The sequence below is a fragment of the Nicotiana tabacum genome, chromosome 9 (genome assembly GCF_000715075.1).
Source record: "Nicotiana tabacum cultivar K326 chromosome 9, ASM71507v2, whole genome shotgun sequence".
Lineage (NCBI taxonomy): Eukaryota > Viridiplantae > Streptophyta > Magnoliopsida > Solanales > Solanaceae > Nicotiana > Nicotiana tabacum.
Window position 1 is genome coordinate 65,220,584 of NC_134088.1, and position 72,089 is coordinate 65,292,672.

At 39.3% G+C, this 72,089-nt stretch overlaps 2 protein-coding genes and 1 non-coding gene across 4 annotated transcripts; 1 reads left to right on the plus strand and 2 right to left on the minus strand.

The window, feature by feature from the left end:
- Positions 1–35,381: 35,381 nt before the first annotated feature.
- On the plus strand, positions 35,382–38,709 carry LOC107787830 (phosphoglycerate kinase, cytosolic). The gene is given in 7 exon segments (NM_001325446.1): positions 35,382–35,398; positions 35,482–35,684; positions 36,739–36,816; positions 36,904–37,164; positions 37,389–37,706; positions 37,913–38,071; positions 38,237–38,709. Coding segments are annotated over 6 exon segments (1,206 nt in total). The 5' UTR covers positions 35,382–35,398; positions 35,482–35,489; the 3' UTR covers positions 38,432–38,709.
- A 1,387-nt stretch (positions 38,710–40,096) lies between these two features.
- TRNAR-CCG (transfer RNA arginine (anticodon CCG)) lies at positions 40,097–40,169 on the minus strand. Its single transcript has one exon. It is a non-coding gene; the product is annotated as a tRNA-Arg (tRNA).
- Positions 40,170–43,537: 3,368 nt separating this feature from the next.
- Positions 43,538–50,711, minus strand: LOC107787829 (thiosulfate/3-mercaptopyruvate sulfurtransferase 1, mitochondrial). Of its 2 annotated transcripts, none has more exons than XM_016609435.2 (12): positions 50,276–50,711; positions 49,672–49,860; positions 49,449–49,508; positions 49,172–49,234; positions 48,725–48,849; positions 48,482–48,644; positions 47,439–47,498; positions 46,759–46,817; positions 45,213–45,294; positions 44,355–44,418; positions 44,023–44,090; positions 43,538–43,901 (listed from the first exon to the last, which is right to left on the minus strand). In XM_016609435.2, exons 1-12 carry the CDS (start codon positions 50,360–50,362, stop codon positions 43,800–43,802), a joined length of 1,122 nt encoding a protein of 373 aa, XP_016464921.1. In that variant the 5' UTR covers positions 50,363–50,711; the 3' UTR covers positions 43,538–43,799. The 2 variants fall into 2 exon arrangements, with proteins under 2 accessions (XP_016464921.1, XP_016464922.1); XM_016609436.2 differs by having other exon boundaries at positions 49,672–49,857; positions 50,276–50,637.
- Between the last annotated feature and the right edge of the window lie 21,378 nt (positions 50,712–72,089).

Genomic DNA, 72,089 nt, shown 5'->3' on the forward strand with positions numbered 1-72,089 from the left:
TGCATATAAATGTTGTTTTGGGCTGAGCACCCTGCTTTTACTGAAATGTCTGAGTGGCTTGAGAGTTTTATGACTGAGTGAGGTCGAGGGCTTGATTTGTGAGGATATTTATGGGATCGGGCTGCACGCCGCAGCATGTTCATATTTATGGGATCGGGCTGCATGCCACAACATGTTTGATATAGGCTGAGGGCCTGAGTGATTTATGCCATGATTTGGCTTGATATAGCGCTTGGGCTGAAGGAGCCCCTCCGGAGTCTGTACACACCCCCAGTGAACGCAGGTACCTACTGAGTGCCAGGTGACTGGGAGGCATGAGTGATTGTGAGGTATGCCCGAGTGCCAAGAGTGATTGTGAGGTTTGCCCGAGGGGTTGTATATGAGTGATGTTTTGCCCGAGGAGCTGTTTATGATTTCATCATTTTTGCTCACCTTTGCATTGAGCCTTTGTTTGAAAAACTGTTGGAGAAATATCTTTAAATGAGTTTTACTGGAACCGGGTTTAAACGAGATGATTTGATTCAAACACAGATTTTTAAAGCATGTTGTACTTTACTAAATTTTTGTGATAGGAACTTGATATGCTTTATTTCTTGTCACTACTGCTCAGTCTTTATTTATTGTTGTTACTTACTGAGTTAGCGTACTCACGTTACTCCCGCACCTTGTGTGCAGATCCAGGTGTAGCTGGACACGGTAGCGGTTGTTGATTTTTCTGGTTGAAGATTTCTATTTCTCGGGGATAGCAAGGTAGCTGCTTGGCGACCGTAGCCCCTGCTCTTCTCCCTCTTATATTCCTCTAGTTGTATTTAGCTATTTTCCAGGCTGAGTTAGCCTTGACATTGTTTGACAGATTGCAGTAGATGCTCATGACTAGTGACACCCCGATGTCGGGCTTTTCCTTTCGCACTTTTATTTTGATTGGAACTTCTTTACGAAGGTTTTTATGTTAAATAACATTGAAATTATCTTTGAAATAAAAATATCAGTTGTTTTGGAAATGAGTCGGCTTGCCTAGTTCCAGGATAGGTGCCATCACGACAGGGGTTAGTTTGGGTCGTGACAGTTTCCCCCATATTTTCCTTTCAACACAAGACTCTTCTCCTTCCTTCTCTTCTCCACTCAACCAATCTCCAACCTCCATTCTTGTCAAGATCTCCAAGTAAGTACATGATTTTATTCCTCTTTCTTTTCAATCTTTTCCCTTGCTATTGTATGTATAGGGCAGTAAAATCATAGGTGTTTTTGTCTGGGAATTGGATTGTGGTTTATATGTGGTAAATGGAGGCTATTTGAATTGGTTCATTTGGGGGAAGTCATTGTTGGGTTTGTGAGGAATGGTAGTCTAATTGGGTATTTTGGGTGACTTGGGGGGACATATGCACACTACCTGTCTGTTGATTTGCCTTAATGAGTATTGAATATAAATTGTGACCAATTGTGCATGTGAAGTCTGAGTAACCGCCATTGGGTCACATATTCCGCTCTCCACTGATAGTAGTATTTATTGTGTAGGTAACATACAACCTTCAAGGAAGAGACGCGCTACCGGAGCCTCATCAAGTGGTCATAGAGGCTCCTCTCGGGGATGGGCACCAGCCAGTGCAGCTTTATTTGATCGCACCAAGTTTGTCTCCAGAGCTGCCCAAGACCGATTCAGTTTAAAGGCTACCAAGAAGCATGTGCCGGAGAAGGGTATTGATAGAGCATCTCTCCTGGATGACTGCCCGAATATTTATCGAGAGTTGATCAGGCATGGGTTGGACAGCTTCTTCGAAGAACCGGAGGAAGGTAACTTGATACTTGTCCGGGAATTTTATGCCATTTGCCCCGAACATGAGGATAGAATTTGCACTGTGGGGAACACGAGGGTGAATGCCTCTTTAGAAGCCATCCGGAGAGTATATCGCTTGCCGATTTTTTATGGGGAGGAGGATTTCTATGATACCTATAAAAGAGAACCCATCACATGGCACAGGTTTTTCCAAACTATATGTGTACCTGACAAAGATGTCCTCTGGGTGGTGCCGAGTAAGATCTTGCATTCTGCCTCGCTCACTTTTGAAGGCAAGTGCTGGTTGCACATCATCAACAGTCACTTGCTGCCATCCCACAATACCACTGAGGTTAATGGACCTAGAGCTGCTTTGATCTAGTGCTTCGTGAATGGCCAAGATTTTGATGTGGCCAAGGTTATACAGTCTGAAATATTCGTTCGTTCACCATTGAGGAGGTATGGATTCTTTATTCCCTCTCTGGTTACAAGATTGTGTCGGGAAAAAAGGGTGCCTGAGAACCCAAATGCGGATGACAAGGTCAAGAGAGAAGCTAAGTTTCGAGCAAACAAAGTGACCATCGGGAGAGACCTTGTGGCACCTGGGGCTACTCATAGTGACGATTCTGATACGCCGAAGGAGGGCGATGAAGGGCAAGAGGAGATTAGGCCTTCCTCACCCCCACATGAACAAGTTGCCACAGTTGAGGAACCATCCCAGGGCAGACGGAGCACCCGAATGACAGCCATAGAACAAGACATGGCAGGACTGCGCACTTCCGTCACGGAATTGGGGACTACAGTTGATTCTTTGGCCACCCAAAATGCGAAGTTAGAAAAGAAAATTATGGGCTGGCTGCGTGCGCTGGGGAGAGCATGTCATCTCGACCCTGGCACTGTCTCCGATCAAGACTGATCCACCAGGGAAGTTCCTTTACCTCACATTACCTTCCTTTGTAGGACATGGGGACATGTCATCTTTTTAAGTGTGGGGTGGGGGATACTTTGTTGTATGTTGTATGTAGATAGTTTCGTAGTTTATTTGTATAAATCAACTTCGACTTGGCCCGACGATGGATATCATGCGATGGGTTTCTTGAGGGACGAAAGTCAACAAAAAAATAAATAAATAAATAAACATTTTCTTTTGGAGTAGTGTATCAATTCTCCCTTGGTTTTTCTTTAAACCACAGTTTTTTTCCAAGGGTTTTGTTTGAACCGAGTGTAGTTAGCTTTTTATTTTTAGTTAGGAACTTATGGGCTATGGGCATAATTAAAATAGGATCCCTTAATTTCTTAATGCCTTGAATATAGCAGTTACTTTAGTGTGACGCTTAGGCTCATTTGTTGACTCTTGTAAGAAGGCCTTAAAATGTATGTTCTTAATTTGGCTTAAGTACCCTTATCTGAGTGTTTGATGATCTAATATGGAATGAGTCATGTGCAATGTGTTTGAGGCTTGTTATATTCTGTGCACGACATGTAACGCCTAGAACTTGCCCCGTGTGTCTGCAAAGCAAAATGGTAGTCTTGTTCAGTCTGGAAAGTGATATAGGCATTTCTTTGTTGAACCATATATATACATACTCTACCTACCTATTTTCTATGTACCATAGTTAACCCCGTTGAGCCTGTAATTCTGTTTCCTTGGCAACCACATTACAAGCCCTATTCCTTGTTTGAATTGACCATCTTTTTTAACCCTTTACCTCTCGTAAGCACTTGAATTACTATGAATTGACAAAGGATAAAGTGTGGGGTAGTGGGTGGAGCTTTTGAGTGGAACTAAGGAAATAAGGAGAAAGGTATATCTTGTTGGAAAAACTACTTGTGAAAAACAAAACATTGTTAATAATGTATCATGTTGATTGGTAATAATTCTTTGGTGGCTTTTAAGGTGAATGTGCTCAAAAAAGAAGTGTGGGGTGCTATATGTGGTGTTAAAGATGAAAATATTGGTTAACTTAGGTGTGGACTTGATTGTAAAATAAATGTATTAAAGTGCTTAGGGATGTGTAGTCACTATTATATCCAAATATATCCTACCCAACCTGCAGCCTACATTACATCCAAAATAAAGTCCTACTTGATCCTAGACTGAGTGAGCTCAATTAGTAGAGTAATACGCTACGGGCAAGCCTATGGTGCATTTTTTGTGGAACAAGAATGTCATTTCTGAGGGTGAGTGAATTCTGTTCCTTTTTAAGTTCCTCAGTGTATGTGAATTTTACTGATTGTGAAATGAGTCTCTATTGTTGTGAGCAGGTACTTGATTCATGAAGGAGAGGTAAGTCTGGACCTCTGAATTAGAGTAAGTAAGCCGGTTAGGAACATTGCGTGGTTAGAGGGAGTCAACTCTTGAGGTGTAGATGTTACACTAATGTCCTCAATTTATGCGAAATATTCTTTGTGTGACGAATAAAGAAGTCGCTCAGTGAAGTTAGGCCTCTTAGAGTGTGGTTTGATTGCTCGGGGACGAGCAATGGTTTAAGCGTGGGATGTTGATAGTAGGATATATTTATGCAATTTAGACACTATTTACACTTTAATTTAGCCGCACTTTATTGATATTTGAATGCTAAAAGATAACAAAATGCTCTAATTAAGAATTTGATGCTTTGCAGGAGCTACTCCGAGCTAGGAGGGAGCTAACGAGTGTTATGGAGTCAACATGGAGCATGGAAGGCCAATCGAAGGTTAGCCCGGTCGAAAAGGAGTGAGAAAAGCAAGCGAGACGACTTCTCCGAGTGCGCGGCCACGAAGTGGGCCGCGAACTCAAGGCAGTGAGACAGTGCGAATCCGCGGCCGCGAATGGGCTGACGAAAGCCAAACACGCAGGGTTAATTATGGAATTTCCTAAGCGACTAACCTAAACCTATATGCAGCCAAAACTCGCCCAGAAGTCATATAGAGCTGGTTTTAGAAGATTTTGGAGCGAAGAACAAGGGGGAGAAGACGGATAATTCCCTAAGAGTTTTCATCTTCTTCTTCATACTTCTATTTGTTGATTATGAATTATTTTAGTTCTTTGTTTTTCATTAGTATGAGTAGCTAAATCTATTATCTAGGGTTAATGGAACCAATTGTTGGATGAAGTCTTGACTCTATTTTGTTATAATTGAGCCGTGTTTATTCTATGATTGTTCAATTACGTATTGTATTGTGGTTAATTGAAAGGGCCCTCGATTAATCGTGTCTATTCACCTTGTGTTGCTTGAGAAAGAACACTTGGTTAGATTGTTGTGGAACAACACCACTTTTGGGTAAGTTAAGAGATTAATTACTTGAATTTAAAAGTGGGGTTAGAAATAACGAAGCTTTGGTGGGATAATTCTGAGTTGCTTAAATTGTTAACTAGAGTAGTTCGAGAGAATGCTTCTAGTAAATTATCGTAATTGATCGAGAGATAATTACGGTAGCCCGGAACTCATAATCCTCATAGAGTATTACGGCGAGATTATAGCTAAATGATTATGGATTAATCTGGCAATTGGGGAAATCAATAGCCCTAGATCCTTTTACCCTTGATTTCAATTTTAGTCTTGATTATTGCTAATTTTATTGTCATTTTTCCTTAGCTAAATAAATTCCACGGATTATTCATAAAACTCTTGCATCTGGAAGTTGTCTGAGCTTATCATTAGCATTATTTAAAGTTGTAGTAAATAGGTTAGTTCCCTGCGGGATTCGACTCCGGACTTGAACCGGGTTATATTTATAACAACCGCTTAGTCCTTTTTACAAGGCATAGTTGGGCGTGATCACTGGCCTAGTACCAAGCTTGTCACTTGTGTTGTTATGGCTATTTAATATTCCATGGATAAGCAAGGCAGCCGCCTTAAGGTTTGGGCCTTATTGTTGGGCCAGTTTGGTACGCAAAATAGAAACGTATTAATAGCCGCGTGGGGTGTGGGCATGTTCATCACATAAGGTTCCGGGCTCAATTGAATACCTAAAAGCAGCCTTGGGTATCCTGTATTTGCTGTATTTGGGCATGTAGCCGCCCTATTAAGTCTGTAACTGTTTTATTATCCTATTTGGGCATGTAACAATCTGTAATAACGAATGATTGGGAGATAAATGAAAGGGGCTAGGGTATTCCAATATTTTCATGAAAGGGTAGAAAACAGGCCTATAAGACTCCAACTAATCCATCGGTCAATCACTTCTATTGCTTTTAGTATGCCGCCCATCTATATATCATGACTATAGGATCTTAATCAACTAATCAACTACTTTTGTTGGTTTGTCTTATTGCCATACTTAGATGACACGCCTATAGGGATAAACTATCATAGACCAATTTCAATTACCGACCATTAGAAATCATGCCTATAGGATACTGTCACCTGCCGAAGACGCATATCTATAAAATCAGCATTAGTAATTTAGAATTATGAGATTGTTTTCACTGCCTATTTATGCAAAACGATTAGATATCATGTCTATAGGACTTGCAACATTCGAATATGCCCATATGTTAGTCTGCAACACTATTTGTATAATACTGGGATCCAGAATCACATAGAAATCAAGCCTATATGACTTAATGATTCCAACACGACTTAATATCGTCTACTTCCTAACCAGAAATCAGTATGTGTGCTTTCTTGTTTATGTGTGGAGGTTACTTGAGCCTTTTATTGCAATTATATGCAGTCCTATCTGTTTTTGATTGTCGCCTAGCTTTATTATTTTAGCACCTGAGTTGAGTCTAGAACTACCAAGTAGTAGGTCCAAAGCCTCTTGAACCATATGCATGGGACGGGTAGTGCACGCATTGGGTACAACTTAGAAATGAATTAGGATGCCTTTAAGTAAACAACTTCAACATAGTAATCCGGTAGCAGGAGATGATAATCTGTGCCCGCTGAATAATATGAGCAACTCCTACTTAAAGGGAGTTGCAAAGTATTATTTATGTTGCATGGGGTGATCCATTAGGCTAAAAAACTTAGGACCCCCCCCCCCTTCCCTTATATGCTTGCTAAAGGATTTAGTCGTTAAACATAGACCAACGCCGTTGTAGTCTTTATGATCTTTAAAACTTGTATCAATTATTCATATAGTTTAATAATTCGTTTCTTACACTGGTTTACGTTATAATAAGAATTTCAACTTTCATTTTTTTTTACTTATATGCTCGTCTAGTTTAATCACATAATCCACATAGTTTAAAGTTTAGCCGGGACCCACAGTTGTGGACCTCGAAGAGCGCCTAACACCTTCTCTTTAAGGTAATTTGAGCCCTTACCTGATCTTTGGTGACGCAGACTAGTTAAAACAGAATTATTTGCACATAGGTGCCCTAATGCACCTTAAAATCGTTATGTGGCGACTCTTCTCTTTTAATACCTATTTAAAAGAGTTGTCACACGTTGAAGCCCGCTTTTGCTAGAAAACGATGTGCGACAGTATGGAAACTCTGCTGGGGAATTACACTTAGGTTCTTACCATAATGAACTTGACTTATGTGGATTTTTGTTTATTCACCTCGATTTGTTAAAATTTGCTATGACATGCACATCCCTTCCCCTATTCACCTTTATTTGGTTGAATTTGCTATGACATCCTTTCACTTATTTTCCTTTTCTATGACCACTCTCTATCTCTTTTATATTGTCTAAGACTACTATATCATGCATTTCCCATCCCCACTTCCTTACCTGTTTCATTACGTTCCCGCATATTATTTTTTATGAACTAAACTGACTCCTTTCTTTTGTATTTCTTCTCTATTTAATTTTGCTATTTTTATTTACTTCTTTTACGTATTTTATCATGCAGATACTTGGCAATGTGTTATTATTTTTGTATAAATCATGCTCCACATCATACTACACTCGTGTCGATTATCAATATAGTGGCGCTTGATGAGTGTATGCACTCTTCTGAAAATTACCCCTTTTAAATAGGAAAGGCTTATTTGCGGTAGACTAGTCGATTAATGGTTCAGTCGACGGTCCCGTGCCTTTCCCTCTCAAGTTGTCCACTTGGGAGTACCAGTCTAGACCATTCTAGAAACCCTATTCAAACTTGAAGTGTACGTACATGCATCATGATAAACCTAGTACGGGCTTAAGCATTATTAACGTAACAACCCGTTAAGATTAACCTTGTCCAAAGTCTGACAGGATTTCCACAATCCCAATGGACATTATCATATTATGTGCATTACTTGGAGAAAATATGCCAATGTGTTGATCGTTATTGCATAAGTAGTCAAATCTGGAGAGTGAAATGGCTAACTTTGTTTGTTTGCAGAAATGAAGCATGAAATCCCTAGGTTTGGTATGGTCCAAAACATCCCACCCTTGCTACTTGACTGGTGGAAAGACCTTGCACCTTGCGACAAAACTCATGTGAGAAGAGTACTTGGTGACCTACCATCCCTGCTAAACATTCAACGAAATAGAGAATTGATTGATGTTGCTACCATGTTTTGGGATGAGAAGAGAGTTGTTTTCTGATTTGGCAATATATAAATGACTCCTCTCCTAGAAGAAATAGGACGCTTCGCCAAGTTTCCATGGGATAGTCCGGGATTACTGGTATCAGAGAATCGCACTCCCCGTGGGTTTTGGAAAATGATGGGTTTTAAGAAGAATGACGAACTGCTCTGTCTAAAGAAATCACACATCCCTTTTGAATTCCTTTACGAGTGTTATGGGCATAGCAAGTCGTATCGTCTTCATCTTGATGAACTCGCCATTGCTTCCTTGGGTTGGACGCACCACCGGGTTTATGTGTTCGTTGTCTGCTTTTTGGGGTTGTTGATATTTCCAATAAAATGAGGAAGGATTCACACTCGCTTAGCCATGGTCGCTAGGACCTTGATGGAGGGCATCGAGGGACAAACTTTTACCATCATTCCTCTGATATTAGCTGAGATGTACCGCACTTTAGATAAGTGCAAGCAGGGATTTAGACACTTTGAGGGTTGCAATCTGTTACTACAAGTCTAGCTGCTAGAACACTTTTAGAGAGGCAAGTACTGTCATGAGCTTCTGCGAAGGCCGCTGAATGACTACATAGCTAACCATCACTCAAAGAAAATGACATTTATCCCAGACAGGTTTGCACAGCTTGGAAATGCTGTAAGTTGGGTGCGTTTCCTCATCAATCTCACAGACGAGCATGTACATTGGATGTTTGAATGGTTTCCTAGCAGTGAGTTCTTCATCAGGTCAAGGAGGACTACTCATCTGGTACTAATTAGATTGTGAGGCATCTATCCTTATGCTCTCATAAGGGTAATGAGGCAAGCGGGAAGAAAAAAGGTCATACCTTGGGTTTCCAACATGGTCCAGTACAAGGTGAACTTCAAAGGAGATGTCATTTCGTTTAAGTTTGAGGCACAACATATGTGGAACCAAAAGATCATTGTGGAAAGAGAAACCATTGATCCAGACAGGTATCACGCCAGTCATATGTACTACTATCTATCACGACGACCTAGCAGGGGACGTCAAGCTAGGAGTCAATCTAAAGGATAGGATCATAGATGAGGTGGTTGAGGCACATGTTAAGTATAAGAGACTGCGAAAAAGAGTATTCGAGTCTGAAGCAAAACATCTGGAATAGCACAAAGTGAACATGGAGGCGATAAAAAAATGGGAGGAGATTGCCACTAAGTCAACAGAAATATTGGAATACTTGGAAGATGAGCTTTAGATTGATGGATCTCAAGGGTAAGATGATAAAGAGGCTCTCAGATTGCCAAGGCACGAATAGCAGTGAACGAGGACATCTAGTGAAAGCTTACTTATTGTTGGATATGCGCGATCTGGGGAACTTGATTGATGGGGACAAAAGAACCAAGAATGGAGAAGGTCCTTCAGGGACCAGGTAGACTAGGAAATGATGTTCTTTACTGCTTTCTAGCTTAACTTTAGATTTCGATTGTAATAAGGCTAAATGACATTAGTAACTCTAGTATTATTGTCGATTTAGTAAAGGTTAGACTCATTTTTTGCATTAATGAAATGACGCAAATGTTGGCATCAATTTTTTCCAAATCTACGTGTCGCTTAATCCTACATCAGGCATAATGAGGTCCCCAAATTAGGACGCGAATTATTGCATGACTTTGTGAAACATGTTTTAATATTGCAAACACTCTTTTATTTCACTTTACTAACTTGATTACCTTTTGCTTTTATTTTCCTTTTGATTATTCCCATTCCCAAAGGTTGGTTCGCACATATTGGCATCATCAGCATACCATACCAGATCCAGAGGTCCTCCACCTCCTCCTCCACCAAGCGATCCTAAAGGCAAAGGCAAGGGAAAATGAAAAATGGATGATTTGAGTGGTATTAGAAAAGACAACGTTACTATGGCGAAAAATGTTAAAACTTCAAATGGCCGAAGTACTCCGGCACAGAATGAGTTGGTCCTACGTTTGGAGCAAAAAATCCTAGAACTACAGGGCGAGCTTGAGCAAGTCCAAAATTTGGCGAACCTCTCCCTCACTCACAATGTCTCCGACATTAACCAGCAAAACCCTACTACCCAGAACCAAACACCACCACAAAACACGCAACACCAAAACCCACCACCAAATCCTCCCGCACCACACCAGCATCCCACACCTCCCCAAAAACTCAACCCACCACCAGTACCGACCCCTCAACAATACCACCATCATCCAACTCAATACCCGCAAACCACAACTTATCACACTCCCCAGAATGTACCACAACCTACTCCCGATCCCAAAAACTCGACCAATGACCACCCTTATACCCAAGTTCTAGGAATCCATCAAAGCAATCCGATATATGTGGAAACCTTACCCCATACCCCGCAACAAACCCTATACATCCCGAATCGACTAAGAAGGGTCTACTCATAAAAAATATGACGGAGGAACTCAAGAAGCTCACTGGTAGAATTCAAAGTGTTGAAGGTGCTAAAGGCATTGGAGGTCTAAACTATGAGGACCTATGTATTCAGACGGATATGGAATTGATGGAGGGTTACACAACTCCCAAGTTCGAAATGTTCGATGGAACTAGTGACCCGAAAGTACATCTGAGAACGTATTATGATAAGCTTGTAGGAGTAGGCAAGAATGAACAAATCCGCATGAAACTATTTTGCGAAGCCTTACAGGAGACGCCTTATCTTGGTATATCAGTCAAAACCTAAAGAAGTGGGTTTTTTGGGTGAGTATGACGTCAGACTTCATGGATAGATTCAGGTTCAACACGGAAAATGAGTCAGGCGTTTTCTACATTCAAAACCTCAAAAAGAAGCAGACAAAAACCTTCTGTGAGTATGCTACTCGTTGGAGATCAGAAGCCGCAAAGGTAAGGCCAACACTTAAAGAGGAACAAATGAACAAAGTCTTTATCATAGCTCAAGACCCACAATATTACGAAAGGTTGATGGTTATTGAAAATCACAAGTTCTCCGACATCATTAAGCTAGGAGAAAGAATAGAAGAGGGAATTAAAAATGGGATGGTGACCAATTTCAAGGTACTGCATGCCACAAATAAAGCTTTGCAATCAGGAGGCATTTCGAAGAAGAATGAAGTGGGTGATGTGATGGTAGCCCATGGCCCCAAGTCTCCCCTCACATACTAAACACCTCCACCCACATATTAATCCTTACCCCCAAGATACCAACACCATGCTGGCACCTACCATATCTATAATACTCAACCTGCATATTACCATTCACCTACACCCGCCTGCCAAAACTACCCGAAGCCGCGTCCAAAATTTGACCGTAGACCTCCCAGACAATACACCCTAATTGTTGAATCCATAGACAAATTGTATGAGAGACTGAAGGTCATTGGTTGTGTTACTCCTATCCCTGTTGTTGTTGTGGAAAACCCCTCCCAATGGATCAACCCCAACAAAACATGTGCTTATGTTCAGGAATGAAGGGTCGTATCATTGAAGAGTGTCGCATGTTGAAGGATAAGATTCAGACGATGATCGATACTAAGGTCATACAGGCAAAAGAAACTGCACCAAATGTTCGTAACAACCCTCTTCCGGATCACAAAGGTGAGGGAGTGAATATGACAGAAACTGACAAGGAATGGGATCAGGAAGGGTCCATTGGACTCCGAGAGGGAGACGCTCCTAAAACATCTCCAGTCACCCTCACGCCAGTTGTGCTACAGACCCAGATGCCATTTGAAGTCTAGGTAACTATACCTTTCACTGTGATGGTAGCTCACACTCCATCTTACAAGTATGATGCTATTCCATGGAATTATATTGCGGAAGCGAAGAGAAAAGGAAAAGCAAAAATGGAGGAAACGGGTGTCGCGCAAGGTATGACTAGAACTGGAAGAGTTTACACACTTGAGAATCTTGGAGGAATAAGTAAGGAAGCTGCACCTAAGCCGCATGTTGTCGAAACTGGCTCTGATGATCTTTAGAGGAAGATACAAGCAAGGGAGTATTCTATTGTTGACCACCTGAACAAAACTCCTACTCAGATATCCATCTTATCACTGCTACAAAACGCAGACGCGCACATAAATGCTTTGATGAAAGTGTTAAGTGGAGCTTATGTGCCCACCAACATCACTAGTGGGGAGATGGCTAAAATGGTCGGACAGGTATTGGAAAGCCACAAAATCACCTTCCACGAAGATGAATTACCACCCGAAGGATTGAGTCACAATAGGGCATTACACATCACGGTGCAATTTGAAGATAAGTTCATCACTAGGGTCTTGATAGATGGAGGTTCAAGTCTCAACATATGTCCATTGACTACTCTGAATAGGTTGGGTAAAGGCATGCACGAGATACAGATGGGAAGCATGAATATGAAGGCATTTGATGGATCTCAGAGAGCCACCATTGGAAAAATCAACCTCAGTCTACAAATGGGCCCGACTTGATTCGATGTCGAGTTCCAAGTGCTAGACATATCTACTACCTACAACCTATTGTTGAGACAACCATGGATACATGCCGCCAGGGCAGTGGCTTCAACTCTGTATCAGGCTATGAAGTTTGAGTGGAATCATCAGGAGGTGATCATCCATGGAGATGGAAGTAACCCCATCTACACCAATCAGAATGTTTCAGTCATCGAAAACAGGAAGAAGCTGGGTGGGGAAACATACCATCGCATTGAACGAGTCAACGCGATTGAAAAGGATCGATGGTGGAGCAATAAGATAGAAATCATATTGCTATGGACAAGGTATGAACCCGGCAAGGGTCTCGACAAAAATCTTCAAGGAATCACCAAACTCGTACAACCACAGTACCATGATACGACTTTTGGACTTTGATACGAATACACCTGGAAAGAATACCAGGATTGGTCGCTCCTTATTATCCACTGGAACAACCGGTACCACCTCTGCACTAGACATTCCATCAAGCTGACATGATATGGGGATCTAAGGAAGATGAGGTTTTAGCTAGCATAAGGAAGCTGTTTCTGGATGAAGAATACATGGACTGCAGTACAAACGTTGAGGAGGGGATAAGGAAGACCTTATCATTCAGACCATGGAGGAAGAAGTTGTTCTCAAGAACTAGACCATCGCACCATCCCGGGCCCGTCGAGTTCCTGAGCAGCATGGCAAATTTGCATGAATTATTTTTAAATAGTTTTGAGCATTTGAGACATTTTTCAGTATTTTGTTTTGAAATAATTGCTCGAGCCATCGAGCCGCACTTGTTGACTTTTTAAAATTTTATTAATCCGTTACTGCTTTTCGTATTTATTATTATCTTTTATATTTTTTTCTAGTATAATTATTACCTATCCCGATGAACCTATGACTGTGGCATGTAATGAGACAATACAACATAAGGATAGTGATTCAGAGGATCTGGAAGATGATATAATACCTGAGGAAATCATCAAAGAAGTAGAAAACTTTGAGAACAAGCCAAAGTGAAACTGAGGCCGTTAACTTAGGGGATTCCAAAACAATCAAAGAAACACGTATAAGCATTCATCTGTGACTGTCAGAAAAGGAAGAATACATCAGATTCCTAAAAGAATATGAGGACATCTTTGCATGGTCCTACGATGATATGACTAGTTTAAGCACATCCATAGTAGCTCACAAGCTACCCATCAATCCTATGTGTCCACCGGTAAAGTAGAAGCTCAGAAAGTTCAAACAGGATATGAGTTTGAAGATAAAAGAAGAGGTCACCAACAAAATCAAAGCCAAGGTTCTCCGAGTGGTCGAATATCCGACTTGGTTGGCCAACATTGTGCCAGCTCCGAAGAAAGATGGGAAAATTAGAGTATGTGTCGATTACCGAAATCTGAACAGAGCAAGTCCCAAAGATGATTTTTCGTTGCCCAACATACACATACTGATTGACAATTATGCCAAGCATGAGCTCCAATCCTTTGTGTATTGCTTCGCAGGATTCCATCAGATCTGGATGGATGAAGAGGATGCCAAAAAGACAGCCTTCATCATACCATGGGGAATATACTATTACAAAATGATGCCATTTGGTTTGAAGAATGCTGGAGCCACTTACATGAGAGCCATGACAACTATTTTCCATGACATGATACATGAGGAAATAGAGGTATGCGTGGATGAAGTTATCATCAAATCTAAAAGGAGTTCGAATCACATAGCAGACCTGAAGAAATTCTTCGACCGGCTTCAAAAATACAATCTGAAACTGAATCCTACAAAATGTGCCTTCGGAGTCCCTGCTAGAAAACTGTTAGGATTCATCGTCAGTCGCCGGGGGATTGAGTTAGACTCATCAAAAGTCAAAGCTATCTAGGACTTTCCACCTCCAAAGAATAAGAAAGATGTGATGAGTTTTTTAGGGCGCCTCAATTACATCAGCCGCTTCATAGTATAATCAGTTGTGATATGTGAGCCAATCTTCAGAATGTTGAGGAAAGATGTTGCAACAAGCTGGACTGAAGAATGCCAGAAAGCCTTCGACAAAATCAAGGAGTATTTATCTAAACCGCCCGTATTTTTCCCACTAGAACCAGAAAGACCTTTGCTGCTTTGTTTGTCCATGTTAGATGGGGCTTTTGGTTGCATTCTTGGACAACATGATGAAATAGGAAGAAAAGAGCATGTGATATATTATCTAAGCAAGAAGTTCACGCCTTATGAAGCCCGGTACTCTTTGATGTAATGCACCTGCTGTGCTTTGACATGGATAGCTCAAAAGTTGAGGCATTATTTCTGTGCATACACTACAAATCTCATATCAATGATGGATCCGCTAAAATACATCTTTTAGAAATACATGCCTACGGGTAAGTTAGCAAAGTGGAAAATATTGTTGAGTGAGTTCGAAATCGTCTACGTAACTCAGAAGGCAGTCAAAGGGCAAGCATTGGCAGATCACTTGGCAGAAAATCCCGTAGGCGGAGAATACGAACCACTGAAAATGTATTTTCCCGATGAGGAGGTATCATTTGTAGGAGAAGATATCACCGAGGCATATGATGATTGGTGGATGTTCTTCAATGGAGCAGAAAACTTCAAAGGAGTAGGTATCAGAGTTGTCTTAGTATCAGAAACTGGTCAACACTATCCGGTATCCACAAAACTCAGGTTTCCATGCACCAACAATATGGCAGAATACGAGGCTTGCAGCCTGGGACTCAGATTGGCCATTGACATGAACGTTCAGGAGGTGTTGGTAATCAGAGATTCTGATCTTTTGGTATACCAGGTTCTAGGGGAATGGGCAACGAAGAACACCAAAATATTGCCATATTTGCACTGTATAAAAGAGTTGATCAAGAGGTTCACAAAGATAGAATTCAAACATGTTCCTAGGATTCAGAATGCGTTTGCAGATGCATTAGCCACTTTGTCTTCCATGATACAACACCCATATAAGAATTTCATCGATCTTATCCCAATAGGAATTCATAAGCAACCAGCTTATTTTGCTCATGTTAAAGAAGAGATTGACAGAAACCCGTGATTCCACGACATCAAAAAGTACATGGAAAAGGGAGAATACCCGGAGACTGAAACCCATACTCACAAGCGCACGCTTCATAGATTAGACAACCATTTCTTTCAAAGTGGAGGAATTTTGTATAGAAGGACTCCTAACTTCGGATTACTACGGTGTGTCGATGCCAAGGAGTAATCCAGATTGCTCGAGAAAATACATACCGGAACCTGCGGACCCCACATGAATGGTTTCATTTTGGCCAAGAAGATATTAAGAGCAAGGTATTTCTAGATGACTATGGAAACAGACTGCATCAAGTACGTTCAAAAGTGTCACCAATGCCAGATATATGCTGACATTATACGAGTACCACCTAATGAACTCAATGCAACAAGTTCACTGTGGCCTTTCTCCGCTTGGGGTATGGATGTCATCGGAACAATCGAACCCACTGCTTCAAACGGGCATAGGTTGATTCTGGTGGCCATAGACTACTTCACAAAATGGGTTGAAGTTGCATCTTATAAAGTCGTAACTAAGAAGGTTGTAGCGGATTTTGTTCGGGACTGCATTGTTTGTCAATTTGGAGTACCGAGGTCAATCATTACTGGCAATGCCGCCAATCTCAACAGCGATTTGATGAAAGACATGTGTGAAACATTCAAGATTAAGCATAGGAACTCCACAGCATACATGCCACAAATGAACGGAGCCGTAGAAGCCTCCAACAAGAACATCAAGAAGATATTGAGGAAAATGGTGGACAATTACAAACAATGGCACGAGAAGTTGCCATTCGCTTTACTTGGGTATCGTACCACAGTTCGCATATCAACTGCATCAACTGGGCAACTCCCTACCTATTGGTTTATGGTACTGAAGCCGTTATTCTCACCGAAGTGGAAATTCTTTCTTTAAGAGTCATAAAAGAAGCTGAACTCAGCGATGCAGAATGGGTACAAAGCCGGTATGAACAACTAGCTCTCATTGATGGAAAAAGAATGAATGTGGTTTGTCATGGTCAACTCTACTAGAATAGAATGGCAAGAGATTTCAACAAAAAAGTCAGGTCAAGGAAATTTACACTGGGGCAATTGCTGCTAAAGCGAATCTTCATGCATCAGGATAAAGCCAAGGGGAAATTCTCACCCCACTGGTAGGGCCCTTACATGGCTCACCAGATATCGACAAGAGGAGAACTTATACTTGCAGAAATGGATAGAGAGATTTGGCTGAAACCTATCAATTCAGATGCAGTCAAGAGATATTAAGTTTAAGATTGTTTGCATTTTCTATTTGATGTAACTGAACTATGCTTGACCTGATTCCGGTTTAAGAGGGGATACGTAGGCAGCCCTGTGGGTTCGGTCACATCATAATAAAATCTTCATTTCCCCCATAGTCAGAAACTGGGGCAAGATCTCTAATTTGCCTGATTTCATCACGATTGAAACAACCAAGGAATGTATTGCTAGAAGTAAGCATTTAAACTGGGGCAGAATTTTGAGGAGGACCCTCAAAATTCTAAGGCAAGGAGGTTACGATGTCTCAAAATGCGTCACAGTCACCAATTCATCCAAATTATTTGATTTCGTGCATTATCACATATTTCAAACAACTACATTTCTAAAAATAATTTGTCAAATACACGCATGTTTTTCAAAAATTTGTTTCAATGGCAGTCAGACGGTACCCAGGGTAACTCAAGCAGGGCCTCAAGACGAAAGGAAAAGCAAGGAAATCGAGAGCACGAACCAACCGTCCCCCGCAAAACTCACAATTCTTCTTTGAATGCAGGCACAATGAACATAACAGAAACATCCATAAATATATACACACAACAGGATTACTATCTTCATAACGACAAAGTTTCCAAACGCAAACACATCAAGATAAGAAATGTTTTATCCTCTCACATTTAGTCATTGTTCTTCGCATAGGGCTAAGCACTGCCTTTCTTTGCATGAGACTAAACACTACCTCCATTCCTTGCATGAGGCTAAGCATTGCCTCCATTATCGCATAAGGCTAAATATTGCCTCTCTTTGCACGAGACTAAACACTGTCTCTGCTACATTGCATAAGGCTAAGCACTGCCTCCTTTCCTTGCATGAGGCTAAGCATTGCCTCCATTATTGCTTAAGGCTAAGCATTGTCTTTCTTTGCATGAGACTAAACATTGTCTCCATCCCCTGCATGAGGCTAAGCATTGCCTCCATTATTGCATAAGGCTAAGCATTGCCTCCATACCTTGCATGAGGATAAGCATTGCCTCCATTACTGCATAAGGCTAAGCACTGCCTTTCTTTGCATGAGACTAAACACTGTCTCCATCCCTTGCATGAGGCTAAGCATTGCCTCCATTATCGCATAAGGCTAAGCATTACTTTTCCTTGCCAGAGACTAAGCATTGTCTCCTTCACTTGCATGAGACTAAGCATTGTCTCCACTCTTTTTCATAGGGCTAAACACTGCCCTCGCCATTGCATAAGGATAAACATTATCTCTCCTTGCATAAGACTATGCACTATCTCCTTTCTTCGTATAAGGCTAAGCACTGCCCTCATCTCATACAAGACTAAGCCTTGTCTTACCTCATCCTCGCATATGACTAAGCATCACATGTTTCCTCTATCAAACGATAGATATCATCACATCTTTGCATTTTATGAGCTGAAATACCGCCACATTATCCGAAGGCGTCATAGTCCAAATGTACCATCCTCATAGCCTGAAGACACCATTCCATGGCCTGAGGATCCCTCGAAACTGCACATCATTATTCAAAGGCGTCATAGTTCAGAGGCATCATCCTCATAGCCCAAGGACATCATTTCATGGCCTGCGACTCCCTTATCATATGCTCCATGGCCCAGGACGCCATGGTCTAAGGACATCATCCTCATCGTCCAAAGATAACCTTTATGGTCTAAAGGGAATTTGCATCATGTTTAAATTTTTGCAATAACCCATATATATTCGCATGCATCGTGTTTTAAGTTTTGCAGGTAAATCGGGAGGTAACCGTTCTACAAACAAGAGCAATTTTAGCTCCGATTTCGTTTGCAACGTTCACATCTTTTGACTACCTCAAACGTAACCGACGACCAGTAATTGACTACCTTTTACTCTATAACCGATCAAATATCTGCCTTGTGATACACCTGTAATGCCCAAATTCGCATTCATGACCCCACCTAAATATTCGTTACCTACGACATTATCCTACCCCAAAGAACCTTTTCGAAACATACGGCCACTCTTATAACAACTCCATCGGTTTCGTTCGTCGTCGGATCCAGAACTACACACGACCTGATTCCCGTAACACCAGGGATATGTAGGAAACTCAAGAACCAGGGTTCAACCCCCATTTTAAAAAATTACATCATTCCTCACTCGCTTCGGACAAATATGGTCATCATTTTCTTTACCCGACAACTCTTTCATCATTTTCGGGTAAAGAGGAGCAGTTGTTGATACCCAGTTTTGCCCTCATATTTTTTCAAATAGTATATATACTTTCAAGATATCATTTTTGCATCATTACTTAGTCTACAAGAGTCATATGAGCATTTACTTTAATTTTTCATAATTTTTAACGCTTTAAAATTGACATTTATTAATTACCCCTTAATTTATCTTGTGATGATTTAATTACCCAAAGTTATTATTTGCATCAACATATATGTTTCAGAATATTTTTTATGTAAGTATATTTGTATTTTTAAGCTATTTACATAATTTTGGGGTAATAGCCTATATTCAGGCATAATTACATTTCTTATATCATTTGTGATAAAATAGCATTTTATATTTTTCTAATGTTAAGTCATTATTCTCAATCATTTTATTGCACAAGTAATATTTTATTATCTATGAATTATTTTTGTAAAATATTTTATTAACAATTTTCGTGTATTTTAGTTTGTAGCCCAATTGTGAGTTATTTTCGAACAACATTAGTGGCCCAAACACCCCATCTTAGCCCAATAAATTCCCCAACCCAAACCAAATGACCCCTTTTATTTCAATCCGGTCAGGACCCACTTACACGACCCGCTCCGCTTCCCCTTTGATCTTGTTCGTTGATCTCAAATGATCAACGACCCATAATAAACCTACCCATCTCTTTATATACCCTCACCCAAAAACCCTAACCCATTTTTATCCGACCGCCTCCCCTAAAATCCCTAGAACCTTCCCCTTTCTCTAAAGAACCCTAATTGCCGCCCTTTCCAATCCCTCTCCTATTCCCGTTAACAATGGGATTCACCCATTACTTGCTTGCTATATTTGTGTTCCTTCGCTACTGGTTGCTTCTTTATGGTATCACCTAAGTACTTGCTTGATTTTGGAAAGTATCATCTACAAAACGGGTCAGGCAGACTCGATTCTAGGAATTTGGATGATGATTCCGTCTATATATGCTCAACAAGGAGCGATTTGCACATCGGATTCAATTTTCAAGCGATTGAACCCAATTACGGTTTGAGATTCTACATCTCATCTACTGATTCTGATTTTTCATGTGATATTTCCTTTCTTTATTTGCGCTTAATTGATTTTTTTTCCTTGTTTGTTAGTTTAATTTCAACACTATATAAACCCCTCCTCTAATTCCCCTAAAAAGGATCTTAATCACTGAAATTAACTATTGTTACTCTCTTATTCTTCTCTCATTCTATACTATTCTAAAATTTGAGACCTTGGTCGACTGAAAGCCAAGGTCAGCAAAAATTCGATTGTTACTCTTTCTCAGTGCGAGCACTGCTCGGGGTTCACTTAAAACCCTTAGGAACTCTGACGCACTGGGAGTTTGGAGGTATTATTGTTCGCTTGCTATTAACACTGAAGTATTGCTGAAACCACCCTTCTTGTTTACTTGTTATCCTATAACTGGTAATGTATCTATGACTCTTGAAATTTCTTTTTTCCTCTGTTTGTATTCATATTTTGCACATCTATGTCTCTAAGAATTTGTATGAATCAACATGCCATTATATGTTTTTGAAGTTCTTTTTGAGACTCCATGCCTCCTGGAAGTTCAGCCTGGCTATTTTGATTCTGCCTGCTTAGGTTTGCTTGCTAACGCTTGTGTTCGAGTGTTTGTTACTGTCGTTTAATCTGAGTTTGGTTTCTTGCCTTGTTCTACATTGTCGTGATAACTGATGCCCAATATGTGTTCTGGCTCCTGTTTAATTGTTCATGTATAACTTAGTGCTTCCTTAAGAGTTAGTTCTTGATCATGTTATTAGCTAAGCATGTTTTCCCCTGTTTAATGTATGCTCCCTGATTTGTTCACTCATGTGCTCGTTATTATTGCCTAACACTTCTAGGATGAGATTTACTATCTACCTCTTCCCCTATATGTGGTTAAGACCTAGTGCTTGCATATCATGTTAATCTGGAGTTGAAATATCTTCACTTATCATGAGTTTTGGTATTGTTTTGGAACCTTTATACTAGGATTGATACTCAATATGTTAAGTCTCATGTTCAACTAAGTGATACGCTTCCAACTATTGTAAACTATGCCCACTAGCCTGTTGCTATGCTATTTGTGATCACATTTTCCTTAGGCTATCGCGTTAAAAAACATTCATGTGAAAACTGCCATCCACTTATTCCTGTCTATGACTTTGCTAGATTCTCATGGTAATTGTCTAAAGTCCTTTAGGCTAATTTTGGACTATGCTCTACTTTGAAACTCTATCTGGCATAGTTTGCTAACTTATGATGTTCAAACCTGTCATTAGAAACTTGTTTTGTTTATACCATATGTGCCTGTAAAGGATTTTGTGTAACCTTATTTGCATGTCTTTGTCTATAAATCCCTTCTTTCTTTTTCCCCCATAACTCTTTCTCTCTCTTCTCTCTCTCTCTCTCTCTCTCTCTCTCTCTCTCTCTCTCTCTCTCTCTCTGTGTGTGTTAGTTATAGCATTAAAGATGAAACTCCTAAGTCTTAAAGTTTGTTTGGCTGCCCTAGTATCAAGCTTGTCACTTGTGTTGTTATGGCTATTTAGTATTCCATGGGTAACTAAGGCAGCCGCCTTAAGGTTTGGACCTAGTTGTTGGGCCAGTTTGGTACTCAAAATAGAAACATATTAATAGCCGCGTGGAGTGTGGGCTTGTTCATCACCTAAGGTTCCAGGCTCAGTTGAAGACACAAAAGCAGCCTTGGGTATCCTGTATTTGCTGTATTTGGGCTTGTAGCCGCCCTATTAAGTCTGTAACTATTTTATTATCCAATTTGGGCATGTAATAATCTGTAATAATGAATGATTGGGAGATTAATGATAGGGGCTGAGGTATTCCAATATTTGCATGAAAGGGTAGAAAACATGCCTATAGAGTATGTGTGTTATATTTGCTATTTCGTTCAGCATGCCATGTTTGTTATTTCGTTTGGTATGTCGCACTAATAGAAATCATGTCTACATGAATCATGCATACCTCATTTGTACACTGCTCAAACACATTAGTCTAAATACTTTCCATACTTGCTTCTATGTTATTATTGTCTATTTAGATAGCATGCCTATAGGATGTAATAAATATGCTTAGTTGATTTAGATACCATGCCTATAAGACTCCAACTAATCCATCGGTCAATCGCTTCTATTGTTTTTAGTATGCCGCCCATCTAGATATCATGGCTATAAGATCTTAATCAACTACTTTTGTTGCTTTGTCTTATTGCCATACTTAGATGACATGCCTATAGGTATAAACTATCATAGAACCAATTTCAATTACCAACCATTAGAAATCTTGCCTATAGGATACTGTCACCCGCCTAAGACGCATATCTATAAAATCAGCATTAGTAATTTAGAATTATGAGATTGTCTTCACTGCCTATTTACGCAAAACAATTAGATATCATGTCTATAGGATTTGCAACATTCGAATCTGCCCATATGTTAGTCTGCAACACTATCTATATAATATTGGGATCCAGAATCATATAGAAATCATGCCTATATGACTTAACGATTCCAGCACGTCTTAATATCGTCTACTGCCTAACCAGAAATCAGTCTGCGTGCATTAATGTTTATGTGTGGAGGATACTTGAGCCTTTTATTGCAATTATATGCAGTCCTATCTATTTTTGATTGTCACCTAACTTTATCATTTTAGCACCTGAGTTGAGTCTAGAACTACCAAGTAGTAGGTCCAAAGCCTCCTGGACCATAGGCATGGGACGGGTAGTGCACGCATAGGGTACGACTTAGAAACGAATTAGGACGCCTTTAAGTAAATAACTTCAACATAGTAATCGGGTAGCAGGAGATGATAGTCGATTCCCGCTGAATAATATGAGCAACTCCTACCTAAAAGGAGTTGCGAAGTATTATTTATATTGCACAGGGTGATCCTTTAGTCTAAAAAACTTAGGATCCCCCTTCCCTTATATGTTTGCTAAAGGATTTAGTCGTTAAACATAGACCAACGCCGTTGTAGTCTTTATGATCTTTAAAACTTGTATCAATTATTCATATAGTTTAATGATAATTCGTTTCTTACACTGGTTTACGTTATAATAAGAATTTCAACTTTCATTTTTTTTTACTTATATGCTCGTCTAGTTTAATCACATAATCCACATAGTTTAAAGTTTAGCCGGGACCCACAGTTGTGGACCTCGAAGAGCGCCTAACACCTTCTCTTTAAGGTAATTTGAGCCCTTACCTGATCTTTGGTGATACAGTCTAGTTAAAACAGAATTATTTGCACATCGGTGCCCTAACGCACCTTAAAATCGTTAGGTGGCGACTCTCTCTTTTAATACCTATTTAAAAGAGTTGTACAACGTCGAAGCCCGATTTCGTGAGAAAATGGGGCGCAATAATAAGGAGGTGATTTTATGACGTATTTTGGTCGTATTATAGTCGTGTATTGTGTTTTTAAGTCAAACGAGTTATGAAACAAAAGTCGACAAAAGTTGTTGCAAGTTACGTTCATAATTTTACTTAAACCCTAGGTCTATTGTTACTGATTTGTTATCTCAATATACTTGAAATTGCGGGGTTATCCACCCACAAAATAGAACATCTACGAGTCTAGTTTTCAATGCATTAAACCATTTGTCAATGCAATATTGGAGTAGAGAAATATTAGCATTTTTGCGAGACTGCGCAATCAGCTCCCTTTGGGATCCACAAGGTTGATTGAGAATTATCTTGCTATATAAAGTTGTGGACTTCATCTATGAGCCTTATTCTACCCAAATCAGACCTAAAAACGCTCTCTAGACATACTAAACACATCCTTGGGGTTTTGAAGCAATTGCATCATCCGCAACTCAAAATCAAGAGGCGAACACATCAACGCGATCCTTACGACATAGGTAAGACTTTGTCGTCCGTCTTTATCATTATATCTCGATGTTTGGAAAGATATTCATGGGTAAGGAAGCTTGTAACCTCTGTAATTTAGCTATACAAGCATAAGAAAGGGTGTGGATCAAAGGGAACAAGATTTGGAAGCAAGAACACAAGAGGTATATAGGGTTTTCGTTTAGTTTTCGGCATGATTTGGTTTAGCTATGTTCTAGCATTTGTTTTCTTGAACTTTTAAGGGTTTTTCAAGGGAAATATCAGCATTTATTTTATCCTTGTATATTATTCAATTCCATATGTGAATTATGGAGGAAAGTAGTTTAGGTTGGAACTTCAAAACACAACAAAAACAAAAGGGAAAATTGCCAATTTGGCCTATGCCATCCGGACTTCCGTTTGTTCCATTTCTTTGATGTTTCTATGTATACCTAACCCCAATATGATCCTAATATATTCATTTAATACTATATAAGCTTAAATGTAATGTGTTGATGCTTAGATTATTCCTAAATCATATATGGACTTTCATGTCACAAGTTAGCCACTATGAGTCGACATTACATTCACAATTCCGTTTTGTCGATCGTTTGAAACTATTGTGGATAACTGGATCTCCTTTAGTGTGATGTTATCATCTTGTCCGGGTATCCATTCCCGTGTATATTGTGGTACTTGCTGTTAGTTTTAGGGATCATCCAGTTTTAGGGGAAACTCTGCCGAATATTTTGGAAATTCGAAGAGTTGGACAAATCTTGAGTTCCTTGGTTCTAAATTGATTATAGAGGGATCCTAATGAGTTAATTAACCTTATTATCTCATGTGCACACTCAGTTTCTCCCTAAAATGGAGATAGGCTCCTTCGTCAAACTTATGGACGACGAGCGCCAGATTACGTTTGTGATTCCATTTATGGTTTCCTTCATGATCTCTTGAGTCCATATGACACATGTGTTATGCCTCATACATGCTTACATTGATTATGCTGGGGGTATAGCCCATAACACCAGTGAGGCCTATTGATTATATGTTGGGGGGAGATAGCCCATAATGCCACCGAGGCCTATTGATTATATGTTGGGGGAAATAGCGTATAACACGAGTCGTGCCTTATATATTTACCTGCTGGGGGGGGGATATATCCCATAACACCAGTCAGGCATGTTATATACGCGTACATAGCTACAGTTTGCATTGCATGACTATACATGAGGCTAGTTCAGATATACAGTTACCTGATTTGGGGGATATAGCCCATAACGCCAAACATATACTAGTTTAAATAGTAGTTCAGTTTCAGCTTAAACTTCGATCCAGTTCTAAAGCAACTGCTAGTTCAGACTCTTGTTTAGCTTTCAGCTTATATTCAGATTTCCATCTTACAGTCATGCTTTAGAATGCTTTACATATGCTTTCCACCCTATATACTTTGTACATATCGTACTTATATCCCTTCCGGGGTGCTGCATTTCATGCCGCGTAGGTACAAATAGATCAGCACTTGAGCCACATTAGTGGGCCATCCACCAACTGTTGGAGTCACTCAGTTTACTCCTAGAGTTATTTATCCTTTGGTATGTGTACAGTCAGCTAGTTTGGGTATAGCGGGGCCCTGTTCCGTCCAGTACTTGTTCAGTTCAGCACTCCTAGAGTCCTGTAGATATGCACTTGTGCAGTTAGTATAACTTTATATGTTAGCTTGTGTTAGCCTTGTTGGCTTTCCAGATTGTACAGTTCTGATCAGCCATGGTTATGCTTGTTCCGTTTATCTGTTTATATTCATGATTAGTAGATTATCAACAATCTTAGTGATGATCGACACTTAGTGATGGTTATCCGTTGTGGCCCTAGGCTGGGCGTGGTATGTCAGGAGGTCAAGTTTGTGCTTGTGGTTAATAATTCGGGATGTGTTATGATTAGTGCAACAAGAGCCTGTGTAAAATTTGGCTGAGTAACGGTGTGAGATCATGGTAGCTAGGATAAGAAGTTATTGTGGGTCCTTGGGATTTTGCGATTGTGGCTTAAAGCCAAGTGGAGGGGAGCCCACCGTCAATGATTGGGTCACGTGGTTATATGTCTTGGCAGTTTCTTGTTATCAGTACGTTAGTGGATTAGGTAAGACTGAGGAAGAGAACATCGGGGATGATTCGAGCAAGGAATTTGATGGATGTGTGCTACATTTCACCTTATTGATATGTGAAGGTTGTGAAATGACCTAGATTTGATATTTCTTTGTGAAGGTGATATGTAAGGGAATGGGTTCATTCGATTGCTTCTTTTGGAGTATTCGTGTGCTAGCGGAGCACTAGTTGTTAGCTATATATTCGGGACTAGGTTAGATTGGGAAACTCTCAACAATGGTTCTAGTGGGTTCAAGAATTAAAGTGTGGTGCCTAAGGATTTTCGGGTTCGTTATGTGGCTAAGAAATTAGTTTTATAGAGGAATGTTAAAGAGACATGGAATATTCTATGAATATCACCGAGTCTGTGGTACAATGTTAGAAATATGGAAAAAATAGCTTCAGATTCGTACAAGATCGTTTCAAAATGGGTGTATCAGTTGAAGATACTATTGAGTACATAAGGAGAGTATCAAGTGGCTTATGGGTATTGAGGCAATGTGGTCTTGCTGTTTGGGGTCACTTGGAATGAGTGTCTATTGAGGTCCATTGTGTGCTGGAAAGGAGAGGTATTAATTCTGAAGGTAAGTCAAGGGAAAATTGAGGAGTTGAGTCACTTTAGTAGTGGTTTGGATTGGCATGGTAAAGGAAATGATCGGTTTCTTCGATGCGATAAGGCTATACGGGCATTTCGTGGCTATACTTGCGGGCTTGGCAGTCTCCATAGCTTGGTTGATTTGGAGGAATTTAATCCTGATGATTTGGTTATGTATAAATGGGTCCCGAAAGATTTATGTCGGTTTAGGCCATGACTTGAGGTTTGTGTCTTCTGTGATTATGGGAAGTTGGTTGGGTGTTAAGATTTTTTTCTTCTGGACTGAGTTAAGCGAAAGGTTTCTAGCTGATGAAGTGTTTATTCTATTGGTGGTTTAGGGTTAGGATGAAATTCTTGTACTCTTGCGTAACATCATGATAGTTGCAGTGAGATGTATGGAGTTGGGATTGAAGGATCAAGGTTGCGGTTCAGTTTTGATAGGAATGTCACGAGCTCGGAAGAGCGGGGGAAGATTTTAGATGTTTAGAGTATACTGGCGTTATTTTAGTGTCGCCTATTACCTGGTGTGAAAGGTTGTGGGAGTATCTCCCACAAGATGATTGTGTAGGTGTGACATGTCAATTATTTAAGTGGTAGAGATTGAAATTAGGCATATAGATTTCGGCGTTGTAGCAGATTGGAGAGCTTATGGCTGAGAGACGCACCATTCCTTTAGTTGCATACTGTGAAAGTTTGTCTCGGATTTGACAGTTGATCATATGTGTCATGGATAGGGTCATTGTGGATCTTTGGAAGGTTATTGACCCATTTTGGGATGATCGAAATCGGCTTTGAGTTGGTAGGCCTAATGTGAATATATTCTACACTAGATCAGATATGCTTATGTGTGTCGTGGTCTTATAAAGACTTATGGTGTTATATGAGTGAGATGGCTCCCGAGATGCTGGTTGTTTATTACACCTTAGTCGTGCTTGGCCCTTTGTAACGCATGATGCTATCCGTCTCCCAGGGGTTATGTTAATTCACTTGGCGTGCTTGTGGTTGCTATACGTGTGTCTAGTGAGTATGAGCATTTTGGCTCGATGGGTATCCTTTCATTGATTGTTATGTGCGGATCAGGTGGATGCCGCAACGGTATCATATGTGGATCAGGTTACACGCCGAAATGATGAGATGGTGGGTACGGTTCCTTATATTTATTTTGTGTGTTTAGCTTTTCATCTGGGAAAGGTTCATAGCATTTATTTGGTTGTTTTATTAGTTATGCAGGCTGGATAGTTTTGTACTCGGGTTCTCTTTCCTTATTGGTCATATTCGAGTTGTGGCTTGTTGGCGCATTTATGGTGTCGTATGAGATTTTAGATGGTGTTCAATGTGGCTTATTTTCGAGCAATTTGTCCTGGGGGAGACGAGGTTGTTAGACCTGTAGTCAATGCAAACAGATTTGTATAGAATATGTTTGAAGGGAGAATGCCGCTACTCAGTTCAGAATGCGGCAATGGTTCTTGTCGAAAGGAAGAATTCCATGATTTATGGATTTGATGGGTGGTTATGAGAGTTTGCACCTCTCTTTCATCATTGCAGTATTGTGAGGTTTGGAACATGACTTTTATGTGTCATGAGATATATTACTGGTACCGGGTTTGGAAATTGAAGCTAGTGTAGTTGGAAGATATTATTATGGGCATATAAATTATGCGGTGTGTCGTGTAGTTACGACTTGGGTGTATATGTATGTTTTGGTACAACTTGTGGAGATTGATATAGTGTATGTATGCAAGAAACTGGATCTTATAGGAAATTTGGGATGTAGGAGTTTGGTTCTAAGGCTTGTGGGAAGGAAGGATCTTTTGTCTGGGTTGTGCTAATGTGCTCATATGAATTGTGATGGCACGAGTAGGTGCACAATGAGTTATACAGTGATTTTGGCAACTTTGGAACGATTCTTGGCACGTTCGAGGACGAACGTATGTTTAAGTGGGGAGAATGTAACGACCCGACCGGTCATTTTGAGCTCTAGCATGTCGTTCGGTCATTTGATACCTTGAGTAGCTTCACTTTATGTATTATGACTTTCACGTGTAGTCGGTTTTTGATTTTCGGGAAGTTCAGAGTTAATTTGGAATCTTAATTTGAAAGCTTTAAGTTGGAAGAATTGACCAAGTTTTGACTTTTGAGTAAACGACCTCGGAACAAGGATTTGAAGGTTCCTATTCCGTAAGGTGATTTCGGACTTGGGCGTATGTTCGGGTTGAGTATCGGATAGTCTGAGAGCATTTCGGCGTTTATTGTCGAAAGTTTGCATTTTGAAGCTTTGCAAACTTACTAATTTTGACTTAGAATGGTCTTTGGTGTTATCGGACTTCGGGCAGTGTCCCGGGACCTTGGATAGGTTCATTAAATTGGTTGGAAATAGTGCATGAAGTTTGGTCATGATCCGGAATGTCTAAGCGCGATTCAGATGCGTTCGGCGAAGTTTGAAGATTTGAAAGTTAAAAAAAGTATTTTAATCGTCGATTTGTGATTTTGATATTATTCATGGCATTTCGAGCCTTTAGATAAGTTTGGATAAAGAATGGGGACTTGTGGTATGATTGGTCCCAGGGGCCCCGGGTGTGTTTTGGGGTGGTTTCAGACCAATCCCCTTTAATTTGAAGTTGTTGTTTTCTGGTGTCTATGGTGTGCATCGTGATCGCGTAGAAGGGATCATGATCGCGTAGTGCAGCGGGAAGCTGAGAAGAAAGTGTTCTTTGCGATCTTGGTTGGTGGTTCACGATCACGGTGTTTGATCAGGTTGTGCTTTGTGTTCGCATGGTGAGATTGCGAAAGGATGTGTTAGTGGGGCTGGCCTAGTTTGGAGGGTTTCTCATTGCGATCACATGGTTGGTTTCGCGATCGCAAAAGGTATTTTCTGAAGCTTGAAGGTTTTGGATTTCGCGTTCGCGGAGTTGGGCTCGCGTTCATATAGGCTTGGCAGGCTGAGCTTCGCGATTGCTTGAGGGTCCTCGCATTCGCGTAGAGTAATTTTTGGGCAAGGCTGATTTGACCTTCACGATAGCGAGGGTGTTTCCGCGATCGCGAAAAAGGGCGACTAGGCAGTGTATAAGAATTGAAATCGGGACTTAGCTTATTTTCATCTTATTTTCTCATTTGGAGCCGATTTTGGGGCGATTTTCAAGGTGAATTTTCATCATCTACCACAAGATAAGTTATTCCTACCAATGTGAGTTAAATACATTGATTATGTATGGATTTGAACATGAAAATTGGTAGAAATTGTGAAATTTTGGAAGAAAACCTAGATATGTTATTTTTGAATTTTGACCACGAAAGTTAACGTAGAATTGAGAATAAATTATATATTGGAGTTCGTGGTGCTATGGGTAATAATTATATTCGAAATATTTTGGAATCCTGACATGTGGGCCCGGGGTGGACTTTGTTGACTTTTCGTGTGGAGTTGGGAATTATTTCTAATTATTAAATTACGAGTCTTTGGGTATAATATGATGGTTTGTACGTTCTTTAACTAGTTTCGAATCGTTTGGCATTGGTTTGAGGTGTCAGAGAGGCGTTGGAGCCGGTTATCGTATTTCGAAGCGAGGTAAGTCTCATGTCTAACCCTGTGAGGGGAATTTACCTCGTATGTGCTATATTTGTTATGTGCTACATGTTTTGGGAGCTACGCACGTATGAGGTTCTGAGTGTCCGCGCATATGCTAGAATTCCTGATTATGTCAAGGTAGACTTATACTCAAGTTGGGCTTTAATTGTATTATACTCAAGAAGGAGGCGTACCTGAAGTTAGTGGGGAGCATAGGTGAGGAGGAGAGGCGAGTGTGCATGGAGAGGTATAAGGCAGATAGGAAGGAGGCTAAGTTGGCGGTCACAGAGGCAAAGACTGTGGCTTATGGTCATATGTACGAGGAATTAGGGGGAAAAGGTGGGGAAAAGAAGTTATTCCGGCTGGCCAAGTTGAGAGAGAGGAAGGCTCGGGATTTGGACCAAGTGAGATGCATCAAGGACGAAGATGGTAGAGTATTGATGGAAGATGCCCAGATTAAGAGGAGATGGCAGACTTACTTTCATAAACTTCTGAATGAAGAAGGGGATCGGGATATTGTGCTAGGTGAATTGGTGCATTCCGAGAGTCACCGTGACTTTGGGTACTGCAGGCGTATCGAGGTTGAGGAGGTCGTGTGAGCTATGCATAAGATGAGTAGGGGCAGAGCGACCGGGCCAGACGAAATTCCGGTGGAATTTTGGAAGTGTGTGGGGAGAGCAGGTTTGGAGTGGTTGACTAGGTTGTTTAATATTATTTTTAAGGGGAAGAGGATACCGGATGAGTGGAGGTGGAGTACGGTGGTTCCACTGTATAAGAACAAAGGTGATATCCAGAGTTGTAACAATTATAGGGGTATCAAATTACTGAGTCATACCATGAAAGTGTGGGAGAGGGTGGTTGAAGCGAGGGTGAGGATGACAATGTCTGTATCCGACAACCAGTTCGGGTTCATGCCGGGTCGTTCGACTACAGAAGCTATACACCTTGTTAGAAGGTTGGTGGAACTATACAGAGAGAGGACGAAGGATCTGCACATGGTGTTTATTGACCTAGAGAAAACGTATGACAAGGTTCCTAGAGAAATTCTTTGAGATGCCTGGAGGAAAATGATGTGTCGGTTCCATACATTATGACGATTAAGGACATGTATGATGGAGCTAAGACTCGGGTTAGGACAGTAGGAGGCGACTCTGAGCATTTTCCGGTTGTAATGGGGTTACATCAAGGTTCTGCGCTCAGTCCGTTCTTATTCGCACTGATGATGGACGCGTTAACACACCATATTCAAGGGGATGTGCCATGGTGCATGCTATTCGCCGATGACATAGTTCTGATTGATGAGTCATGAGTCGGTTTTAACGAGAGGCTGGAGGTTTGGAGACATGCTCTTGAGTCTAAGGGTTTCAAGCTGAGCAAGATGAAGACAGAATACCTGGAGTGTAAGTTCGGCGCTGAGCCAGGGGAAGAGGGTGTGGATGTGAGGCTTGATTCGCAGGTCATCCCAAGTAGAGGCAGCTTCAAGTACCTTGGTTCGGTTATCTAGGGGGGAGGGGAGATCGACGAGGATGTCACACACCATATTGGGGTAGGATGGATGAAGTGGAGGTTAGCATCTAGCGTCCTGTGTGACAAGAGAGTGCCACCGATACTCAAAGGTAAGTTTTATAAAGCGGTGGTTAGACCGGCCATGATGTATGGGGCTGAGTGTTGTCCCGTTAAGAACTCACATATCCAGAAGATGAAAGTAGCAGAAATTAGGATGTTGCGGTGGATGTGCGGGCACACTAGGATAGATAAGATTAGGAATGATGATATTCGGGAGAAAGTGCATGTGGCTCCTATTGATAACAAGATGCGGGAAGCGAGGCTTAGATGGTTCGGACATGTTCAGAGGAGAAGCCCAGATGCTCCGGTACGGAGGTGTGAGCAGCTGGTTGTGGAAGGCACGAGAAGAGGTAGAGGGCGACCTAAGAAGTACTGGGGAGAGGTGATCAGTCAGGATATGGCGAGGCTCCAGATTTTCGAGGACATGTCACTTGATAGGAAGATGTGGAGGTCGAGCATTAGGGTTGTAGGTTAGGAGGTAGTTGAGTCGTACCTTACTTCGTACCATTGTGGGACTAGCCATGTAGGGTTTTTGTCTAAGATAGCTAGTGGCAATGTTATGGCTTACTATTTCGCTTTTCAGTGCATGTCCTATTTACTAGCTATCGCTTTTGCTTTGCATCTTTCTTTTAGATTTCATGGTGTTCCTATTTTTCTTATGATTGTTGTGGTAATACTAATATTTACTAATATTGTCTCCCTTTGCTTTGCATCTTTCTTCTGGATTTCATGGTGTTCCTATTTATCCTATGATTGTTGTTGTGATACTAATATTGTCTTCTTTTTGTCTTTTTGTCATTTTGTCTTTTTATTTTTTTGAGCCGAGGGTCTTTCGGAAACAACATCTCTACTCCTTCGGGGTAGGGGTAAGGTCTGCGTACACACTACCCTCCCCAAACCCCATTAGTGGGATTTTACTAGGTCTTTGTTGTTGTTGTTGTTGTTGTTGTTGTTGAGTCATTCTTGCATGTTTAAATGTTTTAATTTACATTTTTGCTTGAGACTAGAGTTACATAAGGTTTCAGACTTTCTATTTTAGATACTTGGCGAGCTACTTGATTAGTAGTGGAAATTTATACTTCCTTTTATGGATTTCTCCCGTGTTGTACAAATTTTTCCGAAAGTCTCTTGAATTTCATAACTCAAAACATATATTCGTGAGTGGGGCCAGTGAACCGTCAAGTTTCACTATTCTTATAGGATCGGCTGAACGCCTCAGCAGTACCATTATGGGATCAGGTTGTTTGCCTCAGTAGAATCGTGCGTAATATTTGATAAGGAGTCAGTGTACCTATGAGTCTTCCTGACTTGAGATGTTACATTTTATCTGGTGTTGACCATTATGTATTTCATTCAGGATAGTATCCGGTTATTGAGGACTTCGTATTTATTTTTCTGTTGAGGATCGGGTTATGCACATATATCTGTTTCGGTGCTCTTACCTGCCATGCCTCATACCTGTCTACTTTTATTGTACTTTAGTTATTGGACCACTAGTAGGTGTCGATGTCGATCCCTCATCACTATTTCTTCAAGGTTAGGCTAGATATTTATTGGGTATGCATTGATTTACGTACTCATACTATACTTTTACACTACTTGTGCAAGTATTGAGGGAAGTTCATTTGGTGGTTATCTTGGCGCATAAGTGCAACTGCTGAGGAGACTTTGTGGTGAGCTGTATTCCACGTTACAATCCGCAAAACATGGAGTCCCTGTCTCATTCATTTACTTTATCCTGTCTATTTTATATTCCCAACAGATGATGTAGTAGTATTTACTTCCCAGTAGATGCTCATGCACTTGTGATACCGGGTTTTGGGGATCCAGATTTTGCTCTTGGTTGTATTCCGCTATAATTTCATGGTTTATATTTTGGCCTCATTCGAATATTTAAAAATAACATCTATATTTCCTATAAAAACGAATGATTTCCACTCTTTATTTCTTTAATTATTTCGAAATGCATTTTGGATTAACTATTGACGTATTTATTTGATTGTTAGCTTGCCTAACGGTAGCGTTTGATGCCATCACGACCTACAGTGAGTTTTTGGGTCGTCATATCCTATGACTCATTTTTTCGATTTATATTCACTTTGTGTTTTATGCTTAATATCTCTTGGCTCTGTGAATTCTTGCTTTGATTGAGGTCGGAATGAGACCGTCGTTAGTGAGCCATATGCGGTGAGATTCTTGTATAGTCCATGTTTTGCATTTGCATCTAGAACTTGTCCGGAATGTAATTTGAAACAAAATCTTAGGTATTGCTCGGTTTGAAAAAAATGACTTCAGCCCTTCTTTGACCTTTTGTTGAGCTTTGTTGTTACTACAAATAAAATCATCCATGGTTAACCCTTTTGAGCCTATAAGTCTTTCCTTTGGCACTCACATTACAAGCCTATACCTTTTGTTCTTAATTGAATTATTTTGATCATTTTACCTCTTAAAGCACTAATTGAATTGTAAAAGAGCGCTAGAAAGAAGTAATGAGGAAACTTATGGTAGCTTTTGAGTGGAATCAATGGAAGAAAGAAAAGTGCATTTGTATCTTAAAGTGCGAGTTAGCATAATTCGAGAGAATATGACTTATATATTATTATAGTTGCTCGAGAGAGAATTGCAATAAGTCGAGTGCTTACAATCAATAGATAATACTTAGGCGAAATTATAGGAGATGTAGCAGAAAGGATTCCGACAATTAGAGAAATCGTAACTCTAAGCTTTTCCAATCTTGTCTCCAACTCTTAGTGTCTTTAGTTAATAATTTTACTAGTTTAATAGTTGTTAGTTAATTAGTTAGAAATAAAAACCTTAATCTTTATAACTCAGAAAATTATTCGAAGTTGTCTCTTTATGATAGTGAACAGTTGTAGCTAAACCTTAATTCTCTGTGGGATTCGACTCCCGACTCTTCGACCAGATTATATTTGTAGCGACCATTTATTTCTTCTTATAAGACATAGTTGAGCGTGATCACAATCTCAATTACATTCTTTGAGTAGGAATTTAAGATTCACTTTGATTTTTGAGAGAGGTGAGTTCTTGAGTTCACTAATAACATGACTCGATGTCGACATCTAATTTGGAAATGAGGAGGAGTTACTACATTTATTTTTGAAAGGGATCAAGCTTTCAAAGAATATTCTAATAATTCTAATAAATATGCCTTTGGCGTTTTATGCTTCATTCTCGATAACACAACCAAAACAAATGGAGTACATATATATAATATATTGCATATTGCACAAATCAATAGAAAAAAGAGAGATTTGAAGTCATAACTCCTTATTTTAGAGTTTCTTTTTCATTTATTTGGTGGATCAGTGGGTGTTTAGGAACCCAAATTAGTGGTGGCGTGGCCCAAGCCCATAATAATGCATAAACAATGTGCGCCACGAAAAGGAAAGCGAGTGCGAAGAACGCGCACCAATCCCAGGACTTTCCTTATTTATAAGTTCCTCGATCCTTCCAATTAGTCACAGACATCGTTCCGTTCATCGTATCGATTTTTCCGACGACAAAAACTGTGAGTCCTCAACTCTACTTGTTTGATGTTCATCGTATCAAGTATTGAAGGGTTGTCTGATGTTTTTAATTTTTGGGTTTCAGATAGAGAAATGGCGGTGAAGAAGAGCGTGGGATCACTGAAAGAAGCAGATCTGAAGGGGAAGAGAGTATTCGTGAGAGTTGATCTGAACGTTCCATTGGATGAAAACTTTAACATCACTGATGACACCAGAATCAGAGCCGCTGTACCTACCATCAAGTACTTGATGCAACACGGTTCTCATGTCATTCTTGCCTCTCATCTTGTAAGCTTTACTTTTCCCCCTTGAATCTTGCCTATTTACGCTTACGTGCTATAGATTCGGTCTGTCTTATTTAGTTAAAGTCCTTTGCTATGATCTGAAGGTCTTTGCTGTCTTTCTTATATCGATTTCTTTTCTTTGTCAAGTCCTAGATCATTGCAGCACTGATTTTGTTTGTGACCTTAAGTTTAAATATATACATGTGTTTGTTCTGCGCTTGTGGATTTTCATCCTGTGCTTACAACTGCTGGTTCTGTTGTGGTTTTCTACTTTTTCAAGGATTTAAGTTGTATACACGGATAGTGTAATGATTTTTTTTATTTCTTTATGCCGTCAGTGCAATTAACCTGTTATAACAGGTCACTTACCATTTGTTCTGGATTACCAATCAACGCTATTGAATAGAATTACATGCAATTATCTCGGCCAGTTTGCATGCACTTGGATATACCTGGATACCTGGGATATACCTGGATGAGAAGGAATTATCTAGCTTTTTTGCGTTTGCTGAGGTTTGAACCCCCATCTCCCATGGGCATTCCAACTTCATTGACTGCTAGAGCACACCCTGGTTTTCCCGCTTTCTTCTTGGTTGTCAATCTTTGGTGAGTATATTCATATTTTGGCAGTTAGACGTGTAAGCTCAAGAACTTTTGAAGTTGAAATGGAGCACAAGTCGGAAGGAGGGGGAGAGTTCTCTCGAGTATCCAAATTGGAACTGTAAACATCCATATAGAGGAGAGATGCTGCACAGCACAATACCAGGCGTAAATGATTCTGAGGAGATCTGTCGTCTTGGGATAAGGAGATTTTAATAGCTTCAGAGTTTCTAGAAACTAGCTTTACTTCTCTTTGTGCCGAGATCTTTGGTTTGAGAAACTAACTATTATTTGTCAACTCTGGAATTTTCACTGGTTGAAAGTTCTATTAGGCTTTGTTACTCATAATCTTTGCATAGCTGATGAACCATTCTGTACAATCTTCTCCTTCTGAATAATCTTTTTCCTGTGTTTTCTCTTGTTCTCTGTGTTTTCTGATTGTCTGTTGTTGGTTTTAGGGTCGCCCTAAAGGTGTTACCCCAAAGTACAGCTTAAAGCCGCTTGTGCCTAGACTTTCAGAACTATTGGGAGTTGAGGTCTGTATGCTGTTCTCTTTTTATTCTCTGTTGACTAAATTTTTCTAGTCCTATTTAAAAAGGTTATTATGTGCTAATTTTACTCAGGTCAAGATAGCAAATGATTCAATTGGTCCAGAAGTTGAGAAATTGGTCGCTGAAATACCGGAAGGAGGAGTTCTGCTGCTAGAGAATGTCAGATTCTATAAAGAAGAGGAGAAGAATGAGCCCGAATTTGCCAAGAAATTGGCATCTCTTGCAGATTTGTACGTCAATGATGCATTTGGGACTGCTCATAGAGCCCATGCTTCCACAGAAGGGGTTGCTAAGTACTTGAAACCAGCTGTTGCTGGATTCCTTATGCAAAAGGTACTAATCTAAGATTTCAGGCTGTCAAATAGAGGAAAAGATGTTTATTATGCATATTTCTAGGAAGAATAAAGAATTTGAGAGTAGCTCAATTGTGCTGCACATGATTGGATGGATTAATTGTCATTCAGCAGTTACTATATTCACATAAACTCTTTTATTTTATTGTGGTTGTCTTACTATATTTGTTGTAGTGGCTTACTCTGCATCATCAATGCTTGTAGGAACTTGACTATTTAGTTGGAGCTGTGGCAAATCCCCAGAAGCCATTTGCTGCAATTGTTGGTGGTTCAAAAGTATCATCTAAGATTGGTGTTATAGAGTCTCTCTTGGAGAAGGTTGACGTGTTATTACTTGGCGGAGGAATGATCTTTACTTTCTACAAGGCGCAAGGGTACGCTGTTGGATCATCACTAGTGGAGGAGGACAAGCTTGATTTGGCAACATCTCTCATGGAGAAGGCAAAGGCAAAAGGGGTATCTCTATTGCTTCCCACTGATGTAGTGATTGCCGACAAGTTTGCTGCTGATGCGAACAGCAAGGTTAGATCCCTAGTCTGTATAAACTGCTTTATTAGGTCAATTTTACTTTGAAGTAAGAACTAACTGCTGTTCATTTCATAAAAGAAAAAAACTAACTGATGTTCATATATGTTCGCTGCTTTTTGGGAGAGAAATGCTTTGTGCAGCAGTACCTTGTATTACTTGCTGGCCATGGTCTTCGCTGACTTTATTTTTTGGCCTTTTAGGTTGTTCCAGCATCTGAAATTCCTGATGGCTGGATGGGATTAGATATTGGACCCGATGCAATCAAGTCATTTGGCAGCGCCTTGGATACCACCAAGACTGTCATTTGGAATGGACCAATGGGTGTGTTTGAGTTTGACAAGTTTGCTGCTGGAACAGAGGTATAACTTGGAGGTTTTCTCAAATCTGTGCCGTAGTGCTAAGCCATTAGGATTTAGGACTTGTTATTCTACCTTTGAATATTTCTAGTGATGCTTTGAGATATTGTATATGTTTCCCTTTGGCAATGGGGGTTGATTGCATCTAATGCCCTTTTTGTTTGCCAGGCTATTGCAAAGAAACTGGCAGAGCTTAGTGGAAAGGGAGTGACAACCATCATAGGGGGTGGTGATTCTGTAGCTGCAGTTGAGAAGGTAGGACTTGCAGAGAAGATGAGCCACATATCAACTGGAGGGGGTGCTAGCTTGGAGCTTCTCGAGGGGAAACCACTCCCTGGAGTGCTTGCCCTAGATGATGCCTGAGCAATATAATGCTCATGCTTTTCTCCCTTTTTTTTTGTGCACATTTTGTTAGCTCTTATGTCTGGATTTTAGTCCAGAGCGGATTTGGATCTATAGAGTCTTGTAGGTTGGTGGATAAAACTGTAATAAGTATTTTCTGGGCCTCCATTATGTGCACTGCTGCAGTTGGCAGGGTACTGAGGCACTTCCTCTTGTGACAAGAGAATCTTCCATGGTTGATAACTTGAAATTACTAATGAACTATGTATAAGTTATCAAATCCTTTTATTGGATTGGAGTTGCTATCTGCACCTGAGTTTTTGTTTCTTTTTAGTTTTTGCCTTTTCCTTTTGGCTGCTTTTGATCTGAAAAGTTGTCGCCCTTGATCTTATCTTTACCAAAATTTACATGTTGATTAGTTGCCTAAGCAAGGGCGTGGAGCTCCTGAGTTGTCTGTTGGCCAACACTTGTTTTCTGGTCAGTCACAGTGATGATAAAGATTTGAATTGGTATGCTGGGAATCATAGGATTCTGGTTTGCTTCCTATACTACCTTCAGCTTTGAAAGAATGTATATGATTCAAAATCTCAAGGCATGATGTTCTGAAGAAGACATTTCGTAGCACTTCACTATTGGATCGTTTCAGATTTCCGGGTTGATACAGCAAAAGCAGACCTGGGTTTGTTTCAGGCTTACAAGGGAAAATACTGCACCTATTGATCTAAATTTGCAAATGGAAAACCGTGTGACCGTGATCCTACTAACACATTTTACAATGTGATCTACTGTCCCTAGTCTGTTTCAGTTAGTTGCATTCAACTTGGGATACCAACCTGGAGGTGACAAAAGGATCATTACTATCCCAAGTGTACTTGCTTTAGGGTGTTGCCGAAAGAATCTAGCACCTAGAGATCTTTTGATTCATTCTATGGTGAGCCCCCATCAACCCTCCACATATTTGCCTATTACTTCCTTGTAGTATACTTATCCATTGTTTATCATATATATATGGTTCAGGAGTTTGAGAGGATTGAAGGGTTTGCTTGCAGATTACCAGTGGGGACTTGGAACTGTCGCAAAATACAATTGATAACTACGTACGCTAGCTCTCATAAGTAATACATTTAGATATAAGTGGTTGTCCTCCTGTTCATAGCTATCTACTAACCTTTTGAATTTGTACGAACCTACCTTCAACATACTATAATATTGGAATATTATGGAGGGGGTTAGCCCACATACATATATTGGTATGCCCTTTCCCAATGTACTACTTGTTATCCGAGAATATATGGTAAGAGAAAAGCAGCGCTCCAACTAGAACTGCTTCAGTTTTATTTGTAGCGGTCAGATTGAAAAAAAGAGGGTGCAGATAAGCCCTGGAAAATGGCAATTTTTCACTACTGGATGTGACCAGCAGACTGGGTACGTTTGTAGAATGCCTGCCAGTCGTGCAAAGAGGAGGTCGTAGAAACTAGTTAAATGTAGGAGAAATTTAATTAGAAACTAGTTAAATGTAGGAGTCTCCTCTTCTTGCTTACTCTTTTGAAGAAGTATAAGGGTGCATAATAGCGTCATCTTTTTATTAGTCTAATAATCCAGACCACCGCTCCATTTTTTTAAGTAGTATGTATACACGCAGATTTCTACAGCCAAAAAGATAACAAGGGAAAATGTGGCAGGCAACGATCGCGATGGGACTCGAACCCACAATCTCCCGCTTCGGAGGCGAGCGCCTTATCCATTAGGCCACGCGATCACATATAGTTGTTTTATTAACTTTTTCAATTAAGATTTAAAAACAGACAACACAAAACACTAACCGATCTGTACTTTCATTAATTATTACAAAATGTAGTTTAAACAAGCGGGGGGAGATGGGGAGGAACTATGTAGTTTTAGCATATGGGAGAGTTTTACAAAAGGGGTGACAAAAAAAGGGGGGAAGAAAGTTCTAATTAGGAGGAGGAGGATTGTTAACAAGGTAACCTCTCCAAAGACGATAAAAGAATAATAAGGTGGAGCGACCTCTTTTCCCTCCAAAGTTAACTAATGGCGGCGTCCCACCATTCTTGGCTTCTTTTCCTGATGATGTGGAAGTGTCAATAGAATTAGGTAATTCCTCATGAATATGACCACCACCTCTTTCAAGTTTTGATATAATCTCTTCCACTACTGCTTCCTTCTTCTTATTCACGTCGTCATCTCCTTTTCCACGCATATGATCACCCTTCATGTCATCTTCATCCGATTGCTGTTCTAATTCCTTTATTTCGTCAATATTCCCTACTCCTGTTATGGGTGCTTCATTGCTTTGTGCCTCACCACTAATTTCTTCCACATTGGTAATATTGTCGTCCTTCATTGCGGCAGCCATTCTGTTTTATCTCCTAGTCTTTTGTATATGTAAGTAACACTAGGCATATATATAGATATTGGAAGGGTGGGAGCGGTTAACCAAACGGTGGCAGCTTTTGGTTTTCAAAAGAAGCTAGCATCTAACGTTATGACCAACCATCGATTTCTCTTTCTGCTCTACCCGACTATCCCCCCGCCCCCAACCTACCACTATTAGGTTTCTATTCGTATGATCTTAAGGACTAAAACGCTGTATACTCTCTGCATAAAAGGCACACTCTACTCATATGAAGTTAATATTCTTTCAATTATTACTATTAAGTTTCCAAATATACCATTTTGCACTTTTAATTAAGGTACCTTCTTTTGTCAGTCCCAAAATCGATCAAATGGGATTCACAAGACATTATTTACGCTTTGCGGCAAACGCCACCCTTCTTATTCTTAATACGAATGTCCCTGGTTGATTAATACAAATCTATATCTATACTATATTAGAAACATGAACCTTAAATTACTTAAATACCCTTTTAAAAAATCCTACTTATTGAAAAATAAAAAATAAAAAAACGTAACGCCTACAAGAGGCCCCAAGCAACGTTTCAGACACAGCTCACATCCATTAGTTGTGAGGGAAAAGAGATCATAAATAGCTAACTCCAAAGGGTACTATTGCTGACTAAACTACTCGGTACCAGTCATACCTATTTAACCAAACAACTTGCTTTTGACTGAATCAAGATATGTCTACTGTATGAGAGTATACTTTAAATTGCACTAAAATTGTATTCATTTTGAACCTCTTGATATTGGATCCTGAATTTCACCTTTGCATTACCCATCTTCAAATTTGGACATTGACAATTTACTCCACTATTTATCATGTTGTCCTCCACAATATTACACGCAAATATAATGGATAACCAAAAATTGAGTATACCTTGTAAGTTCATCAACTGTATTTTCTTGTACAAATATTATCTTTTGGGTTTGGTTTTAAGAGTTGTAGTTAAAAAGTAGGGATTATTTTTCGGATTAGTTTCTTCATCTATCGTGAGCGAAAAGACACATTGTTGTGACAGGGCAAAAAAGTATATCATCTTGCATTATTTCAATTTCCATCCTTCCTGCTGCTATAAACTCATTTTTCTCTGTCAAATTTTTTATTTGCAATGGATTACGCACGATTTTACTATGTCCAATCCGACTAACGCTTGAGGTAATTAATCTAATCAAAACTACCTTCAACTTTATATACTGGAGTACTTAGTTCTCCAATATATTTATTTTTTGCTATGAATTCAGGCATGGAATCACTGCACAGTACCTTGCTTCTTCAATTAAGATCTTGCACTAATATTCGTCTGTTCCTTTCTAATTTAATTTATGTATTTTAGATTTAGCATATCAATTAAGATGAATAAACGAGGAGCATTGTTCAATACTTGTAGTATATTGGAGTTCTGAAACAACAAACTAGAATTCTAATGCTAATTACGTTTGTGTTGAGTAAATCCCTTTTCTTGTTGAGATGGATAAGAAAACTATAATCCTATCTCCAACTGAGACCACTCGACCGAGTCATCCACTTAAAAATTCGATGCAAAAAATTACTAATTGTAAATTCAGGAATAACTTTAATTGCTCTAAGAGAAATATGCACTTGACGACCTTGACACAAACAATTGAAGAGGAAGATAAATGAGTTATACAAAGCAAAAGGACGAAAAAAAACAATGAAGAGTAACATTCATTAACTAAAATTAATGGTCTTTATTTTAGTGAAAAAGAATTATGGATTAATTTAATTTGTGAAGTTGTATTTATATATTAAAAGGGTATTATTGTTGGTGAATCAATCTATATATCGTTATTTGTGTTTTTCTTCATATAAAAAGCAACTTGTGCCGGCATAGCGCATGCATTCAAATTTTTAGTTTCGTAGTCTTGTCATCTTCATTATAATCCATAATTGTTCTAATACTTTTATTTTTATTAGTTTTCACATATTATCTACCTATATTTATATATGAACACAACTATTCAATCAAAAAAGGCATCAATGCAATCTATACTACAAGTATAAGTCAATTCTTTGTTATTATTTGTTTAGCTAAATACTAAGGGTGTGTTGTAAATAAACTTATCATACTAATATGTTGGTATTCGCTTGTATTATTCTTAAGTATTATCAAAAGGCGAATATGATAGATCCATTGATTATTTACAAGAACTTTTACTATATACTTTCATATATAATTGACTTGATATACACGTGCGAGAGACTAGTGATTTTAACAATTACCAATATTTTATTTTATAGTTAGTTAAAATAATGAACTGGATGATACGCGTTACACTTTCGAGTGGTTTTTCCTTGCTCCTTATTTTTACTTGTTAAACTAGTATAGTATCTTAAATAATTCTCTATCACGCGAAGTAGTAGAAACGCAAAAGAAAACACTTATTGTTTTACTAGGACTGATGTGCCTCACATACATGCTAAGTATTAAAATATTTTACTCGTTCTTTTGTCTTTGCAATAATATGCATATTTGCCAAGAAATCTCCGTTATAGAATGGCCCCGAAGAACGTCACTTCCAAAATAATAATATCATACCAAAAGTATCCTTTAATGAGTAGCTCCGTATGACTGTAACCTAAGGTAACTAAAATAAAATTACTTGATCCGTTCATAGTCCATTTCGTTATTGGGGCTAGTCTGAAACGGAGTTCAACGAAATGATCAAATGCATAGGCGAAAGAGGTGCATGAACAGCGCATGCTTGTTGCTCATTAAAGACAGAAAAATTGGACTCGTGATCAAATAGTTATAAGTAACTTAAGCACATCTGATTTTCCCCAGCCTACTATATTCTTACTAACAGCCACTCTTTCTGCATTCCCTCTGTTGACATATATACGTGCCATAACTATCTTTAAATCTATGTTCCATTATTCGAGGATACAACGGATCAGGCAAACTTTGCAATGTCATATGTTGATGCACTCTTTGAAAGCATGTTGCATTTACGGTTCAGATGTGGAGACTGGTGCATCTGGATGTCCTCCCCATTCTGTCCACGAACCATCATAGACTGGAACATCAGTCTTTCCAAGTCGATAGAGGCCCTACAAATATGAAGAAACTTTGAATATCTCCATTTTGTGCCAACATAAAATGGAAAATTGGATTCTGGTCATTGACATATAAGAAGATCGTCCCAAAAGAGAAACAGAGAGTTTGACTAACCAAGGCAAGTATGCAAGCTGTTACCCCAGTGCCACAAGAAGTTATTACAGGCTTGTCCAAAGAGATACCTATAGAAGAATAGGTTATCCATATAAGCAACTGGAAAAGTCGGATAATTTATAGAAACACTTCAAAAATACCAGATGCAAAAGGACTAATTTACGTGATTGAATGATTTCTGATCAACTCTTTAATTCAAACGGGAAGCCTTTTCAAATATACCATTACATTGAAACTTCGGACTGCATTAAGTCCAATTATGTACATATGCAAATGCATTAATATTTTATTCTCCCTATGCAAGCCATCAAGCAAGAGGAAGCTGTTCCTACCTTCCTGCTCAAATTTTTTCTTGAGCTCTTCATCAGATAATAGTGTCTGAGAGCCATCCAGCATCTGCATGCAATCACCATAATAAGCCAGATACTCATACATGATTACAGAGCTTAATCTAGGAATTAGTCAGCAGGGATCAAAATTTCGAAACAAAGAGTTCTGCACCACAATGATTACCCTTGGTCGTATTGACAGCGTCAACAAATAGTAGAACTCTGCTTATATATGGTTACAGAGCTTAATCCAGGAATTAATCAGTTGGCATCAACATTTAAAAACAAAGAAAATTATGCTAGAATGGTTACCCTTGATTGTACTAAGGGATTATTCTAGATAGTAGAACTCTACATACTGCTGAAGAATCTCTATATTGTTGGTGAAAAGAAACAAGAATGTAAGGAGGCACTACACACTTAGTCATTAGGTGCAATGTGCAATAGGTGCTCCCTAAGGGGGGGATGAAGATACACATGGCTTATTGTTCAAGCATTGTTGTACCCAGGCATGAGCAGAGGGTAGGATTCACTTACCTCATCGTGCTCACAATTATCTTGGAAGATATGAAGGGAACATCTATCAAATCCTTAGGGTCTTAACAAACAGTCATTGTGACATTATTGTTAAGGGAGAAAGCTTTCATCACTATCAATGTGAGACACCAACAAATCATGCGCTAGATAATATGGATTATCAATGAATAAAGTCAACTCCCACAATTAGATCTAAAGGCCATGCCTCAACAAATAGTCTAACCAGCCAAAATCAAAATCCTATTTCATTCCTCCACTGAAGACAATGGCTTTTAATAGATAAGAATATTGAAAATCACATCTCTTTTACTAGTAGACCTTCACCTGTGCAAAAGGAATGCACTTGCTCCCAGGTACATGACCACTTCTTATTCCTTTTCGAGGCTCTGGTGCAACACCATCAAACCTAAAATGGGGCAAGCAAAAATCAGAACTTTAGATTCAACTCCATTTTCCTGTAAAATGAATTGTAGAAAATCCACCTCAGACATTAAAAAGTTTTTTTTTTTAATCAGGAGACGCTAAAACAGCTTTGATAAACAAATTCACAGTAGTCGACTAGAACAATAGATTTTGATCCATTTTGTATAATACTAACAGCAGATACATCAATTTATTAAACCTAACGAACATTATGGTCCATTCATAGTAGAGCATAAGTGTTCATGTACAAGCTTATGTTAGCTATGCGGTAAATTTATCAGTATCTTGAACCAGTGTTTATCTTGCCAACTTAGAAAAACTAGGAAGTATGCACCTCTTCCTTTCAAAAGAAGCTTACTTCCATCATATCCAAATTAGCACAGACATGACTATGCAGAAACAATTCATTTAATAAGCTTTCTTTGTTCTCTTAAAGTATTAAGGGTCTAAAGTTATTGTTTGTGCAAGAAAATTAATTAAAAGGAATGACCAATTCATTTTATTGCTTTTCGGGCTAAACAACATTTAGCCCAAAACGAAGTAGATGAATTAGTTGGTAAACTCTATTTTTGAGAGTATATCTTCTCCATATCTCAAATGGTCTTTGTTCTTGTCTTGCCTCTTCAGATGGGGAACCGTCTTCTTATTTTCGTCATCAATCTGCCTGTTCACCACTTCCGTCTTTGTTTTCTCCATTGGTGCAAGGACGAATCCCGTAGCAGCACCAGAGTTCAACACTGTTCAGACGGGGTAATTTGGAGAGTCCATGTAACATCGGTATAACTGTAACATTATTGTATTTTTGCTACTTTCGCCTTTTCTCTGTTGTACTCCATAACTAGAATAATTATTTCACTTGTCTAACTCCCCGAGGCGTATTCATTATAGGCTTTACCAAAATTCCAATGTGTTGGTGACAGCAGTCAAGTGAGTTGTAAATGTTGCACTTCATGTTATAAAAGAGAGCGCAGTGTAACGTAGAATTGCGTGCATGTCACGTACTTCTTTCAACCTTAGTGACTAACTCCACCAAGGACCTATAGATGACAAGACATGCCAAAAGATATTACTCACCTGTTCTATCTCCTCAACACTATTTGATTACATATATGCTGCATATCTCTTTTTAACAAACTACACCCTCTATTTACTCGACATAATTTGACAAGGTGCAGAATCAATATTACTTGCATATTGAACAAATTGTTGAAAGAAAGCATCAGCTTAAAGTCTCAAGTTCTGTTGTAAATTAAGTTTCAATTCTTAAAGTTTCCGGAGAAAGAACTAATAGTATTACTCAATTGGGAGGGGGGGATAGTGGATGGTTTAAGAGCTACAACAAAAATGACACGCCCGTGTTTAATCTCATCCAATCATGATTAAAAAAAAAACTTAGCTATTAATGCATCATACATTAAGAAATTAGTTCTCCGACAAACTAAAGTACCTAGCTTTGGATCGAGCATCTATATGCTGATAAGTTGTCTCTTCAATGTTCTTCCGAACCTGAAAGTATAAACATTACATCTCCACATAAAAAAGATAGAACTATTGACAACAAAATCACATCGTCAGTTACTATGGAAAGTATATCGAAAGAAATATCGACTACAAAAATTTGCATTTATTTACTTTTGAAAGCATACAAAAAAAACTTCAATCTGCTTGACATATCTAGCAGGAGGACGAAGAATTTGTCAGTTGGACTATCACCCACTTATAAAACCATTAGACCTAAACATTGATATAGGATCCCTAAAAGAACAACCTTCGAAATCCATGACCCAGATTTACTTGCGGAATTTGTTGTGTTTTACGTCTCACTCATGGGAAGTAGATTTTTTTTTTCTGGCTGAATATAGCTGAACAAATCGTCCAAGGATGAACCAGCAAGCTTGCAATTTCACATTACATTACAATTTGTAAGTTTGCGCATGATCTATCTGTTCCTAAACCTACCATCAGCTTTAAATTGCATAGCGATAGGACATAATGTGATTGAATGCTGGTGAACAGAAGACAGGTTACATATTGATATCCATGCCATTAGCACCAGTTCGACAGTGTATGGCTATACATAGCTCCCAGAAAGAACTGCAGGCAGAAAGCACAACCAAGCACACTAACCTGGTCAAGGGTCCAGATGAGATGTGGCTGAAACTTGGTCTGAAAGGTAATAGGTGCGACCTGCAAACAATAATTTTTATGGTAATATTAAGTAAGGTACATTAGCAGTAGAATTCCAATAGCTATAAGGAATGTGGATAAAACTATTAACAAAAGGAAGCACTCAACGTCCTATTGAAAAAAGTATTTGAGAAGGCATTTTGAGTGTTGCGTACCCAAGAATAAGCCACCCCCTCACTCTCTCACCCCACCTCTCCAGAAAAAATAAAACATTCAAGACAGAGGAAATACTCAATCATCAAACTGTTACTCTTCAGAAAAGAACAAAGCATTCAAGAAAAAGGGAACTGTCAAATATCAAATTCTTTGTTTATTTTGGTACTTTCCCTCATCACTGAACCTTTAGTTCCTGGAATCTTATTTTGGCACTGCGCCCACAAGGATGACAGGAAAAGGAAATTATTGAACTTTTAACACATTATCTCTGATGTTAGATTTACATCCATGGACTAACAGAGACTCAGTAGCTGTCATTTATCCTGGGTTGGGACTTTTATCTCATCATATCTTTATTTAGTAACATATATTTCATATAGTTTATCAGGCGATACCACTTAATAAGTGGATAACTACCTCCAAGTTTTCACCTTTAATTGTTCTCCTGTAAAGGCAGCAACTTCTTTTTAATTTTTTATTTTCTGGGAAAAAAAACTCCTCATAAAGATAGATCGTATTCAAGAAAACAATCATCTCATTAAAGTAACACAAGAAAGATTTGAGATTTTTGCACAGAGAACTTTTTCTTATAACCGAGAAATCCACGACAACAGTGGCCCGCAATTCAAACTCGTGACACGCACCTAATTCACACATCACACCTTGGGGAATTTTCACACAGAGGCCTTGCCACCACTAAATTCTAGTCGTACTGCTTCAAAGGTGCCATGCTATCAGGGTTTAAAAAAAACATTCTTTTTTGTGCATATTTTCTGTTTTAAGATGCATGAGTAAAAGCAGTTCACGGGAAAAAAGCTTTTACTTACCGTCTGTCCTTGATATACTTTCTCTATTGCTTCACTGGCAGCGCTAGCTTTCAAAATTGCGTCACCAGATGCACTGGATTCAACATCATATCCAGAAGCACGCCATCTTGGCAAGCCTCCATCTAAAACCCAAACTCTGTCATGTCCAAAAACTCGAAACATCCTGATTATCCATTTTGTAATTTGTTAGTTATTTTGTACAAAAAGAGCTTCTCTGCCTTTCGCAATAATCAGTTAACTCACCACCATACACGAGCTGCACTGAAAATTCCCTTCCCATCATAGACAACAACCCCATCTTTGTTCTCGATTCCAAGAGCAGACACAGCAGCTGCAAATGCTTCTTCGGATGGCAGCATGTGTGGCAACTGATAACATCAACAGAGAAACAAAGCTTTTATACAATAAAAAGGTGATGTGATCATTTTTTTTTATAAGGTAAAAAGGTGATGTGATCTTTTCTTTTTTTTTTGATAAGGTAAAAAGGTGATGTGATCTATCTCACAAGCATGTTGGAAGGTTACGTGAAACATCTCTTATGGTATAGAACAGATGAGTTCAATGGAAAAGGGGCGGAAGAGAAGTAGAGATATTGATGCAAGAGAAGATGTTCCAAGCTGTGAAAGATTACATTATGCAGCAAAATATTCTCAAAAAGAAGAAAGAAAATTTGGAGGAAGTATGTCTTACATTTGTAGTACGATCAGATATACCATCTACATCAAAGAAGAGTGCTTCAGGAATGTGTGCAACCTGTTCAAATAGAAGTAAAAGCATGCCCCAAACCACATATTTGAAAAAGAGAGAGAGAGAGAGAGAGAGAGAGAGATGAACAAATAAACCTCACAGAGGGGTCTAGTAGAGGGGGAATATTTTCTGTCTATGAATACATTCAATAAAAGCAATGCAGGCATTTGAATCGAGATAAAGCACTTCTATTTAGACAAGTATCAATCAGGGGTAGCACCTGATACTCTTGAAGGGGGTTTCTCTGCTCGTTTGGCATGTACCAAGATGCATCCAACACCTTTAAGAAAAATAAAGCGAAAAATCTCTTTAAGTTTTCTAAGCATTGGAAAAGAAGCAAAAAAGGACTGATTCTCCCTTAATTGTCTATATAGGACAGCACCACCATCTTAAATCCCCGCAGGAAGGAACAAAATATAAAAAAAAAAATCAATCACGCACACCTTCATATCAGGGTTTTTAAGGTTTGCATGGAGCCAGTCAACTGAAACAACAGGTTCATTGGTGGACACAGCTAGTGTTGAGAATGTTGTCCGTATTCCTATCCTTGATGAAGCCACGCAACATGTAACAGAACCCACAACCTTGTAAGAGTAATAGGTTGGTGCAGCTTGGGAGTAGAAAGGTTTCTTCTGCAGGGATTAAGCAAATAAGGAACATTTCTTTTACTAACAAATCAGAAACATACTTGTCAACTTTCAATGGCAATTGAAGTTGGCAATCTACAGGACAAAGCCACGTGATAATGCTAACATGATTTTTACAAGTATTTCTCACGGAATTCAAAGAAACAAATCCCTTTTTATCAAGAACTTACTGCCACTCGTGTTGACAGGTTAACTAAGCAAGTAGAATTAAGTGCAACTGAAATTGTAAAAGAATATAGGAAGGAAGCTAAGTCGTCAATTAAAATCAGATGCTTCGCAAAGGATTGAAATTTATGTAAAACTGTGCATTCATGTGCGGTGAAAAAGATTAAAATTTCGAAAGTCACAAATACATAGACATGAATTTCGCCTTTAATTTGATGTCAAAGCAAGCACTTACAGAAATAAAGAATTGGGGCTTGTAGAAAGTGGAAGGCTTTAGAAGGCGGTGGGCAAAGAGAGTCCTTGATAAAAGCCCCGCTGCCATTTTTGAATGAATTCACAACATAAGAAATTAAGTTAACTGTGGGGCGTGACAGAGACCAAACAATAGAGAGGACAACGTTGTTGTATTGAATACGAGGAATCGTCCGCAGCTAAGCTCAACTCAAACCCTAATCCCACTAGTCAGTTGTGAATGATCGACGATCCCGTGCGTTAACCGCCGGCGCTCTAAAAGGATCCCACAAACTTTAAGACGGCGTATTCCTCACTCCTCTTTTCCTACTTCTCGCTTTTTTATTTAACTAGTTTTATGTACCAGAGTGGTACGTGAAAATATGTTACTTATATTGTGTAAATGTAAAATATTTTATTATACGAGATACAAGTGTGTTGTGTTGTATCTCGCCTAACACCTATTTATAAATAATATTTTTGGTATTTATTCCTTTCGTCTCTTTTGACCGCTTTGTCATGATTAAAGATTTTGTTATCGACATTAATATTCTTCTAATAAGTACAATACATAATTGTTTCTGTGAGAAATCATGTCTTAGCAAAAAAATTATGTTCAACTTTTGAGATTGACACTGTGTTACTATTGCAAATCATAAACATATTCGAAATTATTTTGAAAGAACTAATGTATTTTTTTAACAAAATTAGAGTCTTATTTGTTTCTTTATAATTAGGAATAGTAGTGAAAAATTCGGTCAGAATTTCAATATAGAGCTCTAATTTATATTTATATAACAAACAAATTCCAGGAGTTAATTCTGTAAAATTATTAACGCTTAGACTTTTAGCAAATGAAAAATATATCACTTATTAGGACATTTAAAATTTAGTAAGGATGATATAACTGAAGTATTCATGCAGATAGGTCATATTGGGAAAACAAATAAGCAAAAGAAAGTTATTCTACTATGCTCTTCACTCATGAAATCCCAATCTTGTTCGGGAATTAAGTCTGATCAATTTTTTGTATTCAATGTGATAATTTCTTTCAAGCTTAACTATGAAAATGCTCTCGAATAATATTAAATTATAAAGACTACTTTTTTACTTCCGGTCCTTGGTAGATATGTACTTCCAGCACGCAATAGAGTCAAAATAATTCGATGCTTGGAAAAAAAAAATACAAGATGTAATGTGAGAGAAAGAGGAGATACTTAACTATAAATAACTTAATACATAAAATAACAATAGAACTACATACATTAATTCATATTGTTGTTTTGTACTTCATCTTTAACTTGCTAAAGATTTCCTTGACAATATACTCTTGTGCAACCTGCTTTGGTCCTCCAAAGTTCAATTTAATTATAATATGAGTGACTGTAGTCAAATTATATTTATTCATAACTTCAATCATTAGACGTATCTTACTAATTTGATACTTGTCACACTAAATTTCGTAAAAATATAATCTATTCTGAATAAATATATCAAACAACCTTATCTCAATATTAATTTAAATTAGCTAAATTGGATTAAAAAAATGTACTAAAAAAGGTACAAACTATACAAACGTCACTCAACTAAATAAAAATCTTGTGTTTCTATTACTATGCAAGATATATAGAAAATAAAAAAAATTAATGCATACTACAAGAATAAAAATAATTGAACGTACCTTAAAAACTTTAAAAAATAATAGAATGTAAGGCCTTCAATTATAAATCAATACTATTATCCGTCTTAAATATACGCTTCGCACGAGAAAATTAAAGGCTTTGGTTGCAATAACATTTGTTTTCTAACTCTCCATCATCTAGAAAGCTAATCATGTAATAGTTTGCTTTCTTTGGCTCTTGCACGTGATGTTGTTGAACAAGAATCCGTCGAAACTCATAAAGTAGGACTTTCGTGGGACAAAAAAACCTAGGGTAAAAGACAAAAACAATAAACCTAGTTTTACTAAGGAATTGTTTTTAAGAATAAAATTTTAAGTGATTTTAGAGTCTTATATAGGATATTTTTATATAGTTTAAATAAGGAAAAACTTAATAATCAAAATTGGAGTTGATTTTTAAGTTAGGAAAATAATTAAATTATAATTTTATCCAATATGAAATCTATTTTTAAAGGACAAAAAAGGCGAACGACATTTCGCTAAGGGCGTTCGTGCTTTTAATATAACTAGTTTTAGTGTACGTGCGTTGCACGTGTGCCTAACGTCAATCAGTAAAATATGAACAAAAGGAATATGTAAATTAGGTTATCAAATACTAAGTTTTAAAATGTCTACATTAAGTTAATATGATAAAATAAATAACTCACTATATAGAAAAGTATAGGGAGTTGTCATTTGTTTAAATGAATATCAAAAGAAATAAAAATAATTAATGCCAACTCACATAAAATATTTTTTGTCTTCTAATATTTCATCCTTATAATTTAACATTTGTACCTTTACAATTTGATTCTTAATATTATATTATAACTGATTATATGATGAATATCGGAAACGAATGACTTGATTTTTTTGCAAATTAGTTAATTTAAAGATTTTCTTTGGTTAATTAATTTAAGAGCTTAATTTTTATTTTCACGGTAAAGAGAATAATTTATTTTTGTTGATTCAAATCTTAATATTAGCTAATCCCAAGTTTTAAATATTCAAATATAATTATAATTTTTATCCAATAAAAATTCTATGTTAAGAGTAATAAAAAAATCGCTATGACATATCACTTCTGAATTTTTATGTTAGTATAACCATTAGTGTTACTGAATCTTACCAATCCTTCTCTTTCTTTTATATTCTTAAAATTAAAATATTTTCTTAGTTAAGCTTGATACTCGAATTTTAAAAAAAGAATTAATAAACTTTTGAGATTACTATGTTTTTGATTGCTAGATATTTGTTTTTACTCCCAAACATGATTTAATAACAAAAAATTTAGTTAATATCAAAATTTTAAATATAAGAAAAATAATTGAATGACTATTCTGTTATTTAAAAGAAATACATGTAAACCTTGAAAAAAGACTCATAAACCTGGGAAAAAAACAAGGACTCCTAAACCATGAAAAGGAAAGTAAGGACCACCAAAATTTTATAACAAAAGATACTTGTAAGCCTAATATTAAAAAATGATACTTCTGACGTGATTGAAATTCAATACCCTAAATCTAAATGTAGTTTATGTGAACGACTCCAATTAAATAACATAATTTTTCATATCAAAGTCCTAAGTATTAGAAAAATAATTATGTGACTGCTTTTAAATATTATGAAAATAATTAAATCACTATTCCTACAATTTAGAAAAATAGTTTAAATTACTATTTTGTCAAATGTGAAAGCTAGTTAAGATTTTACCGTATAAACGTTTTTTTCTTTTTTTTCTTGACCTTATAAACTAATAGTAAACATTAAATACTAAGGGCTCTTAGAATCTTTTTAACATTATTCTTTTATTAATGAAGAAAGTTGACAAAGTAAATATATATAAAAGAAAGTTCTTTTTATAGATATGTTTTTGTGATTCAAGTAAAAGTATCATCCTTTTTGCATGTTTATACTTTATATTAGGAAAAGGAGACTCAAATTCAAATGCATAGGACGACATAAGAATAATTGATATTTAGTATGTAAAGTTCATATATTTATTGTTCATTATTCTGTTATTTTTTAACTAATAAATTTATTTCTAATATAATTTAGTCTAAAATAATTAAATTAGTAACAAAATAAATAGAAGAAATAAACAAAAACTTGGGAAGAAAGTAATTTTTCTCACAACATTCCGTGTTCATTAAAGTCTCCTAGAAATAGTACAAATTAAATAAGTTATATTAGTAGTTCAAATAAGGAAGGATATAATACACAAAATCTAATTGATTGAGAAATCATAGATATTTGAAAAATAATTAAATGCATATAATTCAAATGACTATTTTGTCTTGTGCGAAAATAATATTTTAAGGGTAAAAAAGGCGAACGACATTTTGCTAAAGGTTTTCGTGCTTTTAATATAGTATAGATATAGATAATTTGAGCAAAATTGTTTTTCTTTTTACTGACGCACATTTAAGAAAAAAGAATGATTTTGAAATGTGAATTATTTTATTAAATTAAAAAATTAAGTTAATATATTTTAAATATTATAAAGCGATCTTTTGGGAACAGAAATCCTTTCCTTTTCCTGCAAACTAATAGGGAGACGCAAGCTAAATATTTACGTGATCGGTAATTCCGATTTCCGATTTCTTTAGTTAAAGTTATTTTAGGACTCTTGAGCGGTTGGCGTTGGTGGGTACGAGGAGAGGTAAAGGGCGGCCGAAAAAGTATTGGGAAGAGGTGATTAGGCGGGTTATGACGAGACTTCAGATCTCTGAGGGCATGATACTCGATAGGAAGCGTTGGAGGTCGAGCATTAAGGTTGTAGGTTAGGAGATAGTTGAACATATTTAGTCTACTAGTGTGAGGCTAGGCTGATAGGATTTAGTCTTAGACAGCTAGTGGTCAATGTTGTGTTTATACTACTCTTCCGTTTTCATAGTGTCTGGCCTTATTTACTGGTTATTATTTCTATTTTCCATCTAGTTACTGGTTCTTGTGATGTTGTTATTATTTCTATAATTTTTGTTGATGGTACTGATATATTGTCTCTTTTCGTTCTCTTGAGCCGATGGTCTATCGGAAATAACCTCTCTACCCCTCGGGGTAGAGGTAAGGTCTACGTACACACTACTCTCCCCAGACTCCACTTGTGAAATTTTACTGTGTCGTTGTTGTTGTTTAAAATAAACTAGAAGAAAAATAATTGCTCTATTAATTTTTCATGAGTTAGAACAAATGAGAAACCACTAAAAAGTATTTTATCCTTTTTAATTTTTATGGTATTTTTTGCTTTTCGAGATTTAAACTATGTGAACTTTGATCAACATTTTAAAATATTTTTTTAAAATTATATTGACATGAGAAAATTGTAACTTATAGTACTTTTTGACTTTTCATATAGTTTTTCAAATATTTAAATTTTTAAATATTGAGTTGGTTTTATTTAATTTAATTTAGCTACGAAGATTAGTCAAATGACTCTTGAGAAATAACTAATGCCACATAAATTGGGACGAATAGAGTAATAAATTTTAGAGGATAAATAGTATGTCACAAAAGTATTTCTAGTAATAACACTGAGTACTAATAATAAGAGGGGGTTATATCCCGATATGATTTGATTTACCGTTATCACCCATTTATCATACATTACTCGTAATGCTTCATTTAATCTTTTCTTAATCTCCTGCTAATATTTTTGTCTATCACATTATTCTAAAAATTTCAACAAAACCTTGTTTCACTTTTAGCTCCCCTGGCTCATTCCACAATTTTGGGTTACTCTAATCCCAACTGGATCCTGATATCCCATCATTCTCTTAAACTATATCTATTAGCTTCCATTGGGCATAACTGACAGTGGTGGAACCAGGATTTTCATTAAGAGGAGTCAAAACATAAAGAAATAAATTCATCCAGAAGTCAAGGGGTGTCATTATATAGTATATATACATATTTTAAAAAATATTACCTAGCTATACAATATAATTTTCTGCGAAAGGTGTCAGTTGACACCCCTTTGGTGTATGTGGCTCCGCCACTGATAACTGAGATGGGTGTGACCAATTGTACATACCTGTATTACGGTTGAAAGTAAACTCAGAGTACTTATATTTCTCTGCCTGAATTGTAAATATTGATAATCTTCACTAACAAGGTACCTCGTACCCTCCTTCACCTTGCTTCAATTACATGTTGAAACTTAAACTTTTACCTTATGATACTCCCATGGCCTGCTATTCACGGGGTATATTTGATATTCCCATCTTAGGGTCTTAAGCTGGAAATTTGCATATCTGGTATGCACGATCTGATAGGGCCTCAAACAAGGCCACGTCGTCAAGAACTATCCATTTGGTTCTATAGCTTCATCAATTGCAGTTTACACCAGGGGTGTTCAAAACCGAATCGAAGCTGAACCTTAATGGCTTATTGGTATCAGGTTAACAGTTTAACGGGCGGGGAACAGATTGAATTTTTTTTATTAACGGCTTATCGGTTTGGGGGCGAATTATTCAATTTTCTTAACTCCGCTTCACCAACTTCGAACCAACCAATTGGTGATCTACACCTTTGCCCATACAAAGCTTCGTACGATCCATCTTGATACTAGAGTGGTAGCTATTATTATAAGCAAACTAAATGAGGGGTAGAAAATCATCCCAATTACCTTTAAAATCGATAACACACGCCCTAAACATATCCTCAAGAGTTTGAATGGTGCGCTCTGCCTGGCCATTTGTCTGAGGATGAAAAGTTGTGCTGAGGTTCACTCTTGTGCCCAATCCTTTATGAAAGGATTTTCAAAAGTTCGCTGTGAACTGAGCACCACAATCTGAGATGATGGACAAATGAGTCCCATGCAATCGAATAATTTCCCGAATATCCAACTTGGCATAATCCTCTACTGAATCTGTAGTCTTCACTGGCAAGAAGTGAGTTGACTTGGTAAGTCGGTCTACAATCACCCAAATCGAATCATGCTTCCGAAACGAGCGAGGTAAACCTGTTATGAAATCCATGTTTATCATCTCCCATTTCCAAATAGGAATTTCTATACTCTGAGCCAAACCACTAGGCCTCTGGTGTTCGACTTTCACTTGCTGACAATTTGGATACTTAGCCACAAAATCAGCTACGTTCTTTTTCATGTCGTTCCACCCATAGATCTCCTTAGATCATGATGCATCTTTGTGGAACCTGGGTGAATAGAATACCTGGAATTGTGGGCTTCTGACATAATCCTCTCTCTGAGCCCATCTACGTCTGGAACGCATAGTCTGCCCCAGTACCTCAAAGTGCCATCATCTCCCGCTTGTTCAAAAGCCGTAGTCTTGTATTTGTGAATCCCTTCCTTCAACTGCAATAATTAGAGATCACTGAACTATTTTTCCTTAACTTCGACTACTAAGGAGGATTCAACCCTATTTTGAAGAACAAAGCCACCATCTTCGGAGTCCAAAAGTCGAACTCCTAGACTTGCTAAGTGGTGGGCTTCCTTCGTCATAGTTCTCTTGTCTGCTTCAACATGAGCTCAGCTTCCAATAAAACACCGACTGAGAGCATTGACTACAACATTTGCTTTCACTGGATGATAGAGGATATCAACGTCATAATCCTTGAGCAATTCGAGCCACCTTCTCTGTCGAAGATTCAATTCTCTTTGCTTGAAGATGTACTGGAGACTCTTGTGGTGATCTGTAAAAATGTCAACATGCACCCCATACAAATAATGGCGCCAGATCTTAAGCGCAAATACCACAGCTGCTAACTCAAGATCATGAGTCGGATAATTCTTCTCGTGAGCCTTGAGTTGTCTCGATGCGTAGGCTATGACTTTACCGTGTTGCATTAATACACACCCACGACCAACCCCTGAAGCATCACAATAAACAATGAACCCTTCGGTTCCTTCCGGTAGTATCAAAACTGGCGTTGAAGTCAACCTTTTCTTTAACTCCTCAAAACTTTTTTCACAAGCATCCGACCACTAAAACTTGACCTTCTTCTGAGTCAATCTAGTCAAAGGGGATGAGATAGAGGAAAACCTCTCTATGAAATGCCTGTAATAGCCTGCTAAACCCAAGAAACTTCTTATATCGGATACTGAAGTGGGTCTAGGCCAATTCTTCACTGCCTCTATTTTCTAAAAATCCACCTTCACGCCTTCGCCTGAGATGACATGGCCCAAAAACACTACTGATTTCAACCAGAATTCACACTTAGAAAAATTTTCATATAGCTTGTGATCCTGCAGTGTCTGCAACATAATTCTGAGATGTTTTGCATAGTCAGTTTCGCTGCGGGAATAAATCAAGATGTCATCAATAAATATAATAACAGACAAATAAAGATAAGGCTTGAATACCCTATTCATAAGGTCCATGAAAGCTACTGGTGCATTCGTTAAACCAAGCGACATTACCAAAAATTCGAAATGCCCATATCGAGTCCTGAAAGCTATTTTTGGAATATCAACTTCCTTAACCTTCAACTGATGGTACCCCGATCTGAGGTCAATCTTGTAATAACACTGGGCACCCTGAAGTTGATCGAATAAATCATCTATTCTGGGAAGAGAGTACTTGTTCTTGATGGTGACTTTGTTCAACTAACGATAGTCAATGCACATACGCAAAGACCCATCCTTCTTTCAGATAAAGAAGACCGGGGTGCCCCAAGGTGAGACACTTGACCTTATAAATCCCTTGTCTAGAAGATCTTTCAACTAGACTTTTAGCTCTTTCAACTCTGCTGGAGCCATTCTATAAGGCGGAATAGATATCCGCTTAGTGCCGGGGAGTAGATCAATTCCAAATTCAATCTCTCTATCATGAGGGACTCCAGGAAGATCTTTGGGAAACACTTCTGGGAACTCATTTACAATTGGTACTGACTAAAGTGTGGGAATCTGAGCATCTGCATCCCTAACTGGAAACCAGGTGATAAATATACCCTTTAGAAATCATCTTTCTGGCTTTAAGGTAGGTAATAAACCTACCCCTAGGTGCTACTGCATCGCCCTTCCATTCTAAGACTGGTTCACCAGGAAATTCGAAACTTACTATTTTGGTTCTACAACCCACTGTGGCATAACATGACTCTAACCAATCCATGCCCATGATTACATCGAAGTCTACTATCTCTAATTCTACTAAGTCTGCTACAGTAAGGCGATGATACACTTTAATTGGACATTCCTTATAGATTCGTCTATCTATAGCTGATTCTCCTACTAGAGTGGACACTTCAAAGGGTTCACACAACTTTTCTGGTTCTATCCCAAATTTTTTAGCAATATATGGGGTTACATAAGATAGGGTGGATCTCAGATCCATAAGAGCATAAACATCAGGTGAAGACTATTAGCATACCTTTGACAACATCTCCACGAGCCTCTATATCCTGACGGCCTGCCAGCGTATACAAGCAGTTCCGACCATCGCCCGTATTACTGAACTTTGCTGCACCACACCCTTGTTGGGCCTGAGAGTTCTGAGGGGCTGCTGAATTAGTTGACTGAGATACATTGCCTCCATTATTCTTCCTTGCTGATGGACAATCCCTCAAGAAGTAGCCCTGCTGACCGCACCCAAAGCAACCATTTATGCCCGAACGACACACCCCTGGGTGCCTCTTACCACATGTGTTGCAGATAGGGTAACCAGGGACTCTGTATTCCATACTTGCCTGTGACTGTGAGCCTGCTGCTCTGAAATTCTATTTTTTCTTGTTAAACTTGGACCTTTGAAGTGGTGCAATAGCTGAAGATGGAGCCGATCTTGATTTTGGTTTCCTGAAGAACTGGTGATTGCCACCTGCTTGAGATCCCCCTTGGCTGAAGTTTCCTACAGACTTAGCTCTCTTGCTGAATTCCCTGTCCTTCTCTCTCTGTAGCCGCTCTTATTCCTTCAACCTATCTTTGTTCCCTTGAACAAAGGCAACCATGTTAGTAATGGTCATGTCATTGTTCTGAGCAGCTATATTAGCATCAGCAAACAAATCATCTGACAACCCCAACACAAACCTCATAACTCTTGCCCTCATATCACGCACCATCTCCGGAGCATACTTAGCTAGAGAGACAAACTTGAGGTAGTACTCATTCACACTCATCTCATTCTGTTTGATTCTCTCAAACTCTAAAGCTTTAGCTTCCAAGACCTCAATGGGTAAAAAATTCTCAAGAAATGCATCTGCAAACTCCTTCCAAATTGCAGGTGCTGCATCTTCCCCTCAGGACTCTTCCCATGTTTCATACCAAGTGTTAGCAACATCCTTTAGTTGGTACGCAGCAAGCTCTGTTGCCTCAGTGTCTATAGCATGCATCACTCAAAATATCTTCTGAACATCATCAATGAAGTTTTGCGGATCCTCATCTTTTTTGGACCCTGTGAAAACTGGAGGCTTCATGTTGAGGAATTCCCTAGACCTGAAACTACCCATCTCATCAACCACATTTGTTCCCTGCCTTTGAGCCCGAGTAGCAACAATCTGGGTGCGCAACAGGGTAGCTCCCATGACATCCATGTCTGAAGCACTAGGCACTGAGCCCGATGCAACTCCCTAAGCCAGAGTGTCCTCCTCCTGAGTAACATTAGCCGTAGCCCCCTGGCTAGTAGTTGAGGCCCTCTTGGTGCACTTTCTTTTTGCAGGCATTTTTCTGAAATACGCAATTCACACGAGTTAGAAGGATTCCTGAAAGCATAGCTCTAACTACATGATCTAGAGTATGAAAGAAATGAAACAATCCTAGATATCTTGGTGGTCGACTGTTTATACATGTGGCCCGCACACACACATAAAAGTGACCCCACTAGACACGGCTTCATAGACTCCCTAGAACTCTTGAACCTAGGCTCTGATACCAAGCTTTGTAATTCCCTGAGCCATGGCCTGGGCGTAATACGACACTCGGTGCCTAACTGCATGTGACCGAGCGAACCAACTGGATGGATGGATCAACATGTGGTATAAATTTAAGCTGAATATAAACATACAACATGTTGATCTACTAAAGAGTCTGACTGAAATATCATAAATGCGGAAAATACTGAAAAGCCTGCAAGTATAAATGAGTAGTCGACAAGGCTAACACATAAAAGCCTGCTAATATCTGACTGACTGGGCTATAGTCTACAAAGCCTTTAAAGAATACCAAAATACTAACTGCTTACCGGGACAAGGTCCCCGGTATACCTTTTTAACTAAAATACTATAAAAACTAAAAAAAGAGGGATAATGCCCCGAAAGACTGGGGCTCACCAATAGCTGATACGAGATGTCCTAGTAAGCAAAGTCGTCAACCTGTAAATTATTACCTGCCTCGCGAGATGCAGGCCCCGGGCGAAAAGGGACGTCAGTATATTTGAATTGTACTGGTATGCAAAACAACTGAAAGAAAGAATTATAAATACTGAAACTGAAACTAAACTGATAACTGATAACTGAGAATTGATAAGGAAGTAAGGATATGAATACTCCCTCTTCTGAATGATGAACCACATGTTTATCTGAATATTAAACTACGGCCTCAGGCCCAATATATATATGCACAAAATGCGGCCTCGGGCCCAAGTATACGTATACATAACTGCGGCCTCAGGCCCAAAGATGCATAAAGCATAAACTACGACCTCAGGCCCAAATACAAGTGTTCAACACTCAGGGATTTAAAATCAGGAAATGAGAATCATACTGCAATACATGATACTGTAATACTGAATCATATTGAGTTACATGATACTGAAATGTTGAATAGAACTAGACTGGTGATTTAAGACTTGCCCGCAAAATTTGGTGTCATTTTGAGTAGTCTAAGTATGATTCGGCATGTTCAGAGCGATTTGGAAACTTGAAGTTCATAACTTGATTTGATTTGGTTTTGGGGTGTGATTCTTGGTTTTGTTGTTATTTTACGCATTTCGAGAGTTTGAGCAGGTCCGTATCATATTTAAGGACTTGTTGGTGCATTTGGACGGGGTCCCGAGTGGCTCGAGGGTGTTTCGGACCGCCCGGAGCTGAGCTAGGAAAACCAGAAAACTCCAGTTCAGGTTTCCTTCTTCGCGAACGCGGAAGGACCCACTCGTTCGCGATGAAGGATTTGGGCAGTGGAGCAATTTACCTTTTGCGTTCGCGATAAAGGGGTCGCGTTCGCAGAGCCTTGAGGTCCCAGGCCTACGCGTTCGCAAAGGCCCCATCGCGTTCGCATAGAAGGAAGGTACATGGGAAGGGTCAGTGCCAATTGCTCTTCACGTTTGTCAAGGTGCCCTCGCATTCGCATAGGGCAGGGTTTGTACGCCTCCGTGTTCATGAGGCCCTGGTCGTGTTCATGTAGGCCAAGCTTTTCTGGGCCTGGACATTTGCCTTCGCGAACGCGAGGCATGTTCCGCGTTCGCGAAGAAGAGGGCAGCTGGGCAGTGTGTTTTAAAAATTGGGACTTAGCCATTTTTGGGTTCATTTATTGTACTCTTGGGCGATTTTGGAGCTTCAAAAGGGGGGATTTCAACCTAGGTATTGAAGATAAGTAATTTTTACCTAATGTGAGTTTAGTACATAGATTATGGGTAGATTATAACATGTAAATTTGTGAAAATCACGGGTTTAGATGAAAAACCTAGGTTTTTGATAAAAATGGGATTTAACCACGAAAATGGTTATGGAATTTAGTGAAAATCATATACTTGAGTTCATAAGGTTATGGGTAACAACTTTCTTCAAATATTTCTGGAATCCGGGCACGTGGGCCCGGGGGTGAATTTTAGGAATTCGTTAATTAGGGTTGAAAAATCACTTTAATAGTTAAGATATGAACTTTTGAACATGTATTGACTATTTTATATAACATTTGACTAGTTTCGAGTCGTTGGCACTGAGTTGAGGGTTTAAAGCACAATTGTGGACCGGAAAGTAAGCTTTGAGATGATGTAAGTCTCTTTTCTAACCTTGTAAGAGGGAATTAACCCCATAGGTGAATTGAATTAATATGTGCTTCTATTTGTGGGGTCTACGTACGCACGAGGTGATGAGAGTCCATATGTAGCTACTAATTATGCTTATGTCTGGGTAGTTTAGGACCCAAATCATGTTATACTTGCGATGTTTGCACCCTACTTATAATTTAAGTGCCTAAACCATATTGGAACTTGATAAAGGAGTTGTAAAAGGCCGAATTTCATTTACTTGAGTTTTGGACGGGTTACTTGTCCGTTAATGAAAATTGGTGTTTTCTTTGAATAATAGCCTCTTAATAATCTTTGAATCGATTATTTATAAAGTATTTTCTCTTCTTGTGGAGCGGGCCGAACGCCTCGGTAATAGAATAGATGCATCTATGGTTCGTGCCGTTCGACCCTCGGCAGTGCACAATTTATATATTTGTATGTTGGATCGGGTCGTATGACCTCAACATAATTCGTGCGTAATAATTCTTTGAGCCCAATTGTAATTGATATTATTTCATTGGTTTGAGAGATTAATTTGTTAAATGATGGAAATTAATTTAGGATTTACTATCAGTGAAAGAATTATTTATTTATTTCTTGTTATTCAGTTTTCAGCTGTATTTCTATAATCCATGCTTAATTATAATTTTGGTATTTATTGTTAGCCCATAGTAAGTGTCGAAGTCGACCCTTCGTCACTACTTCTTCGAGGTTAGACTAGATACTTACTGGGTACATGTTGTTTATGTACTCACGCTATACTTCTGCACTAATCGTGTAGGATCTGAGGCAGGTGCATCTGGCTATCAGTCCGACGCGCATCCTTGATTTCTTCGAGACTTAGCGGTGAGCTACCTTCTGAGCCCGTTCTGCAGCACCCGAAGTCTTACTTTGTTTTTACTTTCTGTCTATTTCAGACAGTAGTGTAGTACTTTTGTATATTCTACTAGTAGCTCATACACTTGTAACACGATGTCTTGGAAATTATGCTAGTAGACACATGATGATCTTTTTTTTATATTTACTTATCTGATTTGCTCTTAAAATTAATTATCTCTCATCTTATTAAATTCTTACTTCCTATTTATGCGCTAATTAAAAATCAGCTATTTTTGAAATGTTAAAAGAAATAATCATAAGGTTAGTTCACTGTTGTCTTGCCTAGCGGTAACGCTGGGCGCCATCACGGCCTATAGGAGAAATTGAGTCGTGAAAATATGGTATCAGAGCACTAGGTTCACGTAGGTCTCACAAGTTATCCGCATGCCTAATAGAGTCTTGCTGATCGGTATGGAGACGTTCGTACTTATCTTCGAGAGGCTATAGGGTGTTAGGAAACTACTCTTTCTTCATCTCCTATCGTGCAGTTGATGTTATACTAAGTATCATTTTCTTATTCTCTCACAGATGTTGAGAACGCGCACGACGAATGTTCCAAACCCAGGAGGAGCTGCTCCCCCTGTTGCTAGAGGCCGAGGCCGGGGGAGGGCACCGATCTGAGGTAGGGGGCTAGGACGTCCTAGAGTTTCCCCAACCATTCCACCAATGGATCCCATTATTGAGGAGCAATGCGAGGTGCTTGCAGCATAGCCAGCCCCGGTAGATTTCATGTTAGCACCGGGCTTCAGGAGGTCATGGGTAGTATGCTACGGTTCGTGGATACTATGACCCATGCCAGTTTGTTTCCAGCAGACCCAGCCACATCTCAGGCTGGAGGGGGAGCACAGACCCCTACTGCTCAGGCTCCTAGGCATGCAGCTGTTGTGTATCAGACCCTGGGCACACTACCCGTGGGCGGAGCCTAGCCAGTGGCAACAGCCCTGCCTAAGCCCAGACCAGCTGCGGCTGGCGAGCCGCAGAAGCTATTGGACAGATGGACTAGGCTACACCCTCCTATCTTCGGAGGTGAGCGACATGAGGATCCCCAGGACTTCATTGATCGGTGTAGGGATGTACTGCACAAGATGAGGATATTAGAGAGCCACGAGGTGGATTTTACTACTTTCTAGCTGGAGGGAAGGACCCGTAGATGGTGGCAGTCTCATCTTCTTGGCACACCAACAGGTTCTTCTTCCTTGACTTGGGATCAGTTTACACGCCTTTTCTTGGGTAGGTATATTCCACCCTCCCAGAGGGAAGAGTTGCGGTTTTAGTTTGAGTAGCTCCAGCAGGGTCAGATGTCAGTGACCGATTATGAGGCGAGATTCTTTGAGTTGTCTCGCCATGCACTTATGATACTTTCTACTAAGGCAGAGAGAGTACATAGGTTTTTTGCGGGGTTGCACTCCGGTATTCATGCCGCTATGGCTCGAGAAGTTGAGATAGGGACTTCTTACCAGCTGGTTGTGGAGATATCTCAGAGGATTGAGGGTTATCGTCAGCGGGGCCGAGAGTAGATGCCGCGTGATAAGCGCTTTCATTATTCTGGAGGGTTCAATGGTGCTCTATCTGGGGGCAGGGGTCAGTTTGGGAGAGGTCAGTTTAGTAGGCCCATATATCCAGCACCGCCACCTCCTCGGGGTGCTCCAGTTCAACCTTATTTTAGCCCCATGCCAGAGAGTTCTTACCGCCAACCAGATATTCAGGGTTCCTCCAGTGGGTATTCAGGCCATCAGGGTCAGACTTCAGGTCAGCAGTCCTTCGTACCGAGAGGTTATTTCGAGTGCGAGGATTTCAGCCACGTGCAGAAGTTCTACCCCAGGCTTCAGGGCAAGGCAGTGCAACAGGGTTCTCAGGCTATGATTATAGCACCAGTAGCCGCACCAGCCGTCCGACCGTCTAGAGGTGGAGGGCAGGTATGTAGGGTCCGTCCTAAAGGTGGAGGCCAGGCAGGTCGAGACCAGTCAGGTGGCGCTCCAGCTAGATTCTATGCTTTCCCGGCCATACCAGATGTAGTGATCATAAGTATTATTTCTGTCTGCGATAGGGATGCTTCGGTATTATTTGATCCAGGGTCTACCTATTCATATGTGTCATCTCTGTTTTCTCATTTCCTGGATGTTCCTCATGAGTCCTTGGGTACTCCTATTTATGTGTCCACTCCAGTGAGCGATTCTATTGTTGTGGATCGGGTCTATCAGCCCTGCATTGTTACATTCTGTGGTTATGAGACTAGGGCAGATCTTCTGCTGCTTGATATGACCGATTTTGAGGTCATCCTGGGCATGGACTAGTTATCTCCATATCACGCCATCCTTGATTGCCATGCCAAGACTATTACCTTGGCGATACTAGAGTTGCCTAGATTGGAGTGGAAGGGATCGTCTGTCAGCACACCTAGTCGGATAATCTCTTTTATGAAGGCTCGACACATGGTCGAGAAGGGTTATTTGGCTTATCTAGCTTATGTTCGGGACACTACCGCAGAGACTCCGGTGATCGATTTAGTACCCGTAGTTTGGGATTTCTCTGATGTGTTTCCTTCTGATCTTCGAGGCATGCCACTAGATCGTGATATCGATTTCTGTATTGATTTGACTCCAGGTACCCAGCCTATATCTATCTTACCGTACCGTATGGCTCCGAAAGAGTTGAAGGAACAACTTGAGGAGTTGCTAGCAAAGGGGTTCGTCAGGCCGAGTGTATCACCTTGGGGGTGCACCAGTGTTATTTGTGAAGAAGAAAGATGGGACTATGCGGATGTGCATTGATTCCCGCTAGTTGAATAAAGTCACCATTAAGAACAAGTACCCGTTGCCGCATATTGATGATTTATTTGACCAGTTGTAGGGTGCTAGGGTGTTCTCTAAGATTGACTTGAGATAGGGGTACCATCAGTTGAAGATTTGGGATTCGGATGTTCCGAAGACCGCTTTTCGGACTAGATATGGCCACTATGAGTTTCTAGTGATGTCCTTCGGTTTGACTTACGCGCTAGCGACCTTTATGGATTTGATGAACAGGGTATTCAGTCCGTATATTGATTTGTTCGTCATTGTTTTCATTGATGACATTTTGATCTACTCGCGCAGCATGGAGGGCACGAGCAACATTTGAGAGTGGTGCTTCAGACCTTGCGAGAACAAAATCTATATGCTAAGTTCTCCAAGTGTGAGTTTTGGCTAGATTCTATAGCATTGTTGGGGCATGTTGTATCAGGCGAGTGTATTAAGGTGGATCCCAAGAAGATTGAGGCAGTTCAGAGTTGGCCTCGTCATACTACGGCGACTGAGATCAGGAGCTTCTTGGGGTTAGCAGGTTATTATCGCCGGTTTGTGGAGGGCTTCTTATCTATTGTAGCACCTTTGACTAGATTGACCTAGAAGGGTGCTCCGTTCTGTTGGTCCGATGATTGTGAGGCGAGCTTTAAGAAGCTCAAGACAACTTTGACTACGACACCGGTTTATGTGTTGCCTTCCGGTTCGGGGATGTATACTGTGTATTGCGACGCTTCACGCATTGGTTTGGGTTGTGTATTGATGCCGGAGGGGCCATTTATTGCATATGCTTCACGTCAGCTGAAGCCCCATGAGAAGAATTATCCTGTACACGATTTGGAGTTGGCCGCTATTGTTCATGCTCTTAAGATCTAGAGGCATTATCTTTATGGGGTGTCCTATGAGGTTTACACCGATCATCGTAGCTTGCAGCATTTGTTCAGGCAGATGGATCTCAATTTGAAGCAGTGCAGATGGCTTGAGTTACTGAAGGATTATGATATCACCATTCTTTATCATCTGGGCAAGGCGAATGTAGTTGTGGATGTCTTGAGCAGAAAGGCGGAGAGTATGGGTAGCTTAACATTCATTTCAGCAGAGGAAAGGCCCTTAACTTTGGACATTCAGTCCTTGGCTAATAGACTTGTAAGGTTGGATATTTCAGAGCCCAACCAAGTTCTTGCATGCGTCGTTGCCGAGTCTTTACTATTGGCGCAGATCAGGGCTCGACAGTTTGATGATCCGCACTTGTTGGTTCTCAGAGAGACGGTACTACAGGGTGGTTCTAAGGAGGTTACTATCGACGAGGATGGTGTTTTGTGACTCCAGGGTCGCCTATGTGTTCCTAATGTCGATGGCTTGAGGGATAGAATTCTAGAGGAGGCACAAAATTCTCGGTATTCTATTCATCCAGGTTCTACGAAGATGTATCGCGACCTGAGGCAGCATTATTGGTGGCAGATGAAGAAGGACGTAGTTGAGTATGTTGCGAGGTGTCTAAATTGTCAGCAGGTTAAGTATGAGCACCAGAGGCTAGGTGGCCTACTCCAGCAGATGACTATACCTGAGTGGAAATGGGAGCACATTACTATGGACTTCGTAGTTGGGTTACCACGGGCCTTGCGGAAGTTTAATGTAGTTTGGGTCATTGTCAACAGTTTGACCAAGTCGGCACACTTCATTCCGGTGGCGACCACGTATACTTCAGAAAGGTAGGCCCAGATTTATATTCCGGAGATAGTTCGGTTGCATGGTGTGCCTGTTTCCATCATATCAGATAGAGGCCCTCAGTTCACTTCGCATTTTTGGAGAGTAGTACAAAGTGAGTTGGGGACCCGTGTAGAGCTCAGCACAACCTTTCATCTACAGACCGATGGGAAGTCGAAGTGGACAGTTCAGATCTTGGAGGACATGCTCAGAGCATGTGTGTAATGACCCGACCGTTAATTTTGAGTATTACAACCCCGTTCCCCTATTTACTACTCACTTTATGCTTTACAGTTGTTGTATGACTTGCTGGGGTAATTGGTTTGGGTCCAGAAGGATTTCGGAGTGAAATGAGACACTTAGTCTCATAATTGATAACTTAAGTTGGAAAAAATTGACCGGATGTTAACTTATGTGTAAACGACCTCGGATTTGAATTCTAATGATTCCAATAGCTCCGTATGGTAATTTTGGGTTTAGGGCCATGTCCGAAAAATTATTTGGAGGTGCGTAGTGGAATTAGGGTTTAAATGGCGAAAGTCGAATTTTTGGAAGTTTGACGGGGAAGGGGGGGAGGTTGACTTTTTGATATGGGGGTTGGAATCTAATTTTGAAAATTGGAATAGGTCTGTTATGTCATTTATGACTTGTGTGCAAAACTTGAGGTAAATCGGACTTGATTTGATAGGTTTTGACGTTGTTTGTAGTATTTGGAAATTTCAAAGTTCATTAGGCTTGAATTGGAGTATGATTTGTGATTTTGACGTTGTTTGATGTAATTTGAGGCCTCGAGTAGGTCCGTATTATGTTATGGGACTTGTTGGTATGTTTGGATGGGGTTCCGAGGGGCTCGGGCGTGTTTCAGATTGATTTCGGATAAGATTTCTTCATCTTGTATTGCTAATGGTTCTGGAGTGACCGCACATGCAGTTGAATTTGCGCAAGTGCGATGGTCGCAGAAGCGACAAAGCCTTCACAGAAATGATGGGTGCAGAAGTGGAAGAGAGGGAGCAGAAGCGACCACGCTCGCAGGTGCGAGCTTCGTCCGCAGAAGCGAAGGTCGCAGATGCGACATTTTAACCGCATCTGCGAAAGTGCTGGGCAGAATGATAAATACAAGGGTTCGCGATTTTGGCTTCATTTTAAACATTTCCTAGCTTGGATTGAGGCGACGTTTGGAGCAATTTTCATCACAAGGATTGGGGTAAGTGTTCTACACTTGGTTTGATCTTATTCCATGAATCTATCTTCATTTTTCGCAATTGATGGATGAATTTAAAGAGGAAATTGGGGGTGTTGGCCTAAAGTTTCATAATATGAATTTTAGAGTTTTGAACGTCGATTTGGAGTCAGAATTGAGTGAAATTAGTATGGTTGGACTTGTAATTAGATGGGTTATCGGATTTTGTGAGTTTCACCGGATTCCGAGATGTGGGCCCCACATGCGATTTTGAGTGTAATTTCGGATTTTTGGTGGAAAAATTTATATTTTGATTTGGAATTAATTTCTATAATTTGCGTGGATTGAATCAAATTTATTGTGGCTAGATTCAAGCTGTTCAGAAATTGATACGCGCAGAATAAAATTTCTTGAGCATTGTTTAGCTTGCTCGATATTGCATTCGTCTTGTTCGAGGTAAGTAACTCTTCTAATCTTGGAGTTGAGGGTAGGAACCCTGAATATACGTGTTATGTGTTTGGTGTTGAGGTGACACACATGCTAGGTGGCGGGCATGTGGGCGTGCACCATGTGAACTGTGATTCCGTTATTTCTGTGGTGCTGTGTAGGTATCTGAACTTATCTGAAATCATAAAATCTCTACGTACTAGAGTTATCAAGCTATGATTCATGTTAGAAACCATGTCTAGGCTACATGCTTATTCTGTTGGGACCCACCGAGGTCATTTCTGCTGTTGATTTAACTACTTTCATTGCATTACTTACTCAGTCATACACATTCATATGCATATCATATCTCAGTATCTGTTGTCATTTATTGATGCATCATATCATTGTTTTCGGGCTAGTATCATGACACTGTGAGCCTGTGAGTGAGAGACTGGAGGGATTGATGACTGAGTGAGGCCGAGTGCCTGATTATGAGTGATATTTATGGGATCAGACTGACATGCCGTAGTGGTAATACTGATTTATGATAGCGCTTGGGCTGAAGGAGCTCCTCCGGAGTCTGCACACACCCCTAGTGAGCGCGGTTGATATTATTGAGGGATGGAACTTCTCTGGATATGGATCTTGTCCGAAGCATTATATACCTGGAGATGGATCTTCTCCACGGGCTGGATTGACCCTACTTGGTACTGAGTGACTGATGATTGATGTGTATATTCCGGGATGGATCTTCTGGGCCGGATTGGCCATATACAGTACCGAGTGATTGGGCATGATGAATGAAATGTGTGAAATAGTGAGATTGAGTACTCTGAGAGTGTGAGTACATGAGTTCATCTCTGAGATACATTGCATTGGCACGTACATATGACATACGGGCATAAAGATGTATTTTCCCCATGCTGTACAGTATCACGTCATTCATGACTTCTCACACATGTTGACATATAGAAATGGTGATGCATTTGTTTTATACTGGCTATCTAGAAAGAAAATGAAACATCTTAATTATTATTGAAAGGAATTTTGGGAAAATTACTGTTTTCAAACTTACTCATATTTTTGGCAACTTCGGTAAACGATTTGGATTTCACTAATATACTGGAAAGGCAAAATTATTTTCAAAAAATCTTGATTTAATTGAGCATTTTATCTTTGAGTTACCTCTTTTATTACTTGCGTTATGTTGTTATAAATTGTTGTTGGTTATTGGAGTTGGACTCTGACCTTGGTACAAGCTCGTCACTATTTTCAACCTAAGGCTAGGCTATTTACTTATTGAGTACATGGGGTCGGTTGTACTCATAATACACTTCTGCACCTTGCGTGCAGATGTTGGCTGCTGATGTTACTGTGTTCGTTGGGAGCTGGATCTGAAGATGTAACTGCGTTTCGGTTGTAGCTGCCTCTTGTTCAAGGTAGCCTTAGATTTATAAAAATCTGTTTATGTATATTTCAAAAGATGATGTATTTATTTCATACCAGCTTTGTAAATTCTAATCTTAGAAGCTCATAATTTGTACTACCAGTCCTTGGGGAGTGTATTAGATTCAGTTAAATATTAATTTAATTAAATAGTTGTTAATTGGCTTACTTGACGGGTTGGGTTAGGTGCCATCATGACTAGGTAGATTTTGGGTCGTGATAAGTTGGTATTAGAGCTCTAGGTTCATAGGTTCTACAAGTTATGAGCAAGTGTCTAGTAGAGTCTTGCGGATCGGTATGATGACGTCCATACCTAGCTTTGAGAGGCTACATGGCATTTAGGATATATAATTCCCATCTTTCTTTCCTTGTCGTGTGGAATTGATTTAGCTTGAGACATAACTCTTTGAATTTCTTCCACCCATTCGTATGCGCACATGAGCGCTCGGTATCAACTGTGCGCTGACGACTTGTGATTCCATGGATGAAGTGCGAGATGTGATTTCTGTGTGTTGGTGATGGGCCAGTCTGGAGGACTTGAAGCCATGGTTTGACCGCAGCCTAAGCTCGGTAGCTTCAGTTGTAACTTGTACATTTGGACTCATATGTCTGGTAATGTCCCTACGAGTGGAAATTTGTGGTCGATGAGCGGTGGAATGGCTTTGTGATGAGTATGATGTGACTACGGGATGTGGTAAGACAATTTGAATATGACGAGAAATATTTCCTTGAAATGTAAAAAGGACCGTTGGGTGATTGATTTTAGTTTTGATGTGATGTACAGTCTCGAGTATGAATGTTTTGAAGGATCTTTCACGTTGTTAAATTTTGGAATGAAT

Bases quoted from the DNA above. Each gene is read 5' to 3' on its own strand.
- LOC107787829 (XM_016609435.2), bottom strand. From the start codon at position 50,362: ATGGCAGCGGGGCTTTTATCAAGGACTCTCTTTGCCCACCGCCTTCTA. The intron at 45,295-46,758 runs GTACTTTAGTTT...GCCCCATTTTAG, and splicing joins GATGCTCGATCCAAAGCTAG to GTTTGATGGTGTTGCACCAG. The intron at 44,091-44,354 runs GTAGGAACAGCT...ATTCTTCTATAG, and splicing joins GAAAAAATTTGAGCAGGAAG to GTATCTCTTTGGACAAGCCT.